Source organism: Gracilinanus agilis, chromosome 3 (genome assembly GCF_016433145.1).
Source record: "Gracilinanus agilis isolate LMUSP501 chromosome 3, AgileGrace, whole genome shotgun sequence".
NCBI classification, from domain to species: domain Eukaryota; kingdom Metazoa; phylum Chordata; class Mammalia; order Didelphimorphia; family Didelphidae; genus Gracilinanus; species Gracilinanus agilis.
The window spans coordinates 412,746,982-412,813,011 of NC_058132.1; the positions used below are offsets into that span (position 1 = coordinate 412,746,982).

Below are 66,030 nucleotides of genomic sequence, written 5' to 3' on the forward strand. Positions count from 1 at the left end.
GGGGGCGCGGGGGGGGGGTTGAAGGGGAAAGGGGAGCATGAATCATGTAACCATGTTAAAAATGAATATTAATAAATGTTAAATTAAAAAAAAAAAAAGGTTAAGAAAAAAGAAACTAACAAACAAAATAATTAAGTTAAAGGAGAAAACAGGGAGAATTTTGAACTCATTATGTACTGAAAAGAAAAAAAAAGGAGGTGTTAGATAACTAAATAAAGGCAGGAAGAAAAAACCATAGATTAAGTGAAGGTTCACAAATAATAACAATAATTTAATTAGTAAAAATAAATGAGGAGGTAGCTGGGTGGCTCAGTGCATCGAGAGCCAAGCCTAGAGACAGGAGGTCCTGGGTTCAAATCTGGCCTCAGACACTTCCCAGCTGTGTGACCCTGGGCAAGTCACTTAACCCCCATTTCCTAGCCCTTACACACTCTTTTGCCTTGGAACCAATACAAAGTATTGACTCCAAAGTGGAAGGCAAGGGCCTAAAAATAAATAAACGTGAAATAAAAATTTCACAATAACATCAATTAATATAATAAAATATTTACTATCCTATACCAATAATATAGTGTATGTGTATATGTATGTGCCTATCTGTGTGTTTTAAATGAAAGCAAAGAACAGGAGACTCAATGGATATCTACACATCAGGATTTTTTAAGCTTCACAGTCCAGCTGCAGCCTCCATTTCCAGGTTGATTCTGCATTGCTCTGGCCAAATCAGCCCTCTTGCTGGTCATTCATGATAATGCACATAGGCAATAGCTTGCTGATTCAATCTCCTGCCTCCCCCCAGCCCAGAATGTTATTTGTATTTCCTGGAACCCTTAAATCCCTTTAAGTCTTTTCTTAAGCACCATCTCTTACGGAAGGAGCTGTTTCAGATTCATCCAGTTGCTGCTCTCCACAAATACATTTCTATAATTTTGTATATATCTAATATGTACTTCTCTGTGAACATGTTGTATTCCACAGTAGAATGTGCCCTCCATGACAAAGGGGACTCCCTTGTTCTTCTATCTGTTTCTTAAAGCACTGAGCATACAGTCTGGTATGTACCAGTAATAATAATAATAATGTATTTATTAACAAATTTTTAAAAATACCAGTGGACAGAGAGCCAGGCCTCGAGACGGGAGGTCCTGGGTTTAAATCTGTCCTCGGATACTTCCTAGTGTAACCTTCAGCCCCAATTCCCTGGCCCTTATGCTCTTCTGCCTTGGGAAATATTAATTCTAAGATGGAAGGTAAGGGCTTTAAAATAAATAAATAAATAAATTCTTCCCGCATGAGTGATGATTTGCAAACCACAGAATGTCACCAGAACTCATCACTGAAAAAACCATGTACCCTAAAGCAGTCATACACCACAGGGGCAGAGCAAATAACTCTGGGAAAGGCAGGTGGTTTCTTAATGCACATTCTTTAGAATATCTGCAGACACTTGAAGAATCCTTAGTTCTTCCACCCACAAATTCTCTACCAAAGTTAGCTGGTCTTTCAGGGCTGTTTGTTCATTCTTCATATGGGAAATCTAGAAAGTATATAAGTATCAATATTAGTAATCATGCAAGAAGAATTTTTCAACTGACGGAGTTGATTTAATATAAAATAAATTATTTAACTCAGTGTTTCTCAAACTGTGTTGCAAAAATACCCTGGAACACCCCAAGTTTCTTATTTTTTAAACTTTTAGGTTGACTGATAAGATGAATTTTAAAAAATCATAATTTTAAAGGATTTTACTACAAGGTTTCTGTCAAAACTTTATTTAAACTGACTACCACTAAGGAAAAGTTTGAAAACTACTATTTTCATATAAGACCAAAGCAACTGCTAAACATCATTTTTGAGCTCCACTGAATAATGGCTCTACTGAGATATTCAATATATGCACTTATTAAAATGTGCATGTTATTTCAAATGCAAAAATATAACTACAACCTTGCTTTATGAAAACAATAAACTTAATACTACTATAAAGTATACTATTCAGATTTTTCAAGAGCAGATGGAAAAGAATAATTTCATCCAATTATGATATTTTAAGAAAAGGATGTCATGTTTTAGAAATGTACCTTATGAAGTGCAGTTTTGGTTTCTTCTATGAAATAAGAGCATATTTGTCTGGACAAAACCAAACTCTTCTTTTCATTTGTGTCTGAAATTACTTCACCAAGAAGTACTTTCTTCCAGCATGTACTAGAACCAAAATATTGAACATGTTAGCATCAACAGCACCAATAAGAAGGGTGATATAAAAGCTATACTTCAATACAAACCCACAAAATCTTTCCTCCTTTCTTCTAAATAAGGCCTCTATGACATGAAGCTCTTGGATCAGACACTCCAAAGCAAGAAAACATTATTTAAAGGCACATTCACAAGGAGATCAGAGATGGGAACAGAGAGCAGAAGACATAATAGTAACAATAATAATTTCACAAAAATTTGTACCATTTAAAGTCCTACAAAGCCTGTTGCCTATGATAATGCTAAGAAGGTGATAATGCAAAATGAGCCCCCTTATTTAAAGGTGAGGAAACTGAGGCTCTGAGAGAAGTAGTGATTTGTTCATGTACACGGAACCCCCACAAAAGAGGGAGAAGGCTGAGATCAAGATGACTCTTGAAATAAAATCTCTCAAATATGGAAAGAGGGGACATATTGAAGCAGACACAGGAAGTTAGCATAGTTCAGTAAATCTGTTGAGTGATATCAAAAGAAATGAAAACTAGAAAAAAGGCCATTGGATTGGCCATTAGTGACCTTTGAGTTGGCAGTATCAGTAGTACATCCTTTTAAGGAGCATTAAAACTAAATACTTTAATTTAGAGGTAAAAAAAATCATAATTCCAGGAATTATCAGGAGACAAAATTCTACTACAAATAGAAGAAATAATAACAGCTTTTAATAGCATGAAAAGGTTTGTAAATCACCGATTACACATTTCATTTAAACATCAAAAACAAACCTTTATAATGCACCCTCCAGAAATTATAGAAACTTAGACTCAAAGAACTTAAACAGAATTTTCATGCTCCTACCCTCTCCTGGTTTGCTTCCTATCTGACCCCTCTGCAGTCTCCTTTGCTGGCTGCTCATCATTCCCTCTCACTGTCAGTGTTCCCCAAAGGTCTTAACTATCATGATGATTCCCAAATATTTATAATCAGGCCCCCAAGGCTCTCCTCTGAGCTTTAGACTTACATCACAAATTGTCCACCAGATATTTCAAAATGAGACAATTTGATGCAATATATCCAAGACTTAATTTTACCTCCACATTCCTCTTTCAAATTAAAAAAAATTGTATTAAAGGTACTACCATTCTTCCAGGCTCTGAGATTTATAAACTCAGTTTTATCTCAGACTCCTTATTCCTTTACATCACAAGTCCAGTCAATTAGTAACCACAGCTACCAAATTTTGTCCTTTCTATTTCCACAACCTCTAGCATCTGACTGCTTCTCTTGGGTCACACAGTGTCCCCTAACATCTAGATTATAGTATCGGAATCCTAATTGTTCTTTTTGCCTTAAGTCTCTTCTTATCCCAGCCTATAAGTTCTTTTTAAAAAGGGATTGTGTTTGCATTCTTTGAACTTGTTTCCCCGATTCATTCACAAAGTGCCTGGCACCCAATAGGCATTTAATAAATGTTCACTGATCAACAACCTTATCCTCCTCCAAATTGAAGTTGTAGACAAAAACTACAAAGACAAAGTGAAGCCTTGGTTTCTAGATGAACAACATGATCATTAACACACTGGGAAACTTACAATTCCTCTGGTCCAAGACATAATAACTTAAGGGCTGTAAGCAGTCTCCAAGATGGCCCATCCCAACCAAAAGTTAAATTTCTAAGAAAGAAAAATAACCATTAGTGGTAGAAATTATAAGTTCTTCATTGCAATATATGATGACACATGATTACAGCAATTTTCTTTATGATCCTGCTAAATAAGATATAGCCTATAATCCTGAGCTAAAGTAAGAGGAAAAATTCACAAATACACAAAAGTTAAATGAGAGAAAAAAATCAGATTAATTAAACATTCTTAAGCACTTACTCTATGCTAGACACTGAGAATACAAATACAACAAAAAGAAAGATAGTCCCTTCTCTCAAGGACTTTACATCCTAATGTTCAGTTGATTTTAATCATACCTAGCTTTTCATGACCCTATTTGGGTTTTTTTTGGCAAAGATACTAGAGTGGTTTGTTGTTTTCTTCTCCAGTTCATCTTACAGATCAGGAAAATAAGGGAAACAGAGTTAAGTGACTTGCCTAGGGCCACACAGCTAGTCTGAGGCCAGATTTTAACTCAGGAGACTCACATTGCTAACTCCAGGCTGGATACTATCCATTGCTCCACTACCTGCCCCATCTACCAAATTAACATGCTTCAAACATGAATTCCTATATAGGATCTGGTGAGATGACAGCACATCTAAAGAAACTAAAATCAACCACCATATAAGTTACTGATGCTTTTATAATGTCCTAAGGGAACCCACTACTACCATGTTTTTATAAAGATACTTAACTACCATCAAAGAAATATTACCTATGCTATTCATCATCTAATTCCTTCTATGGTCACTTAATTCATTATGTGTGCATTTACATCTAATCTCTGCAAGTAAATCCTAAGCTACCAGGACAGTGTTTGATGTGTCTCTCCCAAAAGTCCCCAGCATTGTTCCCCCTCTTATATTCAACAGATATTTGGGGATTAATGAAGTCAGCATTGAGGAAAATTTGGGTTTACTCTAAAGTATGTTATGAAAGCTTTCTGAAATGAAAATTTCATTAAGAGGGATACTTACTCTGAAAAGCCATGCTCTTTTAAAAGGGAAATTTTCTTATTCATCTGTTTGTCCACCCAAGGAAGATGATCAACAAGGCTATCTACATTTTTAAAGATAAGATTCACATATTTAAGGCATAATTTGCTTTGCATAACAATGAAGATGGGTGAAGCTGAGCTTTCGATTCAAAAACAGGATTGTTCCCCTTGCCCAACTCAGTAAGATCACTCAGTCACAAAATCACAAGAGACCACAATAATGGTGATGTTATTCGTAGTTATGAGTATTAATAGAAATGTTATGAATATTATTAACAATAGATGCCATTTATAAAGTGTTGTAAGATTTGTAAAGTAATTTATGTAAATTATCACATTTCATATTGATAATAGTCTTGTAATATTGTATTATTTTCCTATTCTGTAAAAAATCATCTATAAGATGATCAAAGAGACATTCAAGCAGATTAAGTGACTTAGAGATAATAAACTTTTAGAACCAAGATATGAAAACTTGTCTCTTCTGACTCCAATTCTAAATAGATCTCGCAATTATTAGAAAGCAAAATATACCATACTGATGAAAAAAGGAATTTAAGAGAACATAAAGAAAAGCACTCATTTTGCTCTCTTGTAAGCTTTTATAACATATACCTTTTTGCAATTTCCGTAGTAACTAATCCAATGTCTTATACATAGCAGGTTCTTAATATTATTTTTCATTGAATTAATATCAACTAATTGTGCTCAATCTATTATGTCTCGGTACAGTAATTTCTATATTTTTCCTCTCTATTCAATTCAGCATATTTTTACTAGACACCTTTAGAAACAAGGCACAGAATTAAAAACTAAGGGGAAAACAAAAAAAAGAAAAATTAAGGCACAGTTATTGCCCTGAAGAAGTTTATAATCTATTAGCAAGAAATAAAAATGTACACATATAAATATAGCAGTATGAAACACATGAAAGCAATATGAAACTTTGCTATGCTTCTTTCTGTCAATAACAATCTACCTCTAGGGGGCAGCTGGGTAGCTCAGTGGATTGAGAGTCAGGCCTAGAGATGGGAGGTCCTAGGTTCAAATCCGGCCTCAGACACTTCCCAGCTGTGTGACCCTGGGCAAGTCACTTGACCCCTAGTGCCTACCCTTACTACTCTTCTGCCTTGGAGCCAATACTCAGTATTGACTCCAAGACGGAAGGTAAGGGTTTAAAAAAAAAAAAAAGAATCTATCTCTAATCAGCTTAGTCACAGAACCCCAGTTTTCTTTCACTAAAAGCTGCAAACTCAACCAAAGAACTAAGCAAACAGGTCTATAAAGACAACAAATCATGAACAGGCTTTCCTTATTAGAGATTTTATAAAAATGCCTTCAAGAATTCATTTGAAGGGGGAAAGGAAAGAGAAAATTTTGGATCTTAAAAGTTCAGAAAACATGTTGAAAATTGTTATCACATGTAATTGGGAAAAAATATTTTTAAAAAATTTTTAATTCACTTGCATGATTTGCACAGGAAAAAAACTGGATGCTGACCTATTGCTATATAAACAGCACTATGTGGATTATTGCTGGCAACAAATCCATATTCTAAAAGCAGTCGGTGGTTATCATGAGGACCATAGCAGATGAATAGTTCTTCATATTTTTTGCAATGTGAGGTAGTCCTAATTTCATAACAACCAGTTTCCTCATTAAATGCTGCTTTTACCTACAAAGGAAAACAGATTGAGACACAATTAATTATATAGATTCATCATAGATTAATTTGCTATTCAAATTGGTAAAGATGACAAAAAAAGGAACAGTCAACACTGGGGTGGATATGATAAGATTGGAAATATAATACAAATATGAACAAACAAGATTTCTATGCACTGATGAAAGGCAAAACTTACAATTAAAAAAAAATACTGCCGAGATATCAATGTAAAAAAAAAAAACAACTGCAGAGATATCAATGCAAGATCACCAAAAGGAAATCAAACTCTAAATAACTGAAAAAGCAATGGTCTTAGAGAACAGATAATGAAACCTATCTCTTTCCCTTGATCTTAAAGGTGGAATTACTAGGACTGAATATGGTATATAACACCAGATGCCTTCAAAGCAAAGGATGATTTTGCTTGGTTATTTTTCTTTGTCACAAAGACTTGTGTGGACTAGGAGAACTGAAATGGCTCGGATGTAAAGACAAAAGTAAACAACAAAACATTTGGGAGACTTTGTTTTGTTTTGTTTTTTTGAGATAGAATCAGACTCAGATCTGATTTTGTTTTTTAGCTTAAAGCAGTGATGTTATTTAGCTTAAAGACAAAGATCTATGTCATCTTACAGGTGTAGGAAAACAATGAAGAAAAAGTTCAATTTCTTGCTTCAACATGTAAAGTTATAGTTCTAGGCTCAAAAAATGCTACAGGCTTGGGAAAACTTCATAAAGAAAAAACCAACCTTATTCTACAGACTAAGGAATGGGTACAAGCAAGGAGATAAAGTCGTTTCTCTGAAGTAAAAAAGATAGCAACAAATTCCCACACCAGAAAGGAAATTGAGGGAATGATTCAGTCTAACTCCCTCATTCCACAGATGAGAAAACTAAGTATATACACACACAATAATATTACCTTATTTTACTCATTTATTCATCAATGAATATAAATTTATTCCCAAACCTGTGAAGAAACAGAAAGTTACAACTTCCCCTCCCAAACAAGGCTTTTCTTTATTTAGAATATTTTCCCATAGCTACATGATTCATGATCCCCTCCTCACTTTTTCCTCCCCTCTCCCAGAGCTCACAAGCAATTCCACTGGATTTATCATTTATCGTTGTTCAAAACCTATTTCCATGTTATTCATATTTGTGGTAGAGTGATCTTTTAACACCAAAATCCCAATCACATCCCCATCGAACCATGTGATCGGTCACATTTTTCTTCTGTGTTTCTACTCCCACAGTTCTTTCTCTGGATGTGGATAGCATTTTTTCTCATAAGTTCCTCAGAGTTGTCCTGGATCATTGCATTGCCACTAATAGAAAAGTCTATTACATTTGATTTTACCACAGTATATCAGTCTCTGTGTACAGTGTTCTTCTGGCTCTGTTCCTTTCACTCTGCATCAATTCCTGGAGGTCTTTCCAGTTCACATGGAATTCCTCCAGTTCATTATTCCTTTCAGCACAACAATATTCCATCACCAACAGATACCACAATTTATTCAAGCATTCCCCAATCAAAGGGCACCTCCTCATTTTCCAATTTTTTGCCACCACAAAGAACATGGCTATAAATATTTTTGTACAAGTCCTTTTCCATATTATCTCCCAAACAAGACCTCTGATCATAAGGGACATCCCTTTCACAATGAGATCTAGGGCTCTGTCTCCCTTTCTCCACAATCTAGCTTTTGTACTACCAAAAATCATTTCACAGCCAGCCTTTGTCACAGATCATCAGTTCCTTAGCTGGCATTAGCAAATGCACTTGCTAACCCTGCAGTCTAAGCTATGTGCACACTAACCTTTTATGGCTTCTGCATAAGCTACCATAAAGGGAACAGAACAGAGAGAAAATTGGCTTATAATTCCAACACATGATTAACAAGCTCAATGGATTTGGGCAGTTAACTTCAATAAATATTTGTCAAATACTTATGATGAGTAAGTACTAGGCATTGTAGATACAGATATAAAACAATAAAGTATAAATGTCCAGAATCCAGTCAAAGATACAAAACAAGGGATCAAGGGCTCTAAAGATAGAAGCGACAAATACAAATTATTTTTCCTAATGAGTTTAACGGTGAAAACAAAGAGAGATATAGGACAAAAGGAGAGAAGGGGATGGTGGGATTGCTGCTGTTTTTGTGTATGTGGTATATTGACCCAATAAAATATGAGTTCAGGAAGTTTTCCTTCTGTCTCTGAATTTCCTGTGCCTGGTACAATGCCATTAACATAGTTGATAGTAGTTGAACATATTAATAAATCTAATAATACTAATAACTAAAATAAATATGGTATCTTCTATGTACTTGGCACTGTGTTAAAGCACTTTATAAATATTATCTCATTTGAATTAAAGTGTGAAAAGTCCAGAGTTTGTTTGCAAACAGTGGGGAATTAAGATAGGAAGAGACTGAAGATGAGAAGGAATGCCTGGCAAGTTCCCAAAGGTGACAATAAAGACTGGAATCAAGGACACTTTGTGAAGGAGAATCACCATTGAAGATGTAAAAAAAGATCTCGATATGTGGAGGAAAAAATTAAAGGTATTACACAAAGGATAGCTCTAATGTTCTCAAGAAAGTAGGAGGAAAAGTCATCTGCTAAGAAAAAGGAAGATAGGGTGACATTAGGAGACTGAGGAAAAGAGGAGATTTAGAATATTTGCTAAAGGGAGCATGATTAGCTATCAGATGAATACAAAAGATGGCAATATATCAAAGAAGTCTCCCTTGAGGCAAAGTAAAAATTGGTAGTGGATCCAGTTGACACAATCCCAGGACTTCTTCCAGCAAGGGGGGGGGGGGTCTAAACAGAAAAGCAAAAGATGGTGAGATAGAGGATGAGGGGTTCTGACACAGAGAGAAGAACATGAATAGCAGAAGGGCTGGATGACAGGAAAGAGACTCAAAAGGGCCAATGCCTTGTTAAATTCATGGACAAAAAGTTCCAGTGAAAGAAAGAAAGGCTGGACTATGGGTGATAGCCTGAAGGAACCCGGAGGAACTGCAGAAGCAGGTTTAGGGGGGCAGCTGGGTGGCTTGGTGGATAGAAAACTTGGCTTAGAGATGAGAAGTCCTGTGTTTAAATAAGACCACAGACACTCCCTAGCTGTGTGACTCTGGGAAAGTCACATAAACACCACTGCCTAGCCCTTAACACTCTTCTATCTTGGAACCAATACACAGTATTGATTTTAAGACAGGAGGTTTTAAAAAAAAAACAAAACAGAGTAGGTTTAGAAAAATCAAGTATTTAGACAGAAGACAGGGAAAGTAAAAGACAAGAATCTGAAAATTCAAGATCACCGAGTGAGGTTAAAGGTACAACCATGAATGTGGGTAGCAGTACTAGAGTGTAAATGGAAGTAATGGAAGTTGAGGAAAATGATGAACTAGGAAGGGGCATCAAAAAGAAGAGTGAAGTTACCAAGGATGAAAACAGTGGTTGGGGTAAAGAAAACAATTGTAATTAAATACTAAACTCGCTGAGAAAGAAAGAAGACACTTATCTGTGCTTTGGAATTCTCAGTAAAAAATGGTTCTATCTACCCCATTGTTGGTTTTGAAGACCAATTAAGATGATGTGGAAAAAAATATTCTGGGAAGCATAAATGATGATAGGAGTATAAGCTATTATTATAAGCATTAACTACATGATGGTGGGCTACTAAATGCAAAAGATGAGATTATCATCCATTACTGTTTTATAACATAATAAAATGTCTTCCTTAAAACATTTTAATTCCAAGCAGCACTTGTTAAGATACCTGCTTAGCACCAAATTGTGGATGTTCTTCAGAAGAGAGGCAGCTGGCTGGTGCAGTAGATAGAGCAAGGGACCTGGAGTCAAGAAGACCTATAGTTAAATCTGGTCTCAGACACTTACTAGCTGTGTGACCTAGAGCAAGTGAATGAATCTTTCTGCCTCAGTTTCCTCATCTATAAAATGGAGATAATAATAGCACCTACCTCCCAAAGTTGTTATGAGGAACAAATGATATAATATTTGTAAAGCATCTTGGAAACTTAAAAAGGCTATTAAATGCTAGTTAGCTAGGGGTAGAGAATAAAAAAAAAACTTCAAAAATTCATGAAAACTAAGGATTGACAAAGACCAAGATACTCATAACACTCACCCTAATTCTACTTCCTTTGGGAGTGAAATAATTAAGAAACAGGATAACACATTTATAAAACTAAAATGACTTTTACAAAGCCCTTTCCTCACAACTACCCTGTGAGATAGATAATACAAATAAATTATCTCCACTTACAGATAAGCAAAGTATCTGTAACTAAATCCAAATCTTCTGATGCCAAATCCAATATTCTTTACGGAATATCACACTGGGGAAATTATACAGATCAATAGTCATTCTCTTTCCCACCTGCTCTCCATTTTAATACTGAGTACTTTATTTAAGAGATCAAGGAATCTTATCTACAATCTTATCTACCAAGCTCAAAGAATCAATTTCAGAAGGTTGTAAGGAAAACCCTTTATAAACTATAAGCACTCTGTAAAAATGAACTCTTTAGTTATAATAAAAATCTGAATAACATAAAGCAACTCTATTCAACACGATCAGGTTTGTTCACTCCCTATCCTGAAATAAAGGCAACCATACAGCAGCAATCATATCCACATATTCAGCCACACACCAGTTCTTTATACCTAAGTGGTTTAATGGAAATCCTGTTCTTTTAAAAAGTAGCTGTGATACGCAGCATACAGAAGAAACCAATTTCGATGGGAGAATCCTGGAAAAGGGCAGAATAATTAAAGAATTCCTTGGAAATATGGAAATAACTATTGCTGGGGAATGCTAGATTGCTTCAAGTGGGGGTTCTAGGCACCATGAAGGTACTTGGACAAAAACAAAACAAAAAAAAAGAGTCATGTAAGAGGAAAAAGAGCTTTACAAAAAAGGAAATACAATTTTGACTGGCACAAGGCATGCAATTACATATACACAGTTTGAGGCATTAGCCAGGACTCTTCATTCTCCCTCACCCCTTATATCCAACTGGTTGCTAAATCTTGCTTTTTCTACCATAATGCCGCTGTCCTCTGCCCTCTTCTCACCAACTATCACCCTATTTCAGATTTTCAATTCTCAAAGTACTATTGCAACAGTTTTGTAATTGTCTCCCTGGCACAAATTCTTCCCTCCTTATGCCAGTCCATCCTCTAAACTGCTGATAAAACAATTTTCCTCAGGAACAGGTTTGACATGCCTCCCCTACTCAATCACTTCTAATAACCTCCTATTGCCTCTAGACAAAAACTATAAACCCTTCTGTTTAGCTTTTAAAGCCCTTTGCAAACTGACCCCACTCTCTCTTTCCAGCCTCATTAGATGCTATTCCCCTTCTCACAATCTACAGTCCAAGCAAACTGACCTTCTTTCTGTTTTTCACACTATCCTATATGCCTGGAATACATTTCATTCTTATTCTGCCTCTGACCTTCTTTCTTTCTTCAAGACACAGATTAAGTACTATCTTCTAAAAGAAGCATTTCCTGAGAAACCCTCAGTTAGGGGAAAGTGTCCTCTCTCTCAAACTACCTTGTAGTTAATTATTTTGTGTAAATTTGTATTTATTTTATATTTAATCAACATGGAAAGACCTACATGAAATTAGAGTGAAATGAGTAGAACCAAGAAAACACTGTTTACTTCGAAAGAAGAACTGATGCTCTAGACCAGTGATTCCCAAAGTGGGCATGTCATCGAAAATGGCTACACATGTAAGCGCGTGTCATAGGTTTGCCATCACCACCCTATGCCAAGATAAATTCAAAATGGGTGAATGACTTAAATATAAAGAGTGAAATCATAAATAAATTAGGTGAACATAGAATAATATACCTGTCAGATCTGTGGGAAAGAAAGGAATTTAAGACCAAGCAAGAGATAGAGAACATTGCAAAATGTAAAATGAATGACTTTGATTACATCAAATTAAAAGGGTTTTGTACAAATAAAACCAATGCAACCAAAATTAGAAGAAAAGCAATAAACTGGGAGAACATTTTTATAATAAAACTCTCTGATAAAGGTTTAATTTCCCAAATATATAAGGAACTAAGTCAAATTTACAAAAAATCAAGCCATTTCCCAATTGACAAAGGGTCAAGGGACATGAATAGGCAGTTTTCACACAATGAAATCAAAACTATCAATAAGCATATGAAAAAGTGTTCTAAACCCCTCCTGATTAGAGAAATGCAAATTAAAACAACTCTGAAATACCCTCTTACACCTAGCAGACTGGCTAATATGGCAGCAAAGGAAAGTGATAAATGTTGGAGAGAAGAACTGATAAATAGAAACAAGCAATTTTATATATACGTTATCTTTCCATCAAATGATGCTTTCTCTAGTGCAGGGAGGGAAGAAAGGGAGATACCTTGGAATTTTAATGTAACATTAATTTTTTAAAAACTATACATAATACATATTTATGCTGTACGTAGATTTATACTATGTGTGTGTATGTGTATATAAACAGGTATCTTTCTTCCACATCATAGGGGTTAGGGGTGCATTGCTTCCCATGATCTGGAAAATCCACATATAATTTTTTTGCCCTCCCTTCGTAACAGAAAAGTCTGATTTTTTTCTTTTTTCCTTTATCAGGTGTTTACAATTCCTTACTGTGAAATTTTGGTTAAATGTTTGATCATAGGCCAAAAGTAGGTCAATGTTAAATTAAAATGAGTTTTTAAACTTTTTTTTTTTCATCTACTGGTCTTCACATGTCATCTGTGGCTTCTGCAAACCAGTGCCCCAAATTCCCATTTTAGAGGTACTTAGGTGGCTCAGGGGATAGAGAGCCAGGCCTGGGGAAAGGAGGTTCTGGCTTCATAACCTCATACATTCATAAATTGCATAACCTCACACACTTCCTAACTGTGCAACCAGGGCTTACTGCTCTTCTGCCTTGGAACCAATATTTATTTAGTATTGATTCTAAGACAGAAGGTCAGGGTTAAAAAAAAGAGAGAAAGAAAGAAAAAAGAATTCCCACTTAATTTCCAATCTGTAATATAGCAATACTGCAATGTGAAAGGGTTACCTGTGTGTATGTATGCATGTCTGTATAATATGCTTGGTGTCTCCTACATCTGAACACAAGCTGATCATAAGCAGGGACGGTCTCATTCTTTGTACTCCCACTGAGTAGGTACATAGCAGGCACTTAATAAATCCGTGTCGATTGGTTTTTGCTTCCACCCACTACACGAAGTCAAATTCTATGAATATTTGGTCTTCCACATAAAAAGCAAAATATATTTCTTACCTGAACTCTTGGGCTGTGATTCAGTAGATCTAAATATGGAGCTAATGCATATACATCTGGCTCTGCCGAAAGACACTGCTTTTGGGCATGCTTCATGTACACTGTTCTGGTATTAATGGTGCACCATGCCCAGAGAAAAGCAGGATAGTGAAAAACATGTTCCACATCTTCCACAAATAAAGACTGCAGAGAAGAAAAGAATCCTCTTGAAGAAATGAACAGTTTCTGAACTTGCATTCTCTGTTCTTCAGCCTTCATTTTTAAAGGCCTAGGCAGGAGTCTCACCACTTCAGGTTCTAAACACACAAGACAAGTATAGGTTTTTGGTAAAACGTCCAGGTAAGGCTTCCAGGGAGACTTGTTTCCTGCATGTTTTTCTGAAATTAAAAAGGCACAAAGAGCCAGCAAGGGAGATACAGGAGGCATCCACCTATTTAAAAAGTAAAGATTTTGGAAATCAATTAGTTTTTATAGAAAATATGAAATAGTCTAATGCTCTAATTTCAATATGTTCGTTCTTTCACTCAACAAAATCTGCTCCCTCCCACAAGCTATTTCCCTTTACTTGATAAACCTAGAATGGGTCACTCTGGTTGTACATATTTATACAATGGTACCAATCATGGCTCTTGAGGATGTGCCAAGGTTTGATTCATTCTACAAGGCCCCCTTCTCAGAAAAGAAAAGGTCATTCACATGTGTGTCTGATTCCTCACAATAGCCCCCAAAGAATTTCAAGCCCAACCTAACAGAAAGGAGGGGGGGAAAAAGTCAAAGAGCAGCTACAACCTCAAGTCAAGGAGACATGTTTCCTTGTGCTGTCTTTCCAGCCCCCCTCCTTCTCACCTTCACCACCCTAACTCAGCTGACTCCCCTTCTTCCATTGGTGAATTCTACCTAGAACCCTCATTTGAAGGAAAGGCCCAGACCAGCCATCCCAGATGCACTAGACTTCCCCAACACAGCATTGGCAACTCCTAACCTGCTCCACAATTTTCAGCTCTCATTTTATATATTTATATTATATAGATAATAATTTCCTCTCTCCCACTATCTTTCCTTATTAGAATGTAAGCTCCTTCACAGCAGGGATTTTTTTTTTGCTTGTATTTATATTCCTAGCACACAGCACAGTGCCTGGGACACAAGAGGTTTTTAATAAATGCTTGCTGACAACGGGCAGTTAGGTGGCTCAGTGAATAGAGAGCCAGGCCTGGAGACAGGAGGTTTTGGGTTCGAATCTGCCCTCAGATACTTCCTAGTTGTGTGACCCTGGTTAAGTCACTTACTCCCAATTGCTTAGCTCTGACTGCTATTCAGCCTTGGAATCAAGACTTAGTATCCATTCTAAGACAGAATGTAAGAGTTTGGGGTGAAGGGGAGAGTTTAAAAGAAAAAAATATACTTGAAAAAGTGAGAGCTTCTTTAAAAAAAAGTGACAAGGCATATCAAACATTGATTGTCTTTTTAAAGTAATAACTCTGTTCACGTAATTAATCATGTGATTTAAAAATGATTTTGATTTTTACACATTAAGCATATGTAAATATAGTCTTTGCCCCCTCGATCTCTTGATAGAGATCTGCAAATCTTATGTTTGTCTCATTTAGATAAAATCAATCCTAATCTCTCAATTTGAAGTACAGGGTTTGATAAAATATTTCTTATGACTCAGGTCTAGGAAGGGTGTGATTCCAGATTTCAGCTTCCAAATAAGGCAAAGAAATATGTACTTGATAGTGGGAGAAAGGAAATTATTATCTTTATCTGACCATTAGGATGGTAAGAGCTGAGAATAGTGTCTGAAGCTGTGAGAAGAGAGTGTATGCAATGTGTTCATTATTAAAAGAAAAATAGGATCTAGTATATGCTAATGTCACTCAACTGTTGTGTCTGATGGAAGTTACATGTCCAAGAGTTATATCACTCAGTGTGAGAGAGAACAAATCCATACTACTAACCTATGTTTTTGTACCAATGAGACTTTACCTCTGTATTCAGGGATGACATCCCTGACATTTACCACTACCTGCATGTTTATGTCTGTCAGCAAGCTTTTCTTTTTTTCTTTCTTAAAAAAAAAAAAAAAAAAAAAAAAAAAACTCTTATCTTCTGTCTTAGAATGGAAACTAATGGATGATTCCAAGACAGAAAAGCAGTGAAAGCTAGACAAAGGGCCACATGGCTAGGAAGTATCTGAAGCCAAATTTGAACCCAGTTCCTCCTGACTCCAGGCCTGGCTCTCTATCTACCTGTGTGACCTAGCTGCCCAACATCAGCTTTTTATCATCACAACTTAATGTTATAGTCGGAGCTGTCTGATTTGTTAACTTTTCTCACCCAACAAGGATGAAGGAAAACTTCACTATAGGAATGTATGCATGCTCACTTACTTAGTAATATAATCTCCCAAGTAGCTTCTAATTACGGTGTCTGTAGTAAGCAGGCACTCCTTAGGCAATGAAATGATCAGCTCCCCTGGCTTGCAGAAAAGAAACAAATTTAAAATTTCTCCTTCAAGGAAAATGTTACCTGCAAAAGAAAATCATTTAAATGCACAGTCCTATCTTTGAAGAGACATTCCAGAACCAGCATCGCTGGGTTTGGAAGCTATTCCTTTATAGGTTGTCAAGTTGTCTGCTCCTCCTCACCCTGACTTTATAGGCTAAGTAACCAGCCCACACTGCCAGGCTTTCCTCCATTAAATCAGTGATTCCCAAAGTGGGTGCCACCACCTCCTGGTGGCAGCGATCCAGGGGGGCGGTGATGGCCACAGGTGCATTTATCTTTCCTATTAATTGCTATTAAAATTTTTTAAAAAGTAATTTCCAGAGTTCTAAGTAATATTTTTTCTGGAAAGGGGGAGGTAGGCCAAAAAAGTTTGAGAACCACTGCATTAAATACAGGACCTGCATGTGGTAAAGAATTGGTATGTACAAGGCTCTCTTTCCGTTCTCCTTGCGTGAAATAGATTTAGTAACTTTTTTTCCGAGGGAGAATTCAATTCTACATAAATGTGTTTAGGTGGTGACTATATGCAAGATACTGTGTTCAATCTTCCGAGGATACAAAGATAATTCACTAAGATAATTAAGAAACCACCCTTACCCTCACGGAGCTAACAGTTTAGTTGGGGAGGCACGAAAAGTACATGAAGCAATTAGAATAAGAGACCTAAATGAATAAAAAGCGCAGTTTTACTTCTGACATTTACAAGACCATAGGGAAGGCAATTCTATCAAAGGAGGGATATGAAAAAGGAGTTAGTGGGGGCAGCTGGGTGGCTCAGTAGATTGAGAGTCAGGCCTAGAGATGGGAGGTCCTGGGATCAAATCTGGCCTCAGCCACTTCCCAGCTGTGTGACCCTGGGCAAGTCACTTGACCCCCATTGCCCACCCTTGCCACTCTTCTGCCTTAGAGCCAATACACAGAAGTTAAGGATTTAAAAAAAAAAAAAAAGGAGTTAGTAAGTCATAATAGATCACAGAGCAGAAGGAGAACGGATCTGAGAGGTGATGTAAGGCGCCCCCTTACACAGCTCTGTAATCCCATGAGCAGGGCGTGGGGCTACGAGGGCAGCCAAAAGGAAAGGCCAAGCCATGGGCCCCTGAGCTGGCACGGGCTTAACGCAGACCTCCAAAGGGAAATGGATGTGGGTACCCGGGCAGGAACAGCCAGCCTGGAATGTGTCATGTGGGGAATGGCTGCTGTGCTGGGCAAGAGAGGGGCCAGTGGAAGACACACAACCCTCGGGCCAGAGGCAGGGCCATGAGGTCACCTTCTCAGCTGTTTCAGCATATACCCACGAAGGACGACTGCTGCTGCCCTGCTAGCGGTGAGGCCTCCATCCTCCATCGCAGCCCCCACGAACCCCGAGAAAATAAAGGGAGTACTGAGGAGGACAGGGCGTAGCTGAGACGGACAGAGAGAGACTACCCAGGGCCTCCCAGATAAGCCCTCCCCAGATCCCGGTAACCTTCACTAGGCAGGTTGTTCTCCTGGATCCTTTCCCATATTCGAGACAATAAATTTAGACTTGGGCCTTTCCTGATCAATAGGAGGAGAAGGCCCATCTGGTGTGACGGAGCCTCAGCTTCTCCGGCCCTGCTCTCACATTAAAGGGTGCAATATGTGTAGCCTCAGTCTGATTTCAGTAATCAGATGTTCCTGACTCCAAAAAGCAGCTTTCTACCTTGTTTCAAAAGCCTCTTCTAACGGAGCAGATAGAGAACTACTTGTTTGTTTTTTACTTGTTTTTATTTTCCTCTAAGAATTCAAGGGTGGGGAAAGTCAATGCCAACCTGTAAGGATTTTACAGCCATCAGTCCTCTTCCTGTATCTAAAATAGGAAGGATATTAGAGAAAAAAAAAAAAAAGACAAAATTATATTAGCTTATTGCCTCAAGATACAGTGCTATCATTCTAAAAGCTGAAAAAGAAATCTTCAGAGCAATACACAAAATATTATTACAAAAGTTCAAAAGAGTATTTTTTAAAAAGTATATTAAAGGCAGGGACTCTAGCTGTGTGACCCTGAGCAAGTCACTTAATCCCCACTGCTTAGCCCTTATGGCTTGTCAACTGTTATTTGATGAAGAAACATTATAGGGGGGCAGCTGGGTAGGTCAGTGGATTGAGAGTCAGGCCTAGAGACTAGGTTCAAATCCGGCTTCAGACACTTCCCAGCTGTGTGACCCTGGGCAAGTCACTGGACCCCCATTGCCTAGCCCTTACCACTCTTCTGTCTTGGAGCCAATACATAGTGTTGACTCCAAGATGCAAAGTAAGGGTTTTTAAAAAAAATTTTTTTTAATTAAAAAAAAAAAAGAAACATTATAGAGAGAATTTTATATGGCATGAGTCTGAAAAAAGGCTATTAAGTGTGAGGGACTGAGAAAAGCTGAAGAGATATTGTTTTCCTGTCATGGCTAGAGAAAAGGTAGAGAAAACTAAGAGAAAGAAAACAAAGGAAGCTTCAGTCTTGATGGAACTTCTAAATCTTAAATTGTAAAGAGGATAAGCAATGTTCTTAAAGACATTTGTTATCCTGAATGAAATAAATGGTGTGGGACTATGTTCTCACAAATGGTGTAAAACTGCTATTACTGTGAGGTTTTGATGTCATTCCTGCATAATTATTAATAATTATCTGCCTTGGTTATCTTGAATTCATTGTTATTAAAATTAATATGTAAATAACTTATTATTTAACTCTAGGTAATTAAAGTATTTACTGGTAGTTACTGATTTCACTGTCATTAAAATTACTATGCAATTTATTATTTAGTTAACCCCAGGAGATTTAAAGATTTATTACATAGAGAAGTAATTATTATTGGGTAAAAGGAAAACTGCTTTATTGCCTTTATATTATTGATCATAAACCAAGTGATCACATATAATCCTTTAGGTAGATAACAGCAACTGTGACTTTTAGAAAAAGTTAGACCTGGTTAGTAAAATAACTGTGTATAAGATGTCAATTATAATAATAGAATATTAACCATAGGATTAGAAGGGATACAGTTTGGTGCATTAGAATATTATAGCAACTAAGTAGACGAAGAGCTTCTGTATGAAGAATAAAAACTTTTGGAAGATAAAATATGCAGCAGGAAATCAGCTGTGCTTATCTGGGATGGCGAGTGCCCAGCTGACCTGAGGAGATCAGAGGAAAAAACAAGCTTGGCATGCCCAGGTGCTGTTTGATCCTCTGAAGATTTATGACACTGTCCCCAGAGAACGATGGCCAAGAAAGGTTACTTTGACCTGACCCTCCCAGAAGCAGTGTGATTGTTCTGGGGGATTAATTCCATTTTCTTATCTTAACCTTGTACTGGAACTTGTGCTCTGTATCAAATGTTCCAACCCTTACTGCCAAATGCGATAGGATGTTTCTTAACATAACTAAATTCTTAAGCTAATCAACTGTCAAAAACCTGTAACACACACTGTTAAACATGTAAAAGGGTCTGTTGATATTCCTTCCACCAAAGTGGATTGCCAACAATCCATCCCTACAATCCAACCTTTATAACACTTGTAAATCCTTACATAAGTCTGCTCCAGAGAATTCACCATAAATTCTGGGCAATATCCTCTTTTTCTCTTGACACTGCATGGATATCAATGAGGCATATAAGCCATCTGTCTTATTACTGGTCCTCACTATGTAACTGGACCATCCTTTTTTCTGCTCATACATTTATCTAAAATATTCTGGATCTGGGGGGTGGGGAGAGGAATAGTTTGTCCATCACTGGCCTAGATGACAATTACAATTGTTTCAGATTCAAACAGCTGTAATTGTACCACATTTATCCATATCAGACTTTGTTACATGTCTTCCCTTAAATCAATATATTCATATTTTTAGCATACCGCATAAAAAAAAATTGGTATAACTGCTTATTGGCTCAGGGATGGGGGAGAGGGAAGAATTTGGCACTCAACATTTTTAAAAAAAGGTTAAAAATTGTTTTACATGTAATTGGAAGAAGAATAGTATTTAAAATTCACTATGACCAGATGGGATTTATACCAGGAATGGAAGATAGTTTAATATTAGGAAAACTATCAGTATAATTGACCATATCAATAATCAAACTAACAGAAATTATGATTATCTACAATACCCATTCCTATTAAAAACACCAGAAAGTATAGGAAAGAAGGGCTATTCCTCAAAATAATAAACAGTATATATATTTAAAACCACCAGTAAGTATCATCTGCAATGGGGACAAGTTAGAAACCTTCCCAATAAGATCAGGAGGAAAGCAAGGATGCCCATTATCACTTCTATTATTCAATATTGTACTAGAAAAGCTAGCAGGAGCAATTAGAGAAGGTGAAGAAACTGAAGGAATTAAAGTAAACAGTGAGGAAACTAAAATACCACTTTTTGCAGATATGATGGTATACACTTAGAGAATCTTAGAAAATCAACTAAAATCCTAGTTGAAATAATCGATAACTTTAGCAAAGTTGTAGGATACACAATAAACCCACACAAATTATCAGCATTTCTATATATCTCCAATAAAGCTCAGCAGCAAGAGTTAGAAAGAGAACTTCCATCTCAAATCACTCTAAACAATATGTTATAAAATTATTCATTTACAAAAATGAATAATATGGAAGTATGTTTTGCATGATAATACATGTACAACTCAGACTGAATTGCTTCTCAGCTCCAGGAGTGAGGAGGGAATAAAGGAGGGAGACAACATGAATTATATAACTTCAGAAAACTTATGTAGAAATTTGTTATTAAAATAAAAGTTTGAAAAAAAATTTATATAGAATAAAAGGATATAAAGTATATAAAGGCACAACTTATTCATAGTGAAACCAACCTGGCTTCAATTTTTAACTGATAATTTAATATGGGTGGAATGGGCCCATTGTCCTTAAAATTATAGGCTGGTTCCCAGGGAGTTAGGATCTGAAATGACAATGAAATGCATAATAATCCAACAGTTAACAAAAGGGGTTTTAGTTGGATATAACACAGCAAAGATAGTCAGAGCAGAAAAGGGATATATATTCAGGATTAAGCAGTTTTTCTCTGAAGTGGGAATGCTTATGGTCTTTTGCCTATGGCACATGAGCCGGAGAGGGCTGCTGCCTTCCCCCTCTCCACATGGGCCCGAGCACATTTCTCACATAACACACCCCTCTGCCCAGCAGCCCAATGGGAGTGCTTCCTCCCTCCCCTGTTTCATGTAAAGGAGCAGCTCGCATGCAGCGTGAAGGTTATAGTTTGGGCACTTGGTCTCTAAAAGGTTCACCATCGCTGATCTAAGGTCTTGAAGCCTCAGAGAAGAACTTCAACCTCTTTATCCAAGTGACCAGGAAGCTATGTCAGTGGTCCCAGCCTAAGTCTCCTAAGGCAATAAGCACTTAAAGACATAATTTCAATAGATTTTAGGGAAAAAAAGTAGTCTAATTTGTATGGCATGGAGGGAGAGAGAAGACTTAAATAGAACCTAGGACAGAGCTCCTACCACAACAGTAGATTTACTCACTTATTATTTATAATAGAGGGGGTAATGGGCATTGGCTCCACTCTCAAAACTAATTACAAGGGCCAGCTGGGTAGCTCAGTGAATTGAGAACCAGGCCTAGAGACAGGAGGTCCTAGGTTCAAATCTGGCCTCAGACACTTCCCAGCTGTGTGACCCTGGGGTAAGTCACTTGACCCCCATTGCCCACCCTTACCACTCTTCTGCCTTGGAGTCAATACATAGTATTGACTCCAAGACAGAAGGTAAGGGTTTAAAAAAAAAAAGAAAGAAAAGAAAACTAATTACAGGTACAGAAAATCTATAAACACCCAAGCACCAGACTAAAGCTTCATCTCATCCCTGACTCAACATGTCCCAAAGATAACTCACTATCTTTCCCCCTGAACCTACCCTCTTCCCAATTTCCCTCATTTGATCAAAGGTTCCATCATCTTCCAGTCACTCAGCTTCTCAACCTAGAAGTCATCCTTGAGTCTTCTCTCTAAGAAGCTAGGTGGGTACACAGATAAAACTCTGGGCTTAGAGTGAAGACAACCTGAGTTCAAATCTAGCCTTGGATACTGTAATGCAAGGTGGCTAACAGAAACTTTTTGCTTCTGTAATTTCTAATGGTCACAAAAAGTCAGTTAAACATCTTAGAATCTTCAGAAAGTCAGAACTTAAAGCTATAAATAGAGGTGAAGTTCCAACTGACGGAGCTTTTGCTTTCTGGCTTTCGCTGTGGCTGGAGGCTTTTGCTTTGGCCTTTTGGCTTGGCTTTGCTTCGGCCTTGGCCTGTGCTTATCTTGTTTTGGGGAAATTTAAACCTAACTCATTTCTCTGGACCTCTCCCTGATCTCCCATCTCCATCCACCCCCTTCCCTGAATTTCCTTTGGGTCCTGGGTGGAAGGGAAGGCTTGGTGATTAGACATTGTGGGTTTAGTTTCTATAGACTAGTAGAGTATCCTTAAATAAGTTGCCCCTAGTTTTAATGATCTGATAGAGACTTTACTTAAAAGGCAGTCAAATCTTCCTGACTGGGAGAGCCAGGCTTGCTCTGTCTAACCCTCTCTGCGACCCAGCCCCCACCCTCACCCTCTCCCTAGCAGCAGTTAGAAAACCCTGAACCCCTCCCCCTTCTGACTGACCCTGGTATTAATAAATCCCCTTGTTACCTGTTCAAACCCTCTGGTGAATCATTGTGTCGAAAATTAAGACAAGGGCTCAAGGGGAAGGAATCATTTTTCTTTTATTTATTGAAAGAACTGGGGGCATCCATCTTGGCAGGAAGTACCTACCCAGGGACTTCCTTCAGCCATCAGTTTGACTGGCAGGGAGGGGCCCACTCGATTCCCCCTCAAGAGACTTTAGAAACTAATGAGAGAAACACTCCAGGCAAAACCTAAAGATTTCTTACTGGCCCTAATTTCCTCCCTGTATCCTCTGTCTCAAGCCTCTGAGAATAAAACTGTTTGAGCTGCCATCTCCTATTTACCCCATTTCCTTTATCTCTTATATACCTTCCCTTACCTTCTTTCCTCCTCCTATCACCTTATAATCACCTAATATCCCCTTTATCCTTCCTCACACCCAAATTGCATTCATTGACTCCACTCAGATTATTTATTTATTGATAACAATACTTATTAGCTAGCTGTGTGACTTTGGTTAAGTCATTTAACCTCTGCTTCAGTTTCCTCAACTATAAAATGGGAATAATAACAGCATCTACTTCCTGGTGGTATTGTAAGGATAAAAACATTATAAAATTTCACTTTTACTAACAATTAAAAAGGAAAATTTCTGCTTTCAGGAGAAAATCATTTTAAGTTGTTCTAAGTCTTTTGCAATAATATAAATGTAATAATAGTAAAATGCTTAGTACAGTTCCTGGAACATAGCAAGTAAATATTAGCTATTAATCTCTTACCTCTATCTACAGTCAGCTACCAAATCTAACCAATTCTACTTCCTCTATTTCTCTCGCACATTATCCCTACACACATACCAAGTAACCACACTAGTTCAGGTCCTCATCATCTCTCCTGGACAATTGCCACAATCTCCTAAATGATCCCCCGTTTCCTTTTTCTGTCCTTTCTAAACCATCACTCCCACAGTTGCCAAAATAATCTTCCTAACATATCACTCCCCTTCTCAAGTCATTTCAGTGATTTAGAATAAAATACAGACTCCTCTGTTTGGCATTTAAAGCCCTTCACATTTTATCTCCAATCAATCTTCTAGGCTGATGATGCATAATTCTCCCTCCTGGCCTCTAAGGCTCAAACCCAACCAGCCTTCCTGCTATTCCCTGTCCATGACATTTCATCAACCAGATGCAAGTCTTTGCAGAGGCTGTTTCCCCATGCCCAGAATGTTCTCCCTCTCCACCTTATTTTCTCCACCCACTCCTCCTTTCAGGGCTCACTCAACTTCAAAAAGCCTTTTCCAATTCCTCTAGTTTTAAATGCTTCCCTTTCCATATGTTACACACACACAGATAGATATGTAAACATAGATATGCATACATATACACACACAAGCTCACCCCATATCTACTACTTTCTATGACTACATGATATCCCTTAAGTAAAATTATAAGCTCTCTGAAATGTGTTCATAACCTCTACCCCTGGCTCACAGCAGAAGCATAAAACTGATGCAAACAGCAGCAGCATCTCAGCATGTCTTTATTTCTCCCCAGGCTTCACTGCTGACTCATTTCCAAAGCACTTTCTCTATGATGCCCCTCACTGAGTTCCTTTATCCATCCCTAATCCTCTCTGCTTTTCAGCTCCCTTTTTTGCATTGTCTTCCTCTATTACAATATAAGCTTCTTGAGGGCAGGAGCTGTCTCTCTTTCTGCTGGTATTTTTACTACCAGTGCTTAGGACAGTGTCTAGCACATGGTAAGCAATTAGGAAATGCTTGTTATCTTGACTACTCAATTAAATAAATCATTAGTGGTTTTCTATAATTCATGTCAATGCCACCCTACCAAAAAGAAATGGAATTCTAGATTTACTATAGAATCACACCTGGGGCAGCTAGGTGGCTCAGTAGCTAAAGAGCAAGGCCAAGAGACAGAAGGTCATGGTTTCAAATCTGGCCTCAGACTCTTCTCAAGAAGCTATGGAACCCTGGGCAAGTCACTTAATCCCCTAGCCTAGCCTGCTCTTCTGCCTTGGAACCAATACTTAGTAATGACTCTAAGACAAAACATAAGGGTTTAATTTTTTTTTAAATAATCTTACTTGCTATAATTATCCCCATTTTAAAGTTCAGGAAATTGAAGTAGCTGGAGGTTAAAGTGGCTTGTCCAGGGTCACATATCTAGAACGTAACTGAGGACTTAGATTTTTTTTTAATTAATTAATTTATTTATTTTATTAGAATGTTTTTCCATGGTTGCATGATTCATCCAAACAATTTTTTCCTCCTCTCCTCCCTACCCCCTCCCAGAGCAACAAGTAGTTCCACTGAGTTTTACATGTATTATCCTTCAAAGTATATTTCCATATTATTAAAAAATAATAATAATCTTACTTGAAAATCTTGTTGGCTTTAGGTTATGATCTTCAAATTTCCTTTTTTTCAGCCACTTCCTAAGTTCTACAAATTCACATTTGTGGCTTTCACTCTCTAAAAAAGAAAAAGAGAAAAGTACTTATAATTACTATGTAATCAAATGATAAAACTTTTTAAAAGAGGCCTGTAGTGCTGCCCAGAAAATGTATGAGAAATATTAAAAAATATATATAAAAAACTCCTCACTCTCAACATGTTCACAATATAGATGGAGGCCACAAGGTTAATTCATAAAATAATCACAGAATAGTTAAGTGCTATACAGAAACTTAATAACAATGGTAAGAATGCAAAGAAGGAAGAGATCAAAGTTCATCTGCATTTTTCCCCCAAATAAACCCACATATTCAGACTATGAAAAAAACTAAAATGCACAGTTTCACTACTATGGCAACAACCTATGTTGGGTAGAAGCCCAACCTAACAGTGGAGAAGGCTGTGAGTTTTTAATCAAACTGGCCACATGTTCCTTAAAATGTTACTTAAAATAGTCACTTAAGGCCCTCAAGAAATTATATAAGACTCTGAGGCCTGTAATAGACAGAGGGAGCTTTTTCACTGAAAGTTCTCTATATAGACAAATTCACAGAACCAAACAAAAGAAATTGAGCTGAGCTTTGAAGAATTAGCAAATTTTATTGGTAGTAGAAAAAAAGGTAAAACAACTCAAACTGGGAGAAACAACATAAGTGAGACACAAGTGGAAACAAAGACAACATATTCAGGTAACAAAAAATACAGCTGCTTAGCTAAAGTAGAGTTTGTATATTGAGAAGCAATGGGGGGAAATTATGAAGGAAGGAGAAAAGGGATAGCATGAGGCCTTAGATAAACAAGTTGACAACATAACCTGTTAGCATTATAAACATTCTGTTCTTAACAATGCTTCTTATATTTAAATATTCAATTTACTTTCTACATTAATCTTTCCTGCTATTTTTAGTGCTCCCATTTTCCCAAACTATAATTTTTTTAAATTTTATTGTGTATATGTACCAATTGACAGAATATGAATTTGAGGCAGGGACAAATCAGTATTTCAAAGAACTTAAAAGCTACTAAAGAAAAAAAAAGATTCAAGATGCACTCAAACATTTTCCATAGATAGTTTTTGTACTCATAAAGAATCTATTTTATCACAGACACTTCATTTGTATTACTGAGAATAAAAATTATACCTTTACTCAACTCTGAGGTCCTAAATGATTTTCTTCTTCTCTGCCTGCTTGTTCTTCCTCTTCCTTTCTTCTTCATGATGTAGATATAATTTCCATGTAACTGCCTCTAGGAAAAGAAGTGTTTACCATCATATAGAGTAAAATACCTTTGTAACTCTAAACAAAAAATCTTTTTGGATTGTTGTTGTTCAATCATTTCGGTCATATCCGACTCTATCACCCCATTTTGGGTTTTCTTGGCAAAGAAACTAATGGTTTGCCATTTCCTTCTCCAGTTCATTTTACAGATAAGGAAACTGAGGCAAATAGGGCTAAGTAACTTCTTGCCCAGGGTCACATGGCTGGTGTTTAGGTTGCATCTAATTAAATCAATGCCGAATCTCTGCCAATATTTTCTCCATGCTATAGTCAAGTAAACCTTTTGTTAATTGCTAAAAGGTCTACAAGTACCTGTTTTCATTTGAATTCCAAGACTAAAGCACCAAATATGCCTGTGAGACTTTGTCAAGAATAGCATCTCAAATTTAAAAAGTACAAGAGAGAACTCATTATAGGCTACCCTAAATCTGACTCTCTCCTCCTAAATTACCCTCTCCAATTCATTCTCCACATAACAATAGCAATCGTAGCTCCATATATTCTCTAGGATTGAAAACAAATTCTTCTGAGTCCCAAGCACAATGCTAAGCACTTTACAATTATTATTTAATCTGATTTCCACAACAACCCTGGAAGGTAAGTGCTATTATTATCCTCATTTTACTAATAAGGAAATTGAGTAGAGGTTAAGTGATTGGCCTATGATCACAGGTTTGAGGCCAAATCTGAACTCAAGTCTTCCTGACTACTGGTGCAGTACTATCCACCAAGCCACCTAACTGCCTAAATAATGTTTGTCCTCTAAATGGCAATAGGTTTTACATCACTTTATCACAGAATCAAAGTATGCTTTATAAACAGTAATGGGTTTTACATAATTTAATCATATAACTATAACAGGGTATTAGGTCTATACTCCACCCAAAGAGATCAAAGAAAAAGAAAAGAGATCCATTCATACAAAAATAAAGTACCTCTTTTGGTGGTGGTAAAGATCTGGAAATTGCAGGGGTTCAGGAAATGGCTAAGTTAAGTTGTGGTGTATGTATTTTATGAAATTGTGCTGTAAGAAACGATGAAGGAGATAACCTCATGAAAATCTGCAAAGATTTGTATGAACTGATGAAAAGTAAAGTGAGAACCAGGAGAATTATTTTTCAGTTGTTATAATTTTCTATGTTGAAAGTCCTTTTTAAAGGGAAATGGGGAGTCATATTATCTGCACATCTGCTTTTTAAGGTTAAATTTATAATTATTTTTTTTCTTTATTACTTCATAATAGTAGTAGTAGCAAAAGTAGCAGTACCATCTCTATAGCACCCACTATTGTGCCAGGCACATTATTTCCACATTATTAACTCTGGGAGGTAGATGCTGACAATTGAGGAAAAGAGGCAAATAGAGGTTGAACTGCCCAAAGTCACACTGTTAGTGTCTGAAGCTGAATTTAAACCTAGCTTCCCAAGTAGAATGCTCAGTGGTGTTTTCTGAGATCCAGAAACGTCAAAGAATTAAAATAATTGGGGGCAGCTGGGTAGCTCAGTGGATTGAGAGTCAGGCCTAGAGAGGGGAGGTCCTGGGTTCAAATCCCGCCTCAGACACTTCCCAGCTGTGTGACCCTGGGCAAGTCACTTGACCCCCATTGCCCACCCTTACCACTCTTCCACCAAGGAGCCAATACAGAAGTTAAGGGTTAAAAAAAAAAGAAAAGAAAATTTAAAAAAATCATTGAAAAAAAAGTATGGTGGGTGGGAAGGATAAAAAATATATCAGATAAAAAAATATATACTGTAATCTCTGCAGTGCTTTGCCCCTTAAAGGGCTGACTGATATTTATGGACTTTCTTACTTGAAGTATTAAAAAAAAAAAAGAGAGAGAGAGCTTCCCCAAAATTTAATATATAAGTAAGGCTTGAGTATGGAAGCTAGATAGATAATTTGCCCAAGACCTCATCACTAATTGCTGGCAAAATGGGAATTTAAACCTGCCTTTCAGCTCATAGTCCTTTGCATTTTCCAGTATACTGTGTTATCACCTCAATAATAGCATAAGGAATAAATGATGGTATGATTATGATGATAGAGGTGATGCAGTGGATAGAGTGCCTGGCCAGGAGTCAGGAAGACTCATATTCAATTCAAAGGGGTCTCAGACACTTAGATTTAACTGTGTGAACTTAGGCAAGTCACTTCACCTTGTTTGCCTCAATTTTGCCACCAAATTTGCTGCTTCTGTAAAATGAGCTAGAGATGAAAATGGCAAACTACTTCGGTATCTGCCAAGAAAACCCAAAAGAAAGCAGAAACGCTACTCAATGAAAACAAACCTCTATTGAGCACTAACAAATATTTTAATTGAAATGTCTGTTAAGAACTGCACTGATTGCTTTAACTCGAATCCAGGAAAGTTCTCTGTACTTACCAAAGCTTTGCAAACACGTGAAACTTGCAACGCGCACTGCAAACAGGAAGAGACCTGAGAGGTCATAAAGTGATTACAGTAACCCTGCGTCAAAAGACCCCATTTTCTCTCTCCTAACCCTGGCACTGAAGGGTAATCCTTAAGTCCGATAGAAGATTCTTCTCTTTCTCCCCATAGCAGAGAGGTCCGGGTCTTCCAGTTTGGAAGCTGAACCTGGAAACACGTGGTCCCTTTCCCAGGGGTTCCTCCCACCTCTCGTGTCTGGAGAGCAAACACGTAAAGGAGCGATGGTTAGGGAAGAGGAATTAGGAAGAGGAAGACGGAGGGGGAGAAAGGAAAAAGTGGGGAAATAGGGCAAGGAGAGTACTGCTAGTAGGGATGGAGAGAAGAGGTGGATAGGGGACGATGCCAGGAGAAGGCCAGCTAACAGGCAATGGAGAGGAAGAGGAGGAAGGAAGGAGATGGGGGAGGAGAGCCTGCCTGCCCTGCCTCTCCGGCTCTGCGAACTAGAAACTCTCCTTGCGGGGCAGACTTGGGATTCTCCGGAGCCTATTTACTTGAGTCAGCCCTAAACTACCTAGATCCTCTGCCACCGGGGTATTCTCTAGGAATTCCGGGTTTTCCCATTTCCACAAGAAGGAATCGCTTTGCCCTTTCTCCCCAACCTAAGAAACCCAGCCTCTGTCTATGCTCCACCCACCACTCCCGGGGCGCAGGCTCTGCTTCAGTCTCGCGTCCTCCCCTGCTTTAGTAAATCTGGGCTGCTTCCTGTGGAAGGTAGCTTTGCATTCCCCTAGGGCTGGCTTCTCTCGCCCCTACGGTAGGGAAAAAAAAAAAGTAGATTTAAGATGACATTGGTTCCTACCTTGTGTGCTCAACTATTGTTATATTAAACTAATAATAATTTTGCAGAGAGAGACAGAGAGACATGTAGAGGAGAGGGCAATTTTGCCTAATGAGTGCAAAATGCAAGCGCCCAATGTCCTGCCTCTGGCACATATTAGCTGTGGGACCAAGGACCAGACATCTCTTAAGATTTTTACGTGGAGGAATTCCATTTGAACTGGAAAGACCTCCAGGAATTTATGCAGAGCGAAAGGAGCAGAAGCAGGAGAACATTGTACACAGAGACTGATATGTAATGGACTTCTTTACTAATAGCAATGCAATGATCCAGGACAATCCAGAGGAATTTATGAGAAAGAACACTATCCACATCCACTGTGGTGGTTCGATGGGTATGTGATTGGGGATTTTTGACTTTAAATGATCATTGTATTGCAAATATTAAAAATATGGAAAAGGGTTTTGAACAATGATGACCCAGTGGAATTGCTCCTCAGCTCAGGGAGGGGGGAGGGAAGAAGGGAGGGAAAGAACATGAATCATGAAACCATGGAAAAATAATCTAAAGAAATTAATTAAAGAAATTTTTAATTAAAAAAAAATTTTTATGTTATGTTAGTTGCCAACCAGAAACCTAGGAGGAATGAGTTTCCATGCCCTGGAATTCCACATACCAGTGAATTCACACAAACCCAGAACCACAACCACCAAGAAATGAGGTTGTTACCTTTAGGGAGTGATTCCCAAAGTGCACCTGTTTATTGGCCAGGGTGCCCATAGCTGGTGAAGAATCCCCATTTGATCCCCATTTTTTTACTTCAGTCAATACCCTAATACTTCCTTCAGAATGTTGCGGAGAGGAAATAGAACATTAGATGAGGAGTCAGGGATTCCTGAATTCAAATTCCACCTTGGGCAAGTCACTTAATCTGTTTGCTGCCTTTTCCTCAACTGTAAAATGGGGACCATGAGAGTGGCACTTCACAGAATTGTTATGAGGATCAGTTGAGATATTTTTTTAAGTTGCTTAGCACGCTGCCTAGACACAAGAAGCACTGTAAATTTTTATTTCTTTCCCTCCCTTTCTCTTTATACAGAGTATCCATGTCTCTCAACTGTCCAAAGAATTCCTTCCAACACATATCTTCTAGTAAAGCCAAAACCTGGATGAACTTACTCTTCCATTGCAAAGGGATATATCCTCCCAAAAACATGGTAGTTGCATGGAATACCTCCTGCTGCCAAACCCTTGGACTTCTCAATGACTCCAGACCTCTTAGTGAGTGACTCTTTAGCACAGTAGGCAGTGGCTCCTAAGCTGAAGGTCCCAAGTTAGAGCTCAGAAAGAGGGTGAGAGGCTTCTGGAGACATGAAGTCACTTGGCTTGGGCTTGGCCTTTCCTCAGGGAGGAACTTTCATGTGAGGGGTCCAAGCCTGAGGCTGTCACCTTTTAGCTAAGTAAACTGGGGTTCACTAAATATTTCTAGTCTACAAGTTTGGGGGCTTCTATATTCCACATTGACACTAGCAAAGAGAATTGTAATTTCCCCAAAGTAATCTTGTCCATGCACCTTCTCCTTTTCATTTCCCAGGCCATCTGTACCACCTGCCCCAGATGTAACTACTGTTAGACAAATTCTTGTGAATGTCCAAAAAATGAACTTGGTCTTCAGTCACTTCTTCTTTCTTGGGCAGATGGACAGGCCAAACTCATTAGAATGATTACAGATCTCTTCCAGAACACTGATATATCCTTTAGCTAAATGTAATCAGTACAATGTTTTATGTAAACAAGAAGGATTTGGAGGAGTTCCCCAACACCTACATCATAGGGCGGAATACTGTTGGTAAACATACATATATCCTTATTTATGTCTCACTTGAAGCTTATCACATGAGGATAACTGAACGAGGCTTTTTTTTTTTAATTGTAATGTCTTAGAAGCAATTCTGAATGACCTTAAAATACAGACTGGAGACTGGCTTGTAAAAAGAGCTTTTAAGGCAGCATTTTGTTCTACCAAATCTAATGCTTTTTAAAAAATAATTGACAAGCAATAAACATCTTATATTCTCTATATGTTTCAGAGCTGTGACATTGAGAGAAAAAGGAGAGAAAGAGAGAGATACAAAAAAGCAAGGACCAGATGGGGAACACAAGATCTCCATTTATTATGACAAAGAGAAAGGTTTTTATAGAAATTAGAGTACTAAGCATTACACCACTTTTAGGGGTATAACTTTCCCACAGAATATTGTTTATGAAAAGACTACTCAAAACATTTCTAGGGCATTTCTACAAACCCAAGCAATTGAGGAATATTGACAGTGACTTAGTTTACAGGAAACAGGGGAAAGAGAGTCTGGGTCATTTGGTTATGATATTACAAAGGTTTCTTGGGTTATCAAAATAATGAACAACTCAAGGATTATTATGAAGGAAGCTTTCAGGAGATGTCTTTATCTGAGTTACAATTAGATAATATTTTTGAGATGCTATATTGAGATCCAGCCTTGCCATGAAATCTCAGACAAACTTAAAAGCAAGTCTTTCATGGCTGCTTTTCTTCAGTGGATCTAATTTGTTTTAGGTTCCTTCATAGTGGTGCTTATAGAAGAAATGAAAATAGCACTAAAAAGAAAAAACAAAACAGGATAAGTATCAACAATGGGCCAAAAATATATAGGGGAGATCTGTGCTGGAGATGATAGAATTGTGAGGGCTTTGAGGGACTTACATAAAAATATCTGAAGGAGATAAAAGATCCAAACGTTTGGGGAAAAAATCTCAGACCTTATTAATATGAGAAAAGGTAACTAAGTGAATATCAATAACTACTGACCTTTTTTTATCTACTCTCCTATGTATTGTTTAAATAGAATTAGCTCTAGCCCATTCATAGTCAAACTCTACTTACCATAGGCATAGAGATGATGTCATTCCCACCTCCCTTAGTGGGGAGGGGAGATGGGTTACCCACATGTGACAATAAGTAACAAATCAAGAACAAGGGACTGCCTTTTGGGGCAGTCCAAATCAGTGTAGAAGCTGCCATTTGTCCACTTGAATTAGAGGTGGACCCACAGGAAGTGACAAGAGACACTATCTCTTCAAGTATATTGGTTACTTCCTACGAGGAGCAGTTCCCACTTTGAACTTGATGCTGAAGAATCTCAGTTGAGACCTCAGAGGGCTTCCACTCTGATTTGTCACGTGGGTAAGTTAGGCTGACTTCCTTGGCCTACCTAGGCTGCTTCCAGACTCTGCCTCAAGTAGGCACTAGCCTATCAGATTGCTAGGCCTTGTGGCTTGTAGCTTCATTCATTTAGCCTTTTAACCTTCTCTCTCTGTCCAGGTCTCTACAGGCCTGGACTAGCCTCTCCCTCTCTCTATTTCCTTACCTTTTACCTTCCTAATTGTAAATAAACTACCTTAAACCCGGTCCTGACTTGGGTCTAATTTAATTACGGAATCAATCTGAATTGTTGATTCCTGGCGGCCACACTTTGATTATATATCTATAAAATACCTAAAAATCTCCCTCTTACAGTATAAAAAAATATTTTAGCAAAATCATGTGAAAACACACGTATAGCATTTTCAGTACAGGTGTTCATAATGAAGGGAAAGTTTTTTCACAGTGTTAGTCAACAACTGATTATATTTTAGCTTTCTCTGCTAACTATAAATTACAGGTAAATTATAATTATAAATTATAGGTAGACAAAAGCTGGGGTGTATTGCAAAGAGCACTGGCATCCACCAAGGCTTGTATCCTCGATATAGGATGACTCCTCATTTTCGCTTACTCCACATATTCAATGTTATTTCTACCTTGAGCAAATCTATCATTTCAGACCCCTTCTTTCCAACCTTGGAATTACCACCCTAGTTCAGGCCATCATGTGTTCTATTGGCAATAGTTTCCTAATTGGTCTTCCTGCCCTCATCTGTCTCCCCACTCCAAATTATCCTTCACTCAGCAGCCAGTGATCTTTCTAAAGAGCAAATGAGAATCACCCTCACTAGTCAAACAAATTGCACTATTATTTATTTTTTCTTTTAGAAATGTTTATTCCCTTAAATATTTCCCAATCATATATAAGAAAATTTTTGTATTCTTTTTTTTTTAACCCATATCCTCTACCCTAGAATCAGTACTGTGTATTGCTTCCAAGGCAAAAGAGCAGTAAGGGATAAGCAATGGACTTTAAGTGACTTGCCCAGGGTCACAATGCTAGAAAGTGTCTGAGGCCAGATTGGAAGTCCTATCTCAAAGCCTGGCTCTCAATCCAGAGACACCTAGCAAACCCCTAACATTCATTTTTTAACATTTTGAGTTCCAAATTCTCTCCCTTCTGCCTGTACCTCTCCCATCCCTCGAGAAGGCAAGCAATATGACATTGATTACACATGTGGAGTCAACTACACTTATTTCCAAGATCAAACATTAAACTCCACTTATTTAGTGTTTTAAACCCTTTACAATCTGGTCATTTCTTCCCTTTCCAGTCTTTATTACATTTCGTGTAATAATTTCTCCACACTGCAATCTTGGCACAGTGACCCCTTTGCTGTTCTTATATCCCATCTATCTCGAGTCTCCCTACAAGTGTACATCCAGAAAACCCCAACACCGACCCCGTGCAAGAATTCTTTCCTGGTAGGCTACTGGATGAGGAGATGCGCATGCGCACTCTCTTGCGCATGCGCTTTATAACAAGTGCCTTTTGGAATTCAGGTGGCTCCACAGTCTCTTGCAAGGCGGAGCAGCATCCTCAGACCAGGCCTGCCCTGGGTCTGTGTCTACCGGCTTCTAAGTCATGTCTTCCAACAGCCGAGTAGCCGTGGTGACGGGGAGTAACAAGGGCATCGGCTTCGCCATTGTGCGTGATCTGTGCCAGAAATTCTCGGGCGATGTGATTCTCACGTCCCGGGACACGACCCGGGGCCAGGCGGCTTTGAAGAAGCTGCAGGAGGAGGGGCTGAATCCGATTTTCCATCAGCTGGACATCGATGACCCGCAGAGCATCCAGACCCTGCGGGATTTTCTCAAGGAGCGCTACGGGGGTGTGGATGTGCTGGTCAACAATGCGGGAATCGCCTTCAAAGGTACGAGACGTGGGAATGGAGACTGTGTGTGTGTGTGTGTGTGTGTGTGTGTGTGTGTGTGTGTGTGTGTGGTGTGTAAATGAAAGTCGTTAAAACTGTTTGTGCTGAGTGGAAAATTCAGACTCCTCACTCCTGGAGAAATGGGGGTGGGGTGGGGGCGGAGCCGGAAGGTCTTTGGGGTAAGTGACCTTAGGGCTGGCCACAACTACCCTGTGTTAGCTCATTCTGTAGTTCGGTCGTGTCCGACTGGGTCCCTGGGGACTTCTTGGCCAAGACTTTAGAGTGGTTTGCATTTCCTACTCCAGTGGATTAACAGAAACAAGTTAAAGTACTTGCCCAGGATCCCACAGTTCATGCCAATTTTGAACTCGGCACACTGAGCCACTTAACTGTCTCCGAGGCAAACAGAAGTTAAATGACTTGCCCAAGGTTACACAGCTAGGTGTCGGGCTAAATTTGAACTCAAGTCAATCCTGACTCCAGACATTGCACTCTGTCCCCAGTGAGCCACCTAGCTGCCCCTACCTCGTGAAATTACTTTCTATCATTTTATTTTTTTATCTCCTGTTGACTTAATGGTGTATTTGTTATGGTATGGGTAAGCACCCTGAGAGCCGGCACAGTTCATTTTGTGTGTATTGCATCCTCAGGGCTGTTTTTTGTTTGCACACCGTTTTGTGCTTCAGTGAATACTTATTGAAGTTGTTGACTATTGTACCTTACAAAACGTCTTGGTGCAATATTCCACTTTCTGAATTTCACAAAGTGTCAAATTCCATGGAAGTTCTTGTCTAGGTAATGTTACTGTACCCCTATTGTCTTGTGTTTATGTAATCACAAATTGCAATTATATATGCTTTCTCTGAGAAGCTTAATCCTCAGTGAAAACTTTCAAACTCAGTTCTGTATCGCACCAACTAGTCAGGGCATTTTGGAGAATTTTTCATTTTTGCTTTAACTTTTTAAGTGTCCTAAAAGTTAGAGAGCTTGGACTAGAGTTAGGAAGGTCTGAGTTCAATTACATCTTTTTATTTATTTGTTTGTTTATTTTAATCCCTTAACTTCTGTGTATTGGTTCCTAGGCAGAGTGCCATGTGACTTGCCCAAGGTCACACAGCTGGGAAGTATCTGAGGTCACATTTGAACCTAGGACCTCCCATCTCTAGGCCTGACTCTCAATCGACTGAGCTACCCAGCTGCCCCCTCAATTACATATTCAAACACTTTCTACCTGTTTTATCTTGGGCAAGTCATTTAATCTCTTTTCCCTCAGCTGTAATATAGGTATAATAAAAGCACCTATCTAGAAGGTTCTTGTGAGCATCAAATGACATAATATATGTAAAGTGTCTAGCTCATTGTAGAAGCTGTATTTTATGTTTTTTAAGTTATATGAATTTCTTTGCTTTAGAAAGAGTAAAATTCGGTATGATTACTGTTTAACTTACTCTTCATTTTCTTACTCCTCTCCTTTTTTAGTTGCTGATACCACACCTTTTCCTATTCAAGCTGAAGTAACAATGAAAACCAACTTTTTTGGCACCAAAGCTGTATCTGCAGAATTACTGCCTTTAGTAAAACCCCAAGGTAAATTCATTATTTGGAATACAAAGCTTTAACATTTATACAAGGAGGAAAAATGTAGAATTATCAAGCAAACATTAAATAGTAAAATAAAAGATCTGGGCCTTGATTCTGTCAACTGTAAAAAAGAAGAAATTAGATTTCATAATCTCTTAATACCACCCCTAACTCTTTCTTTGATACTTTCCTCTCTTTTAATTCAGGAAGATTGGCAAATGTTTGACTACATTCCCAGTGGTTATATAAATTATGACTTGGCAAAAAAAAAAAAAAAAAAAGAGGGAGGAGAATAAAAATACCTCTATATTAAGACTCTTCCCTCAACAGAAGATAGAGTATTCATAAACTTTTTTTCCCATTGAAACCTGAAAAATAATTTTATTATAAAAGGAGACAAATTTAATTTTAAATTCCCCCGGAAATCCAATTTGGCACACTTCCAACACCATTAGAAGAAGCTTTCTTCTTCTGAAAGAGATCTCCTGGTTAGTTATTGAAACCTTAGCTTTCCATCCTACTACCAGAGTCTTAAATACATCACTTATTTTATATGTAGTGAATAGAGGGAATGCATCTTCAAGCCCTTATATTACCAGAAGGAAAGAGAAGAATATAATTGTCATTAAAGTCACATATTAGAAGAGCCCATTCACCTTTTATGTGTTTAGAATATAGTTTAGGTAAAGTAGGCATACAGTTTGACAGAGCAATTCATTAAAATTGGAAAATGTTTATCTTTTTAAGTATGTTTTCATTAATATTTTCTGTTTCTTAAATCACCACCGTATCCCTCTACCCCTCCCAGAAAGCCATCCCATTTGACAAACAATATTTTTTTAAGTGGGGGGAATTCAAAACAACTGAACAATACACTGAAAAAAAATCTGAAAATATGTGCAATATATAACACACCTGTGGACCTTCCATCTCCACAAAGGAGTGGTTTTGGGTATCTTCTCAAATCTCATTTGGTTCTCACTTAATCTTCATAATTTTGTTATATTTACTTTTGATTATTTTGGAATGCCTTTATTCTTTCAAGTTACGTTTTTTGTTGTTTTAATTTGTTAATAGAATTTATTTCCAGGTATCTCACCCTCCCCCTGCCCTTCCCACACTATCCAGCATCATTTGACAAAGAGCAATTTTTTTAAAAGCATTTCAAAGAAAAAAGCATTGATCTTTAGAATAATGCAATGTTTTAAGTATAATATAAATGTTTATAAGACAGTTGGCCTCCATTCAGATGAGTTAAGGCAGTCTTTGGAATAAAAAACATTTTAACATCTCAATGATTTATCATTACCTGTGTTAGAAATAAAAATGTATTCAGACAATCATTCTAAACTGAAGATCCATCTTTAATTGTGGCAAATTAAAGCTTGAGGTCTCACTATGCCCTCCCTGTGGCAAAGACTTCATCTAGATCAGTGATTCCCAAAGTGGGCACCACCGCCCCCTGGTGGGTGCTGCAGCGATCTAGGGGAGCAGTGATGGCCACAGGTGCATTTATCTTTCCTATTAATTGCTATTAAAATTTAAAACAAATTAATTTCCAGGGGGCTAAGTAATATTTTTTCTGGAAAGGGGGCAGTAGGCCAAAAAAATTTTGGGGACCACTACCTTAGAATATTCCTTTAGAATAAAATATTCCTTCTAATACCAAAGAATTTAAGCACTCAAAGTGATTCATTTACTTAAGTGACCATTTACTTAGAGATCAGTACACACATATGATCAAATTCCCAGTCCAGTGCTCTTGGCATTAATAAAGTCCTTTGGGGTAAATTTATCTTACATTTCAGCCCCCTTTTCCTTATCTATATTATAAGTCCCATAAAAAATATCACATTGATTCTGACCATCTTTTATATTGATTATTGCACTCAAGGATTTTTTCCAAGTGCCTGAAATAAGTATTTGTATGATTAAGCTAATCTGTGCATTTTTGTTGAACCATTTAATACCTAGTAATAGCTTACTGAGTATTGAAATAGCTACTTAAAATAATCAGTATTGAAAAAACTGAATTATAAATGAGGGGAGGAAAAATTATTTCTTAAAAACCATAAATGAAAGAAAGATGGAAAGTATAATGATCAATGTAACAACTAATCATGATTCCAGGAAGATTGATGAGGCATGCTTCCTGCCTCTTTGACAGAGAGGACATGGACTATGTATAGGTAAAGAATGAGACATCAATTGGTTTTACTTGACTGTATTTATTTGTTTAAAGGAAAGACTTTTTATTTGAGGAGGGGAGAATTGTGGAGGAATAGAGATAGTGACGGAGAAAAATTAAAACAAGAAAGCAAAAGGCACAAATGAAAAACAATTCGACTTAAGAAAAAAAAATAGAAGCAAGCAGAATAAATATCTGAATTGGCCAAAGAAAAGAAAGGCACTGTTGGTACCATGCCATAAAATATTGATCATCATATTCAGTTTGATAATATGCTTTATGAAAAAACATGTTAATAAATGTTACAAAGTATTTTTACACATAATGGAGGAAAATACATTATTTAAATCCTTTTTGCTTCTACAGACACGCAAAAATATCTGCTAGGGCTAAGACTTACGAAATATTTGGACTGATTTCATAATAAGTTTGACTGAAAATTTCCTCTACTTGTATCAGAAGTATTTAGTTAAACATTGATTAAATATTAATAGGCAGGTTCAGTTCTTCCATACAAAATTACCATATTTGGTCATGAACAGTTTGCCTAGCATATAGAAAGCACTTTATAATTTTTTCCATTTATTATTCCTTTGCAAAATAATATTTAGGTGTGTGAACATACCATAGTCCCCTAATCTACCAAAATATATGCATGCATCTCACAATGTCATGACAATTAATGACAATTACAAACCTTAAAAGAAAGGTTTGTAAGAACACTATTGACAAGTTGTTTGTCCATATGTTTTATTGTAGGCAGAGTGGTGAATGTCTCTAGCATGGTGAGCTTACGTTCTCTTAAAGGCTGCAGCCCAGAACTACAGCAGAAGTTTCGCAGTGACACCATCACAGAGGAAGAGCTGGTGGGGCTCATGAAAAAATTTGTGGAAGATACAAAGAAAGGAGTGCATCAGAAGGAAGGTTGGCCCAACAGTGCTTATGGAGTGACCAAGATTGGAGTCACTGTGTTGTCTAGAATCCATGCCAGGCAGCTGAATGAGCAAAGGAAAGGTGATAAGATTCTTCTGAATGCCTGCTGCCCAGGATGGGTGAGAACTGACATGGCGGGCCCCAAGGCTACCAAGAGTCCAGAAGAAGGAGCTGAAACCCCAGTTTATTTGGCTCTTTTACCCCCAGATGCTACTGAACCTCATGGCCAGTTTGTCATGGAGAAAAGGGTTGAAAAATGGTAAATTTCATTTGTAAACCCATTCCAGAATGTTACATATCTCAGAGTTGATTAAAAAGTGCCTTTAGATTGTGTGACCCTGGGCAAGTCACTTGACCCCCATTGCCCACCCTTACCACTCTTCCACCTAGGAGCCAATACACAGAAGTTAAGGGTTTTAAAAAAAAATTGCCAAAAAAAAAAGTGCATTTAGAAAGAAACAAAAATAAAAGTATATTTTGAGACTTTACCAGCTGTCACAGTTAATTCCCTTAAGGTGTTCTCTTTGAGTTGTCTACTAATTATATGAAAGATTTTTTTTAAACCCTTACCTTCCATCTTGGAGTCAATACTGTGTATTGGCTCCAAGGCAGAAGAGTGGTAAGGGCTAAGGCAATGGGGGTTAAGTGACTTGCCCAGAGTCACACAACTGGGAAGTGTCTGAGGCCAGATTTGAATCTAGGATCTCCTGTCTCTGGGCCTGGCTCTCAATCCACTGAGTCACCCAGCTGCCCCCTATATGAAAGATTTTGTAATGACTAAATATCTGTAATGTTGTTGGGGAAAACATGCAAAATTCAGATTGCTTAAATGGAATAAAAAGCTTTCAAAAAAATAGAAAGAAATCATTAAATCTTCTGAAGTTTTAGTTATTTCTGACCACATTTTTATGCAGACTCTGCTTCATCACGGAAATTGGTAACATAAGCCATCACAAGCCTCTGGGAGTATCCTCTCTCTTTTCTACTTGGCATCACTTATTTAATTTTAAATGTGTGGCAGCTATCATTTTTGCTTCTTACCATTCTAAAGACATATATCTGCTATGGTTAAAACCTATGAGATATTTGGATTGATTTCAAAATAAGTCTGAAAACTTATAATTTTTATAGTATTTCTTGTACAGGGAAAGTGTCATATAAGTCAAGACTTTCGCTTGAACACTTTTCCTTGGGGCCACTTATATTGGGAATTCGTTATAGGCTATCAGAGTGTCTTTCAGAGAAAATAACTTTCCTATTTCATGGATGCAAGATTTCTCTTATAATTCCCAAGATTCTTGGTAAATTTTAGGATCTTTTGACTGATACTAATGATTCTTGGCAGATTACTCAATGAACCACATTCCTTAAAAAGTCTGTGTTTAATCAATGTACAGATTTAAATGTACGTGAGCTAGATGGGGAGAAATTATAGCTCAAAGACAAATAGCCAATCAAACTTGGTGTAATGGAAAGAGGACAGAATCAGGGTTTGAATCCCAGGTCTGCTACTTCTTCTCTGATCTTGTGTGAGTCATCTAACTTCCTCTGAACCTTAGCAACTAACTCAGCCTAAACAGGATTCTATTTGAGCCATATGGTCCATTGAGACCCTAGATGAACAAGATCAAGTTTATAACATTTTAAGGGTTTAACTGTACTTAGGAGGCATAAGAAAATTATCTTAACTTTGTGTGGGTTTTTTGTGGGCCTCTTTTCTTTTAATCTTTTATTGTTTTCTTTTTAATTCTGGAGAGAGTTTTATGCCAGGGTTGATAAAGATCATGTCACATACATTAAACCTGTGCTCAGTTAAGTGGATGTTACCTCTCTCAATGGGGAAAACAAAACAAAACACTTCAAAATAATTTCAGTGGGATTGGGTTCTACTTTTTTTTTTTTACAAGGAGCTGTTCTGTGATTTCTTTATGGGGACTAAGTCTTTTGGGGTTTGTTAGGGGGTATACATCACTGACTATTTGGTGATAAACAGATCTTGTTCCCCTGAAGTCAGAGGACATGGGTAGTGAATCTTACCATCACCTTCATAAATCTGATTCTCTAGGCCTTCGACTGGTCCCAGATAAATGGCCTGAAACCAATTCAGTGGTCAGAGGAGTCACTCCCAGGAATTATTATTACTTCCATAAAGAAGCATATGAATACCTTGCAGTTGTGTTACTACCCCTCTGAACCACATTTGAGTGTGGGGAAGGGCAGCTGACCATTGAATGCCGAGGACTGCTCAAGAAAGCCAAAAGCTGCCATGAACTGAAATTGCAGTTGCCTCCATGACATAGCCAAAGATCAGGGAGAATGTCTCCCTAGGAGGCAGCTGGGTGGCTCAGTGGATAGAGAGTCAGGTCTAGAGATGGAAGGTCCTGGGTTCAAATCTGGTCTCAGATACTTCCTAGCTTTGTGACCCTGGACAAGTCATGTAACCCCCACTGCCTATCCTTTACTGCTCTTCTGCCTTAGAACCAATACATAGTATTGATTCTAAGATGGAAGGTAAGGGTTTAAAAAAATATATCCCCACACAGCGGATAGAGAGCCAGGCCTGGAGATGGGAAATTTGGGGTTCAAATCTGGCCTCAGATACTTCCTAGCTGTGTGACCCTGAGCAAGTCATTTAACCCCAACTGCCAAGCCCTTGCTGCTCTTCTGTCTTAGAATTGATACTAAGAAGGCAATGTCCCAACTCAAGAAGAGGAAATGAGTTGTATTTAGCAGAGCCAGAAGGGAGTCCACTTAACCTATTTCTTGCTGCTTTTCTTCCTATTGTTTTCTGGATATTTTGGTACTACTCACCCAACTGATATGTCCACCAAATACCTGGCCTGACACTGCACCCCATTTTTTCTGAGTTCATTGACTCCAAAATCATTTCATTGGGGTCCTTTTTTTTTTAAATAGGAAGCCTTTCTCTGATTTTGTATGGGCAAGAGGTCCTTTAGGGGGTTTTGCTTGGGGGTTCACATGGCAAGTTAGTATTTATTTTGAGATGAACAGCTATTATTTCCTCGAGAACTTTTTATCATCTCCAGATAATTTTATAAGGACAGCTTAGTTGATAAGGAAGTAATGGGACACAGGAGATGATCTTGACTGTTAACTCATAGCTGCTTCTCCAAAGTGCTATTGAGTCACAAGTTTATTATATATGAAAATTCAAACTCCCTTTCACCCAAAAGCACAAGGAAAGTTTCCCACAATTACACAGAGCTGTATTTTTAACATAGACGAAACAAAAGCCTTAGAAGCTTCAAGATGTAGATAAGAATACAAGGTTGGATTGTAGCTACCTCAACATTAGTTAAGTCTGCGAATATTTTGCTGGGTGGGGAAGTCCCTGAATTCTTTGGCCTTGAATGTCTAAAACCACTCTCAGAACCAGCAGCTGCATTCCTGACCACAGGGGAGAATGTTAACCTCCTGACTGTTGGTTTGCTAAGAGCTTAAAGCTTTTCAATAAGGCCACTATACTTTTCAAAAAGAAATCACAAGGATCACAAAAGAGGATAAAAATCTGAGACTCTGTTTCTCTTATTGGCTTTCCACAATTATTGACTTGAAGTCAAAGGATACAGACATTTCTTGAGCTTGGCATCTTAAGCAACAGAAAATGTTTGCTGAGGATCAGGAATACCTTGGAACAGCTCAATAGATGGGGAGAGAAGAAAGAAGGGCTTGAGTCTGGTGGGGGGGGGGGGTGAAGGAGCAGAGAGAAGGGAGAGTCCCAGATAGGAATAGAACTATATACAAGAGAGATGTTCTGGGCCAGCAAAAACACTTGACTAGAGGGGTCCCAGCACCGCAGAATTCACACATGATCCAACGAACTGGGTATTTGGGAATGTGACCACTATCTAAAATAACCTGGTGAGGGGGCAGCTGGGTAGCTCAGTGGATTGAGAGTCAGGCCTAGAGACATGAGGTCCTATGTTCACATCTGGCCTCAGACACTGCCCAGCTGTGTGACCCTGAGCAGGTCACTTGACCCCCATTGCCCACCCTTACCACTCTTCCTCCTATGAGCCAAAACACAGAAGTTAAGGGTTTAAAAAAATTAAAAAAGAAAATAACCTGGTGAGAAGAAGAACAATGGGACTAAATATGCTAAAGCAAAACATATGATATCACTTATCACATGTATATATAGGTATGTGATTTGTGATTTAGGCCTTAAAAAATTGCTCTTTAGCAAAAATGGATAATATGGAAATAGATATCAAGTGACAACATTTATACAACCCAGTGGAATTGCTTGTCAGCTCTAAGAGTAGGGAGGGAAGAAGAGAGGGAAAGAATGAATCATGTAAACATGGAAAAGTATTTTAAAAGAAACAAATAAAATTTTAAAAAAGAAAACAAAGGACAAAGAACAAAAATAGTTCCTGAAAAATCAAATAAATAAATAAATAAAATTACCTGGAATTCTCCACTGTCTATGGATTCAATGTCCTAGAAAAACTGACTTAGATTTTTGCATTTTAATTCTTGGGTTTAATATTTGATTGCATTACATAGTTAAAGATATAGGTAAAGATATATATATATACATATATATATATATATGAAGATAAAGAATTATGCCAACCAAATTGCAGTAACTTTCATCTCACTTGGTTAGGTCTTTTGGTAATATTGTACTTAAATAATGTGCCAGATTGTTATGTATCTTGGCTCCTAAAGTTTTTCTGCACAATTTTTAGGAGTCCTCTTATAGAACACAATCTAACATGTACTGGTGTTCCGCAACTGTAATTGGGCCAATGTTGGTAAAAGAATTCTATTGGATTTATGTATATTTCTATTTGAAAATTTTCAATGCCTTAAACTGAAATAGAACTGTATATTAAAGGAGACCAATATCAAACAAATGGAAATAAACTGATTTGACTAAGTTTATCATTTTATTGGTTTATTAAATTATTAAATGGAAGGTAAATTTCTCTACACTATACATTATTGAAAGCATTTATATTACAGAGCAAATACTAAATATCATAGGGATTTTATTGCATTATTCTTGCAAAATTTTAAGGATTCCTCCTATAGGGATTCCTCTGACATGAATGGGAGCTCTCTACTGGCTACTGGATCTTTATTCTAGATGAATTGAATTAGATTTAAGTATATAGTTAGAATATTCCATTGCTTTAGATTATCCCCAAAATTTAGTTATCCCATTAATTGAAAGCAATATAAACCCAATGACAGTGAATGTAGTAGATTTCTAGTGACTTATTTAAATTCCTAAAGATGACATTGTTTTATATTTGCTGAGTTTTAAGGAATCTTCCTAAAAGGTAGCATTCCAACATGACATCTACTGACTACTTTATCGCTCACCTCTGAGAGAGTTAAACTAGGGACTTCTACGACCCTAAATTCCTGGAGAAGGAAAGCAAAACACAAAAAAACAAAGCACTTAAAACCAAACCACGACTTTTAAAAGGTGACAACCGAGTTTTATGAAACTACATTTACCCTTGCCCAGGGGTTTGCCTTCAAAGGACTCTCGGACTGATCTTTGCCCCAAACTTGAACAACAGGCCTGCAAGCACTCATCAAGCACTCTGGATGGGGATGGGTGGATATATTCAAAGTCAAAGTACTCGTCCTCTTAGTTTCTCTTACACTGTTTTGGCAGCTCTAGGAGGCGAGCGATAGAAACGGATGGGGAAGTGGAAAGGAGAATCGGGGTGACACATTCACCCTCCTTTAGTCCGAGGGAGGAGGAGCTGCGCCTGCGCGCGCCCTTTGTAACCAGGGATCTCAACTTCCAGCTCAGCTTGTTGCACACTTTCTCTGGCAGCACCACCCCGCAGCATCCTCAGACCAGTTCCCTCCCCGGGTCAGTGCCTCCAAGCTCCTTCCCTCTCCCGCAGCTAAGTCATGTCTTCCAGCAGCCGAGTAGCCGTGGTGACGGGGAGCAACAAGGGCATCGGCTTCGCCATCGTGCGCGATCTGTGCAAGAAATTCTCGGGCGATGTGATTCTCACGTCCCGGGACCCGACCCGGGGCCAGGAGGCTGTGAAGAAGCTGCAGGAGGAGGGACTGAAGCCGATTTTCCACCAACTGGACGTCGATGACCCACAGAGCATTCGGACGCTGCGGGATTTTCTCCAGGAGCGCTACGGGGGTGTGGATGTGCTGGTCAACAATGCGGGAATGGCCTTCAAAGGTACGAGACGTGGGAATGGAGACTGTGTGTGTGTGTGTGTGTGTGTGTGTGTGTGTGTGTGTGTGTAAATGAAAGTCGCTAAAACTGATTGTGCTGAGTGGAAAATTCTGAACTCCTCACTCCGGGAGAAAAGGGGATGAGTAGAGGGTGAGGTGGAGAGATCATAAAGTTCTTTGGGGTAAGGGACCTTAGGGTCCGGGGCCCTGGCAACAGCTACAGTGTGTTAGTTCATTCTGTTGTTTTTCAGTCTTGTCCGACTCGGTCCCTGGGGTCTTCTTGGCCAAGACACTGGAGTGGTTTGCATTTCCGTTTTTAGTGCATTAAGGCATACTTGTTAAGTGACTTGCCCAGGGTCAAACCAGCTAGTGAGTGTCTGAGGCAGAATTTGAACTCAAGTCTATCCTGACTCCAGACCCAGTCCTTTATCCAGTAAGCCCTTTATCCAGCCATATCATTTAGCTGCAGGCCCACTCTGGAAATTATCCTCCTTTTTAATTCAGGAAGATTGGGAAATGTTTGATTCTATTACAGTAGTTATATAAGTTATGACTAAGCAAAAAAAAAAAAAAAAAAGAGGGAGGAGAATAAAAATACCTGTATATCGACTCCTCCCTCAACAAAAGATAGAGAATGCAGTTCTTTTTTCCCCCATATAAATCTGAAAAATCATTTTTTTCCAAAAGGAGACAAAATTCTACCATTTTGCTTGTATCTCATGTTGACTTACTGATGTAAATGTGGTAGCCTTCTAGTAGTGTGTGTAAGCACCCCGAGAGCTGGGATAGCTCATTTTGTGTCCATTGTTTGCCGGTATTTTCTTGCTTCAGGAAATATTTATTATAGTTGTTGAATAATGGAACCTTACAAAGCATCTTGGTGCAAATTGCCGCCTTCTGAATTTCACAAGGTGTCAAAATCTTGGCTAGGTAGTGTTACAGTACCTCTACTATTGTGTCTTGTCTGTGTCATCAGGAATTGCATTTGCAAATGCTTTCTCTGAGAAGTTTAATCCTCAGTGAAAACTCTCAAACTCAGTTATGACATGTTTCTACTAGTCTGAGTTCTTTAGTGAATTTTTACATTTTTTTTTAACTCTTAAGTATCAGTGAATGTAAGCTGGGTCTAGAGTCAGGAAGACCTGACTACAGTTATAGCTTCAGGCACTTTCTACATGTTTTACTTTGGACAAGTCATTTAATCTCTTTTTCCTCAATTGTAATATGGGTGTAATAAAGGCACCTAGAGCAAATGAAATAATATTTGTAAAGTATCTGGAACATAGTAAGAGCTATAGAAATGTTTTCTCTTTTTTAAATTATGTGAATTTCTTGCTTTAGAAAGAGTAAAATTCAGTGTGATTACTGTTTTAACTTATTCTTCATTTTCTTCTCTTTCTTACCCCTTTTTTTTAGCTGCTGATACCACACCTTTTCCTATTCAAGCTGAAGTGACCATGAAAACCAACTTTTTTGGCACCAAAGCTGTTTCTGCAGAATTACTGCCTTTAGTAAAACCTCAAGGTAAATTCATTATATGGAATACAAAACTGTAACATTGTTTATCCAAGAAGGAAACATCTAGAATTTCCAAACAAACATTAAGTAGTAATAAAAGATCTGGGTTTCTGACTCCAATTCTGAAAACAATGTCTTACTTTATTAGCCCAGTTCCCATAATCTCTTAGTACCACTCCTAACTTTCTTTGATAATCTCCTCCCTTTTAATTCAGGGAGATTGGCAAATATTTGATTCTATTACAGTAGTTATATAAGTTATGACTAAGCAAAAAAAAAAGAGGGAGGAGAATAAAAGCACCTGTATATCAACTTTTCCCTCAACAAAAGATAGAGAATTCCAGTTCTTTTTTTCCCCATAGAAATCTAAAAAATCATTTATTTTGAAAGCAGACAAATTTAATTTTTAAATTCTTTGGAAAATCCAGCTTGGCACACCTCCATACCAGTAGAAGAAGCTTTCTTCCTCTGAAAGAAAGAAATTGATTTCCAAGATGATTGGATAAATTCACAGCTCTACCAACAGTGTATTAGTGTTCCCATGTTTCCACATCTGCTTCAACACTTGTCATTTTCTCCTTTTGTCATTTTATTTATTCTCATGGGTGTGAGTTGATCTCTCTGAATTATTTTAGTATTTATTTCTCTAATCAGTAGTTATTTAGAGCATTTTTTCATGTAGCTATATATGGCTTTGATTTATTCATCTGAAAAATGTCTGTTCATATCTTTTGCCCATCTATCAGCTGGGGGAATGGCTCTTATGCTTACAAATTTGACAAAGTTTTCTATGTATTTTAAATTTCAGACCTCTATCTGAGGGTCTTTATTGTGTCTTCAGAAGTTTATTTTTGAGTATTTTGTGTGTTCTAGGCTGACTTTTCTTAGAACACTTTAATCCATGGAATCCTGCCTTTCTTTCCTCTGAACCCCTTGAAATCTGCTTTCTCAAAAACTAGGGTACATGTCAGACTATATTATCTTTAAGAAGAGTATTAAAACTCCTAATTGTTTATTATTTTTTCAAAAATACCTTTGTATATTGTTTGTTCTCAGTCTATCTCAAAGTGTGGCCATCTAAGGATAATTGTAACAAAAATGAAACTGATTTCCTTTTCTTATTTTTCCTCTTTGTAACACTATAAGTGACCCACTAACCCACCATGGACAGGGTGATTCCTTCAACAGATTTTCTTTTCTTTAAATACCTCTGCTAGGTATGAGGAGGAGGATACAGAAAAGTATAAAATATAACAATACAAAATAATATTTGAGTGTTATTAAGTACTATGTACAAGTAATATAGGAACTTTGAGCAGAGACAGTAGTCAGCTGGGACAGTGATCAAAGGGTGAAGGATGAATTTGAGCCTGGTCTCAGATAATCAGCAATGAAGGAAAATTATACACTACATTATAGGTAGAGCAGATAGTGTGAACAAAGACTGGAGAGAAAAGGAGATTTTTTCCTTGTTTTTTTTTTTCTTTTCTTTATAGATTCCAATCTCCACAAGGGAAGAATCCTCTTTTCTCTATAAAGTGATTTCCTAACCATATTCCTAAACCTCTTTAGGTGGTTTTTCATATACATTTATATATATACATATATTGCATATTAGATTTATGGCTATAACATAGTCATAAAAATAATATTGAAAATCATTTACCCCAGTTTCCAGAAAAATTAGTTTTAGAACTGTGACTAACATTCAGGTCTTATATGTTCTTATCACTTTACTTCCTTACTCTGTATTCTTTCACCTGAGGGTCTGAATACAAGAAGCATCTTGTTTATGTGCCTCTTTTGGGGAACTTGCTCATGTGTATTGAAAAAATATCCCAGAGTTGGTGCTGTATATAAAATAATAGCAATGATATAGTTTTGAAAGTTTCTGTTTTAAAAGGCCACAGAAATTACTGAATATTGGACCCAGAAGGAACTTCAGATATGGTTAAGTGTAACCCTCCTCATTTTTCAGATAAGGAATCTTTCTGTCTAAGAATATTCCTTTAGAATAAAATATTGCATAGAATTATAAAAAATTCAAGGACCCTGATCAAGGTCATTCACTAACTTAGGGACAAATCCATAGAGACCAAAACACACATATAATCTGACTTCCAATCCAGTTATTTTGGAATTAATAAGGACCTCTGAGGGAAATTTACTTTACCTTTCAGCCCCCTTTTCCTTACCTATATTAAAAGCCCCATAAAAATGTCACATTGATTCTTACCATCTTTCATATAAATTAACACACTCTAGGGTTCTTCCCAGGTGCCAGAAATAAGTATTTGTATGATTTATCTAATCTATGCACTTTTGTTAAACACTCAATGAATGTTTCCTACTAAAAGCTTATTGATATTGAAATAACTGTTTAAAATGATTTGGTATTAACAAAACTAAACTAGATAAGATTAGGAAAAACTCTTTTAAAAACCATAAATGAAAAAATGATGAAAAGTATTATGATCGATGCAATAATGAATTCTTACCTCTTTGGCAGAGGGCAAGGATGATGGATGGAGAATGAGATAACAAATTGGTTTTGTTTGACCATATTTATTTGTTTAAAAGGAAGGCCTTTATTTGGGGAGGGGAGTATTGTGGAGGGGTAGAGATAGTGAGAGAAAAAAAGAAAAAGATAGAAACAAAAATCACAACCAAAAAAGAATTTAATTTATAGGGAAAAAAAGAAGCAAGCAAAATAAACTTCTGTATTGGTCAAAGAAAACAGAGGGACTATTGTTTAGCATATTCAATTTGATTTATGCTTTAAGAAAAAAACCTGTTATACAAAGTACATGATTAAGTAATCATCATTTTATGACCTTTAAATATGGAAATGCTCATAATTAATGACTCTAGGTTCATAACAAAATATATTTTTTTAACATATAACTCATGAATCTTCCATGGTGTCCATCTGTGATGCCTTCTCACTCTGTGGAATTGGCCCTGGGTTCTTCAGGCTATATGCCAGAAAATTGTAAGCACAGGAGGATTGTATCTTGTTGAAAGTTTAGAGCAATGATTCCCAAAGTGGGCACTACTGCCCCCTGGTGGGTACTGCAGCGATCCAGGGGAACGGTGATGGCCATATTTTTTTTTATTACATTCTATTCTGAGTTCAATACATAGTTTCATAACTTCCAGGGGGCGCTAAGTAATATTTTTTTCTGGAAAGGGGGCAGTAGGCCAAAAAAGTTTGGGAACTACTGGTTTAGAGTATGGCTCTAGCACCAGACTGACTCTGTTTCCAAACAACCAATTAAATTAACTGTAATGAGACTCATCAGCTATACACTATTCAAATGGTGATAAATGTGTTGTGTGTTTTTTCTGCCACACAACTTATACAAAAAAAGTATAATTAAAAAATGGTCTGTAGTCCTGGATGACTCCCTTCCAGTTTTGCAGTGATGGTGGCAGATTGGATAAAGGGGACAGAGTACTAAATACCATAGTTTTTAGATGATCTACAGATTTTAATTTTACCACACCTACTCCGAGAGACCTGTCTAATGCAGGGGATGGGTAGCGTGTTTGGTGGAGGGAACTTTGGATTCAGCTGGATCAGAGATCCATTTGATCCATTTGAGGCAACATTCAGATCTTTAATAAAGCTTTACTTCAGTAGATGGGTGATCTCATCCATGTGGGTAGGTCTTCCATCAATGTAGACTGCAATCCCTTTATGCCTTCTTATCTTTTGTGTTTCTTGTTTGTTAGAGCATTTTTTTTAGAAATTAAATGTTTTTTCTTCCTAGAAAAGAAAAGATACTATCTACCAGTTATCCAAGAGCTTATTATTCAGATTCCTGAACAAATTTGGACATTTTGGTTCAGAGGTTATGTTGTTCTCCCTGTAGAGAATCTCAGCCAAAATCAATAGGAAGGGAATTAGGAAAGTTGGAACCAGCTTGGAGGTCTAACAGATTCACTCATGGGGAGCCCTCAAATATCAGTAAATATTTTTATAGGCCAAAATACAGAATCTCTGGAATTACCTTCTTTCATCTATACTTAGTTTCACCTATTTTTTTTTAAGCTTTGTGGCAGCTATCAATCAAAAGTAATTTCTGGAGGGCAGCTAGGTGGTTCGGTGGATTGAAAGTCAGGCCCAGAGATGGAGATCCTGGTTCAAATTTGACCTCATATTTTTCCTAGCTGTGTGACCATGGGCAAGTCACTTAACTCCAATTGCTTAGTCCTTACCACTCTTCTGCCTTGGAACCAAAGACAAGGTAAGGATTTTTAAAAAGTCATTTCTGCCTCTTAACACTAAGATATTTGCAAAGATATCTGCTATGGCTAATATCTATGAGCTATATGGATTGATTTCATAATCAGTTTGACTGAAAATTTTCTCTCATTGTATCAGATGTATTTAATTAAACATTGATTAAATATTGATAGACAGGTTTGATTCTTCCATACAACATTGCCATGTATGTTTATATATACAGACAGCATTGTGCCTTGGTGCATAGAAACACTTTCTATATTTTTCATTTATTTCATTTATTATGGTTTTGCAAAATAATTTTAGATATGTGAACATGCCCTAATTCCCCATAATACCCAAATATGTACATGCATCTCAGTGTCATGACAATTAATGAGGATATATCTATAAACTTTGAATTCTTTAAAGAAAAGTTTTCAAGAACACTATGACAAGGTATGTATCCATCTGTTTTATCGTAGGCAGAGTGGTGAATATCTCTAGCATGATGAGCTTACGTTCCCTTAAAGACTGCAGCCCAGAACTACAGCAGAAGTTTCGCAGTGACACCATCACAGAGGAAGAGCTGGTGGGGCTCATGACAAAGTTTGTGGAAGATACAAAGAAAGGAGTGCATCAGAAGGAAGGTTGGCCCAACAGTGCTTATGGAGTGACCAAGATTGGAGTCACTGTGTTGTCCAGAATCCATGCCAGGCAGCTGAATGAGCAAAGGAAAGGTGATAAGATTCTTCTGAATGCCTGCTGCCCAGGATGGGTGAGAACTGACATGGCGGGCCCCAAGGCTACCAAGAGTCCAGAAGAAGGAGCTGAAACCCCAGTTTATTTGGCTCTTTTACCCCCAAATGCTACGGAACCTCATGGCCAGTTTGTCATGGAGAAAAAGGTTGAAAAATGGTAAACTTCATTTGTGAATCCATTCTAGTAATATTAGAATGTTAAGTATCTTAGAGTTGATTTAAAAGCGTATTTAGAAAGAAATAAAAATAATAATACGTTTTTATTGTCGCAGCCAATTCCTAAAAGGTGTTCCCTTTGGGTTGCCTACTGATTACGTGAAAGATTTTGTAATGACTAAATATCTGTAATGTGGTTGGGAAAAACATGAAAAATTCAGATTTTTAAAATGGAATAAAATGTTTTCAAAAAACTTGAAAGAAATCATTAAATACTCTGAAGTTTTAGTTATTTGTGATGAATTTCATGTGCAGAATCTGCTTCATCACAGACATAGGCAACACATATTGAGTATGAAGAAGAGCAGCTAACCACTGAATGCTCTGAGGAATGTTCAAGAAAGTCAAGACTGGCCATGAGTTAAAATTGTAGACCCCCTCCATGACATAGACTGAGGTTGCCCAAGATCAGGGAAAAATCTTTATGTTAAGAATATATCCATTTGGGTCAGCTAGTTAGCACTGTGGAAAGAGAACTAGGCCTGAAGATGGGAAACCCTGTATTTAAATCTGGCCTCACACACTTCCTAGCTGTGTGACCCTGGGCAAGTCATTTAACTCCAATTGCCTAGCCCTTACCACTCTTCTGTCTTAGAATTTATACTAAGAAGGCAAAGGGTTTGTTTTGTTTTGTTTTGTTTTGTTTTTCTAATCCTCATTCAAGGAGAGGCAAGAAATAGGAGTTGGATTCTACAGAGTCAGAAGGAAGTCCACTTAACCTACTCCCTGCTGCTATTCTCCCCTGATCCTCCAAATTCTTCCTATTATTTTCTGGATATTTTGGTACTACCCACCCAACCCTGATATGTCCACCAAATACCTGACTTGACACTGCACCTCATCCTTTCTGAGTTCATTGACTCCAAAATAATTTCAGTGGGATCATTTTTTACAGGACACCTTCCTCTGGTTTTGTATGGGGAAGAAGTCCTTTGGGGGTTTTGCTTGGGGGGTTCACATGGCAAGTGAGTATTTATTTTGAGATGAATACCTATTATTGACTTGAAGTCAAAGTACACAGGTTTTGATTTCTTGAGCTTGGCATCTTAAGCAACAGGAAATGTTTGCTGAGGATCAGGAATGCCTTGGAACAGCTCAATAGGTAGAGAGAGAAGAAAGAAGGGCTTGAGTCTGGTGGGGTGGGGTGGTGAGGGAGCATAGAGAAGGGAGACTCCCAGATAGTATAAATAGTTTTGCAAGTAGCCATCTTGTGCAAACTGTAGCAAGATGGGGGTTCAAATTTTAGAATCCCAGAGCAGGCATGAGACAGTGGAAAGACCTTTGGAGCACCCCTATAAATAGGAGGTCACCCCCAAGCAAACTGACTCAGTTGTGAGTTAGGTGGGTAGAAAGGGTGGAAAGGGTGAAAAGGGAAAAGCTTTCCATTTGAACCCAGAAGCTTCACCAAAGGCTTGTGTTAGCTGCTCTACATTAGGGTCCAGCTACTGTCATATCCTGCAATCGGGAGAATAGTTTATCATCATCATCAACAAAAATCATCAACAATATCATCAACAAATTCATCTCAGAAGAAACATCATTTATTATCAACCAAGCTTAGCCAGCTTTGACATCCAGCAGCTGAACTAGGCCAAGGCTGCAAAACCAGCCAGAGTGGCAGAATTCTGTCTGAAACTTTTTCCCAAGGGGAACTGCTTGACTATCAATTGGTTTTTTTAAGTTTTAGTTTAACCTTAAAACCTTTATCCTTACTTTTCCTCTCTCTCTAATCCATCAAGATATCCTTGTATCAATTGGTTAAATTAGTTACCTATTATATGAAATCTGTTTATTGGGCTAGTCCATCATCTTCAAGAAGATTCTCACTGTCAAGCCCGACAGTTGGGATTGATTCCCTGGCTGTGAGGGATTTCATAGGCTAATTACCAATTCTTGCCTGTAATTAATTCCCAATCAACTCAAGATTATAGATATTATCTGCAGTCAGTTCAGCATAGTTTATATTACTGGAAGATACTGGGGTGCTGGGACCCCTCTAGTCAAGTGGCCCAGAACATCTCTCTTGCATATAGTTCTTTTTTTTCTTGTATATAGTTCAGGAAGATACTGAGTTATATATCATCAAGGAAAAAATGATCTTGACCTGTTGTCTGTTAAGAATTCTTGCAGTGTCTGCCTACTGACCCTCCCACTGAGGGAAAACGCTGTCCAGCTGCTGGCACAGAAGCAGCCTGAGAAAATAATCCCTACAATAGGAATAGAACTATATATAAGAAAAAAAAAAGAACTATATACAAAAGAGATGTTCTGGGCCGGCCACTTGACTAGAGGGGTCCCAGCACCCCAGGATTCATGCATGTTCCAAAGAACTGGGTATTCTCTACCTCCAAACACTCCACCTCTTGTTAGATGCAGTTAGAGTCAAGTTCACTATGTTCTTCCCCTTCATTCCTCACTCCTCATGGGGTAACAGAGTTCATTTCAGTAGTGCTAACTATATTCCCCTATGGATGACAGGGCAGTAGCAATAGCCTGTTGGTACCAGTCAATTCTGAGTCTAAAATGACAAAAATTCTGAACCTTAAATGCCTCCTGTCTGACCAGAGTTGCAGGTTCCATGTCTAGAAGCTGCTCTACTGTGTGCCCCCTTCCACTATGGACAATGAGGACTGAATGCAAATTCCCTGTTGGCATCTGTTCTTCTCTACTGGGTAGAAATAAAGCACCGTGTGGCTCTGCTGCTCTTTATTTGGACCCCCATACTATAGGAGCTCTATTAAAAGACATCCTGAGCAATTTGCAAGGTACAAAGAGAGCCCAAAGGATAGAGTAATAGACCTGCAGGTGGGAGGACCTGAGGTCAAATCTTGCTTCAGACACTCACTAGATGCAAATCATTCATTTTCTCTAATCGTTTGCTGATCTGTAAACTGGGGATAATCACAGCACCTACCTTGCAGGACTGATGTGAGGATTAAATAAGATGTTTGTAAAGCACATTAAAAATTTGAAGATACTATATTAATGCTAGATAACATTTTTATAAAGCCTATAAGCCTGATTCCTTTTTTTTCTATACCATTTTATATTTTTTATTTTATTTGGTCCTAATAAGGGGAGGACTACAACTATGTGGTACAGTAGATAGAGTGCTGGGTCTAGTATCAGGAAGGCTTATCTTCTTGAGTTCAAATCTGGCCTCAGACACTTACTAGCTATGTGACCTTGGGAGAGACACTTAACCCTGTTTGCCTCAGTTTCCTCATTTGTAAAATGAGCTGGAGAAGAAAGAAAAAATCTCCTAATGTAGACATGAAAAGTTGGATATGAATAAAAGGACTGTACAGCAACCAGAAAGTAAAGTAGATCCTGTCTCTCTGAGATGTTAAGTGATTTACCCAGTTAGTGACAATGTAATTAGAAAAGCCAGAACTCTTCATGATTACAAATCTAATGTTCTTCTTAATATATGTGTCTATACACAAACCCACATGAACACACACACATACACACACACATATGTATATAACACTTACCTTCTGTCTTAGAATCGATACTGTGTATGAACCAAACAGAAGAGCAGTAAGGGCTAGGCAATAGAGGTTAAATGACTTGTCCAAGGTCACACAACAAGGAAGTTTCTGAGGCCAGATTTGACCGGAGGATCTCCCATCTCTAGGCCTGGTTCTTAATGTACTGAGCTACCCAGCTGCCCATTAAATCTAATGCTTTTTCCTACTATGTATATATTTTTTTATTTTAATTTTAAAAAATATTTTCCCATGTTTACATGATACATTTTCTTTCCCTCCTCTTTTCCCATCACCCTCCCCCCTGCCCCTGGAGCCAACAAGTACTTTCACTGGGTTGTACAAATGTTATCACTTGATGCCTATTTGCATATTATTCATTTTTGCAAATTTTCTTTTGAAACCAAAACCCCAAATCATATAGCCAATAAACAAATGACCAATCATATGTTTTTCTTCTGTGTTCTACTTCCACAGATCTTTCTCTTGATAGCATTCATTCTCATAAGTCCCTCAGGATTGTCATGGATCACTGCATTGCTGCTAGTAGTTAAGTACATTGCATTAAATTGTTCCACAATGTTTCAGTTTCTGTGTACAATGTTCTCTTGGTTCTGCTCATTTCACTCAGCATCAGTTCATGGAGGTTCTTCCAGATCACATAGAAATCCTCCAGTTCATCATTCCTTTCAGCACAATAGTATTCCACCACCATAACATACTACAATTTGTTCAGCCATTCTCCAATCGAGGGACATTCCCTCATTTCACAAATTTTTTTTGCCACCACAAAGAGGGTGGTTATGAATATTTTTGCTTTATTACTTCTTGCTGTCTCATGAGATCATTACCTTCCATTTGCCCAGGTCTTTAAAGACTGATTTTCACACGCCATTCTCCAATTGACAAATGGTCAAGGGACATGAATAGGCAATTTTCAGATAAAGAAATCAACACTATCAATAATCACAGGAAAGAGTGTTCTAAATCTTTCATAATTAGAGAAATGCAAATCAAAACAACTCTAAGGTACCACCTCACACCTAGCAGATTGGCCAATATGACATCAAAGGAAAGAGATAAATGTTGGAGGGGATATGGCAAAATTATGACACTAATAAATTGCTGGTAGAGTTGTAAACTGGTCCAACCATTCTGGAGGGCAATTTGGAACTATGCTCAAAGGGCTTTAAATGACTATCTGCCCTTTGATTCAGTCATACCACTACTGGGTTTGTACCCCAAAGAGATAATAAGGAAAAAGATTTGTACAAAAATATTCATAGCCTTGCTTTTTAGAGTGGCAAAAAATTGGAAAATGAGGAGGTGTCCATTGATTGGGGAATGTCTGAACAAATTGTAATATCTGATGGTGATAGAATACTATTGTGCTGAAAGGAATGAGGAACTGGAGGAATTCCATGTGAACTGGAAAGACCTCCAGGAATTGATGCAGAGTGAAAGGAGCAAAACCAGGAGAACCATATACACAGAGACAGATACACTATGGCACAATTGAATGTAATGGACTTTTCTGCTAGCAGTAATACAATGATCCAGGACAGTCCTGAGGGATGTAGGAGAAAGAATGCTATTCACATCCAGAGAAAGAAATGTGGGAGTAGAAATGTAGAAGAAAAACATATTTGGGATTTTGGCTTTAAACGATCATTCTGTTGCAAATATTAATAATATGGAAATAGTTTTTGAACAAAGATACATGTATAACCCAGTAGAATTGCTTGTCATCTCTGGGAGGGGGAGGAAAGAAGATTAGGAAAAATCATGAATCATGTAACCATGGAAAAATATTCTTAATTAATTACTTAATTAAGAAAATAAAAAGATAAAAATATAGACTACTTTTCAGCTATGATCTTTAATTTTCCTTTTCTGTTTGGTCTATACTGCTTTTGATAGCTTCCAGAGGGTCAATTCTGGTCTCCAATTTGCTTATTACTTCATTTGATTTCTGTGCCTCTTTTTTCATTTGGGTAATTTTGTCTTTTAAGCTGTTATTTTCTTTTTGTATTACTTTCATTTCTTTTTCCCACTTTTCTTTCCATTTTTCTTCTATCTTTCTTACTTGATTCTTGAACTCCTTTTTGAGTTCCTCCAGAGCTTGTGACCAATTTCCATTTTGGGAGGAGTTTGCCTGTGTGCTTGTTTCTCACTCTCTTCTGTTGCTTCTGTATTTTGCTCTTTTTCACCACAGAAATTTTCCAGAGGCAAGAGCTTTTATTTGCTATTGTTTACTCCTTTTGATTCTGTATGATTGGGATTCCTGCATGTTGGTGGTATAATGCAGGATTTATGCAAGATATCTTGCATTTGCAAATTACCCATGGCAATCCTGGCAGTTAGGAGAATGGAACTTTGGCCCAGCAGGTGCCAGTCCCAAGACCTGACAGTTTGAGCTGGGACTCTAAATATCCCTGCTGAACCAACCTCGGGGTTCTAATTTCCTTGACCTCACCCAGATATCCAGATACCCCTTGATTTCCCCCTTGGGACCCAGGAGGGATTGAGGGAGGAAGAACATGGGCAGGAAATTAGATTAGGTCAGCCTAGCAACAGGGACACCCCTGAACCAATTCATCAACTTCATCTGTCTAGCTGGTGGATCACATAACATCAGGGCAGTGAAAATTATCTCTGTCTAAGGGGCTGGTTCCCTCAGCCTGATCTTACTTTCTAGGTCCATTGCCAACACTGGCCAGTCCCCCTTAGCCACAGATTTTCCAGACCCTAAACCCTGTTTTCTCAGTTTTCCCTTCTGCATTTAAATAAACCCTTAGCCTGAAACTGTGAGCTTCTGTAGTTATTTATAACATCATCCGGGGCTAAGGGGCTGAGGAGAGGGAAGAATAGCAACCACTTGACTACAAGGGAAGTACTGGGCAAGCATACATTTTGTTCAGGAAGTGTGTGAGCTTCACTTCCTGTTGAGTTCTGCTTTCACTCCAGCAGGGAGGGGCTCCTCACTCTCCATGTTAAAGGAGCCTACAGATAGCAGGGAGACTGACTGGGCATCACAGCTCAGGCTACACATCCTTGGCAGTCTCAAATCACTAGCTACAGTAATTATAGGCTTCTCAGCCCAGGTGACTCACTAATACCACCAGCTCCCCTGTTATCAGCCACATTACCCCCTATTACAGTGGTCATTGATTTCTTAGCTTCTGTCTCACAGGGCTTTGTCTTGGTACTATCTTCCCTTCCCTGTCTGAGGCCTGAGTGAGAGCAGGTAGATCTGTGTTGTTTTTGTGTAGCATGGTTCAAAGTCTTTTGCCCTGAGGCTATCTTCCTCAGCAGCAGCAGCAGCAGCTGTTGTTGCTGTTGCCTGTTACTGCTGCTACTGCAGGGTGGCTTGTATTTTCAAGGGTGGGTCTGTGGTGTAGAACACTATATGTTTTGCCATGAGGCTATCTTCTCCCCCTGCTGCCTCTGCTATGGCTGCCCAAGCTGCTATCTCCACTGCAAGGACCAAGCTCCATGCTGTTAGGTCTTGAGGCTCACTGCCAAGACCCAGCACAGACATCAGGGGTGAGTGTGTCATGCTTTCAGCCAGCCCCCAAAATTTTGGAGATTGCCCTGGCCCTGGCTTTGAATCCAGGCATGGTATGTGTAGGAAGGGGTGGTCAGCCTGTACTTTTCCTCATGCAGTTTCATCCTCTTATAGAGTGGGAATCTCTTATCACTGCCTACCTTTCATACTGTGTCCAGTGAGAGAGCCCCTTTATTCATCTGGTTTTGATTTCTGTCCTTTTGAAATGTTTTGTAATGATTGGTTGGAAGGAGATTCAGAGGGTTCCTGCTACTACACTACCATCTTGGCTCCACCCATGCAGTTATGAATATTTTTGTACAACCCTTTTTTATTATCTCTTTGGGGTGTAAACCTAGTAGTGGTATTGCTGGATCAAAGGGCATGCATTCTTTCAAAGTCCTTTAGCCATAATTCCAAATTGCCTTCGAGAATGGTTGGATCAATTCACAACTCCACCAGCAGTGTATTAGTGTTCCAATTGTGCCACATCCCCTCTAACATTTATTATTTTCCTTTACTGTCATATTGTCCAATCTGCTAGGTGTGAGGTGGTACCTCAGAGTTGTTTTGATTTGCATTTCTGTAGTCAGGAGTAATTTAGAACACTTTTTCATGTGATTATTGATAGTTTTTATTTCTTCATCTGAAAACTGCCTATTCATGTCCTTTGACCATCTATCAATTGGGGAATGGCTTGATTTCTTGTACATTTGACTTAGTTCCAGTGCAATGATGGGCACACTGTACTGAAAACACTTGGTCAATGCAACATACACTTTATATGCTGTAGGGCTCAAATGTCCTTTTTCTTCTTTTGTGAAAAAATAATGTGGATAGTTGATGATATTTGAGGTAGGGAATTAGTTTGGATACTCTGCTGTCTACACAGTATCCCAGTTCCCTTTCATGAAGGGAAGGCAGAGTGAGCCTTCATTCACTGGGCCAGAGCACACAAAGTCTTGGAGACTATGTTATAGTGAAATAGTATCTCTCTTTATTATAGATCAAGGTTAGGATATGAGGATTAAGCAAAAAATTTCCCTAACTCTAATTTCTAAACATAAATACCACTACATAAATTTATCTCACGATGAATTCTTCTGTTCTCCCAAGCTACACTACCAGCTCCCTGCTTCTAGCTAGATGTCCCCCAAAAGCTGACTTTGGTTCAGTTATTTCTCCTAGAAGTTGTCTTCAAAATCTGCTAAGAGTGGATCCAAGGTGGCTGAGTCCACCCCAATTGGGTTTGACCCTGAGGAAACCTCTTAGACAACCAACAGGATCTCAAGGTAAAACCTTCAGGTCAGTTGTTATACACAGAAGGGATAATTCAATCTTCTTCAAATTGTTCTCCAGTTGAACAGGAAACCCAAAGATGTTGAAGGTTTCCCTTCTTCCACAAAACAGGTTGAGATAGACAAGCCTCAAGAAGCAGCTCCTTCCTTCCCAGCTCAGGAAAAGAAGAGGCAATTGTACCCTCTAACTCATTCCTTCTCAGCTCACTGCATTCCAGAACAAACTCCAGGGTTCCTTAAGTCAAAGCTTAAGCTGAGCACTTTTGGAGACAACTTCCAATTTTCTTAAACTTACTCCTGCTAAAATTTAGCTCTCTATAGTCTCATTCTTAGTATTTGGCATTTTCATACAGCTCCTCATTTGGCAGTGTCTCTGCTGGGTAGGTCTCTTAGCTAGTGAAGAAGTTAGTTTGTATTTTATTTTTTTTATATTGTTTATTATAAAATCTAGTCATCTCATATAAACTTTTAGGTAGTAGATCCTTAAAGGGTATGCCATTCCCAGTTGTTAAAGGAATGTGATTAGATAAGGAGGAAGTTTGCATAAATGGGTAAGCACTCCGAACTTCCTTACACTTAAGAGAGTCAATAAGGGTGTTGATGTATATGTACTTCATTCAGAACATTAACAAAATAGAAATCAATTAATCAGAAATGTCCTGACCCATCTCAATACCCTCACTCCCATCCCAATCCAACATATGCACATATGCAACACATACATACCTTAAAAATGGTACTTTCATTTATTGTTGAATGTGTCAGTGATCCCTTAATCTTCATGGAACCATGCAATCTGGACATGGAAGGAGCCTCAGAGGCATGTAGTCTAAACTCTTTCATTTTATACATGAGAACACTGGGCCCTAGGAAAGTTAAGCAAATTGCCTTAGATCACACAGGTGGTAAATATCAAAATCAAGATTTAGATCCAAATCTTCTGACTCCAATGCCTGTTTTTTCTACTGTACCACTCAGATATTTCTCAGTATAATCCACTACTCAGCCATGCTTTCTTATTAGCTTTATTAATTGTCACGTCCAATTCCTAAAAGGTGTTTTCTTTGAGTTGTCTATTAATTAAATGAACGATTCTTAATGACTTTATATTTTCAATGTTTTTGGAAAAACAAGCAAAATTCAGATTTTAATTAAATAAAAGGTTTTTTAAAAAGTGGAAAGAAATCATTAAATACTCCGGTTTTAATTATTTATGATCAAATTTTACATGGAGAATCTGCTTCATCAGAGAAATAGGTAACATATGAAGCTTTCTTACACTGGGAAAGTGCCACATAAGTAATTGCCTTCTTTCTAATACCATATTGCATCTAATACTACTTGTATTTCAAAGCTTCCTTTTATGGGAATGCAAGACTTCTTTTATAATTCCCAAGATCCTTTGTAAATTTTGGGATCATTTGACTCTTACTAATGTATCATTGGCAGATTGCTCAAGAAAACACACTCCTTGAAAAGTTTGTGTTAAATCTATATAAATGTGTGTGGGCTAGATTAGGAGGAGGTGTAACTCAAAGATAAACGGGCAAATGAAACTCAGCATAGTGGAAGGTGGACAGAAGCTGGGTTTGAATCCCAGGTCTCTTTCTTCCTTTGGGATCTTGTGTGCATCCCTTAATTTCCTCTGAACCTTAGCAACTAATTCTCAGCCTAAACAGGATTCCGTGAGTCACATGGTCCAATGAGGCACTACATAAATAGGAACAAGTTGGTAGCTTTTTCAGGGCTAAGCTACACTCAGGAGTCATAAAAAAATAATCTAACTTTGTCAATTTTTTGTGGGCCTTTTCCTTCCATATCACTTACACTATATTTCATTTTTTAAAAATGAAAAAAGAAATGCTGGAAAGTAATTCTTTGAGCCATACTGACATTTATTGTAGAAAGTTGTAAATTACAAAATGTCAGTGTTCAGGCCAGTCCCAACTCTGCCAAATACCCAGTGCATATGCATCACAAGTATAAATAGAATCAAATTACCCAGACCCATCCACCTTAAAAGGGGAGTGATTTTCTGAATACCTCTTCTCAGAGGGGGTTGACCAGAGGAGGTCTCTCTTTTTAAGAAAATATATTTTACGAAGTAATGATCAATTACATATATAGTCACCATAGTCATCTCGGTCAACTCCGGTAGCTTCAAAGCCAACTGAGCTGTCACCTTCCAGGATGCTGAGCATGGGCCAACTTCCCCTTGGCAAGAGTATCATTCCAAGACATTTCAGAGGATCTTCTTTGTGATTTTTACTCACAATATGATTATTGATTCTCATAACTGAGAATCAAACACAATTATTCAATTAATAATTAGGATTATTTTATATCATCAATTCTACTATGAATACAACTTATTATAATATTGGACATCTAAGATGATTACATGAAGTTATATACATAAAATATTAATAAACAATGAATATATTTATTGATATATGAATATAAAACAGCTTAATTAAGTTATCTACAGTTTTTATTGTATTAAAAAACATTTAACCTGTGCTCAGTTAAGTGGATGCTGCCTCTCTCAATGGGAAAAAACAAAACTCCAAAATAATTTAAGTGGGTTTGTTTTGTTCTTATTTTTGCATGGGGACTCACTGTGATTGTTGTTTGGAGAATAGATCTTTTGGGTTTTGGTGAGCAATATGTGTTAAAATAACATCATTTTCGGGGCAGCTGGGTAGCTCAGTGGAGTGAGAGTCAGGCCTAGAGACAGGAGGTCCTAGGTTCAAACCCGGCCTCAGCCACTTCCCAGCTGTGTGACCCTGGGCAAGTCACTTGACCCCCATTGCCCACCCTTACCACTCTGCCACCTATGAGACAATACACCGAAGTACAAGGGTTTAAAAAAAAATAACATTATTTTGGGATAGGCAACTATTATTATTCTGTAGTCAGAGGACACTGACTTTTTTTTTTTAAGTAAGGAACCACTGATTAAAGAAATAGTTTAATTTGCAGTAGCATACAAAAGGAGTCTATACTTAAATGTATTACCAAAAAGGTAGAAATCCAGAACCCATGAGCTTAGAACATTTTAAAATTGTCAGAGGACACACGTAAGGAATTCTTGTTCTTGGCACCTTATTATCACCTTCATAAAGCTGCTTCTCTAGACCTTCCTACTGGGTCCTAGATAGGTGACCTGGAATCAATTCAGTAGTCACTCCTGGAAATTATTATTACTTCAGTTTGCCCTTCTATAAAGTAGCATATGAATACTTTGCTGTTGTGTTACCACCACTCTGAACTGTGTGCAGAAGAGGAGCTGACCATTGAATGTTGATGACAGCTAGGACCTGCCATGAATTGAAATTGCAGACCCCTCTGTGTTTGTAGTCTATGTACTGCTAAAGAACAGAGAAAAAAATCTCATGTTAAGAATGTCTAGGCAGCTGGTTATCACAGTGGAGAGAGGACCAGGCCTGGAGATGGGAAGTCCTGGGTTCAAATTTGACCTCAGATACTTCCTAGCTTTTTGACCCTGAGCAAGTCACTTAACCCCAATTGCCTAGCCTTTGCCACTTTTCTGTCTGAGATACTAAGAAGGGAAGGGTTAAAAAAAAAAAAAAAGAATGTCCCCACTCAGGGAGAAGCAAGAAACAGGAGTTTCATTCCACAGAGACAGAAGCAAGTTCAAATTCTTCCCACTATTTTCTGGGATCATTTGGTATTATCCACCCAACCTTGATATGTCCACCAAATACCTGGACTGTCACTGCACCGCATTCTCTTTGAGATTGATTTTAAAATAATTTCAGTAAGATTATTTTTTTATAGGAAGCCTTCCTCTGGTTTTGTATGGAAATAGGTCCTTTGTGTTGTTGTTATTTTGTTTTTCGTTTGTTTTTTTAACTTGGGGATACATATCACAAGTTGGCATTTATTTTGAGAAGAACAACTATTGTTGCCCTCAAGTCAAAGGACACAAGTAACTATTTCTTGAGCTTGGCATATTAAGCAACAAGAAATGTTGGCTAAGAATTAGGAATACTTTGGAACAGCTGAAGATGTGGCCTGAGGTAGAAGAAAGAAGGGCTTTAATGTGGTGGGTGGGTGAAGGAGAAGGGAGATCCTAGACCTGAATAGAACTACATAGCAATAGGTGCTATGAGCCAATGAAAACATTTGACTAAAATGGTCTCAGCACCGTTATATGCTCGAAAAAACTGAGCATTACTTACCTCCAAACACTACTCAATCTTGACTCCAACAGTTCTTTCTCTGGAGGCAGATAGCATTCTTTGCCATAAGTCCTTCAGAATTGTCCCAGATCGGGGCTTCCGGGTTAAGATGGCGGCAGAGTAAGAAGCAGCTCTTAACCTCTCCTGACCGAAACATACAAAACTCCTCAAGGGGACATAAAAACAAGTCCAGACGAACGGAGGAACCCCACAACAGGGCACAGCGTGGAAGGTACGTGGAATCGAGACATTTCCAAGCTAAAAAGGGCTCTCACTCACTCAATCGCGAGCTGAGCAACCGCCCCACCCCCACCCCCTCCACACTCACCTATAGCTCCGAACCCAGCTAAAAAGAAATAGAGCAAGTTTGGGGCACCCATCGAGTCATCAGCAGCTCCGGGACCTGTTCCTGACAGCAGCAAGACTTAGGACCCCATTAAGTCAAAAAAAGCACGCGAAATCTGAGCGCGCACGCCGGAGCAGGATGCTGGGCGCAGAGAGCCGGCTGAGTAGAGGCGTGGGTGGAGGCAGAACTAAGCCTAAGTGGGGAAACAGTGCAGACGGGTATACGACTGTGGAAACAGCGCCCTGAGACTTGTAAAGAAACCTCCAGCAGAGGATCAAGCAAGGGGGCCCACCAGGGGGCTTGACCTTGGAAAAAAACAGAATTCAGACCTCAGGAGCCAATAGATTGGGAACAGACACTGAGCCCGAGGATAAAGCTGAGAAGCTGCTGGGCTAATGATGGCTACTCAGCATCAG

The 66,030-nt window shown here is 38.1% G+C and overlaps 3 protein-coding genes across 3 annotated transcripts; 2 read left to right on the top strand and 1 right to left on the bottom strand.

Annotated features, from left to right (window-relative positions):
- Positions 1-1,175: 1,175 nt before the first annotated feature.
- SETD4 (SET domain containing 4) lies at positions 1,176-29,808 on the bottom strand. Its single transcript, XM_044666873.1, has 12 exons — positions 29,735-29,808; positions 29,158-29,193; positions 26,637-26,740; positions 25,417-25,512; positions 18,159-18,196; positions 16,251-16,339; positions 13,858-14,287; positions 6,358-6,532; positions 4,838-4,919; positions 3,786-3,866; positions 2,082-2,205; positions 1,176-1,537 (listed from the first exon to the last, which is right to left on the bottom strand). Exons 1-12 carry the CDS (start codon positions 29,782-29,784, stop codon positions 1,415-1,417), a joined length of 1,428 nt encoding a protein of 475 aa, XP_044522808.1. The 5' UTR covers positions 29,785-29,808; the 3' UTR covers positions 1,176-1,414.
- Positions 29,809-34,745: 4,937 nt separating this feature from the next.
- On the top strand, positions 34,746-40,219 carry LOC123239602 (carbonyl reductase [NADPH] 1-like). The gene is made up of 3 exons (XM_044666874.1): positions 34,746-35,116; positions 36,596-36,703; positions 39,645-40,219. The coding sequence occupies exons 1-3, from the start codon at positions 34,828-34,830 to the stop codon at positions 40,079-40,081; spliced, it is 834 nt and encodes a 277-aa protein (XP_044522809.1). The 5' UTR covers positions 34,746-34,827; the 3' UTR covers positions 40,082-40,219.
- A 5,382-nt stretch (positions 40,220-45,601) lies between these two features.
- LOC123239603 (carbonyl reductase [NADPH] 1-like) lies at positions 45,602-52,932 on the top strand. The gene is made up of 3 exons (XM_044666875.1): positions 45,602-46,008; positions 47,421-47,528; positions 52,236-52,932. Exons 1-3 carry the CDS (start codon positions 45,720-45,722, stop codon positions 52,670-52,672), a joined length of 834 nt encoding a protein of 277 aa, XP_044522810.1. The 5' UTR covers positions 45,602-45,719; the 3' UTR covers positions 52,673-52,932.
- Positions 52,933-66,030: the final 13,098 nt, after the last annotated feature.

What these genes read in the sequence shown, in the direction of transcription:
- SETD4 (XM_044666873.1), bottom strand. Translation starts at nt 29,784, where the DNA reads ATGGGAAAACCCGGAATTCCTAGAGAATACCCCGGTGGCAGAGGATCT. An exon ending in TTGGGAGATTATATTACTAA is followed by an intron (nt 14,288 to 16,250) that starts GTAAGTGAGCAT and finishes CTTTTTAAATAG; the next exon opens with GTGGATGCCTCCTGTATCTC. An exon ending in ATCACAGCCCAAGAGTTCAG is followed by an intron (nt 6,533 to 13,857) that starts GTAAGAAATATA and finishes TTTCCTTTGTAG; the next exon opens with GTAAAAGCAGCATTTAATGA.
- LOC123239602 (XM_044666874.1), top strand. Translation starts at nt 34,828, where the DNA reads ATGTCTTCCAACAGCCGAGTAGCCGTGGTGACGGGGAGTAACAAGGGC. An exon ending in TGCGGGAATCGCCTTCAAAG is followed by an intron (nt 35,117 to 36,595) that starts GTACGAGACGTG and finishes CTCCTTTTTTAG; the next exon opens with TTGCTGATACCACACCTTTT. An exon ending in GCCTTTAGTAAAACCCCAAG is followed by an intron (nt 36,704 to 39,644) that starts GTAAATTCATTA and finishes GTTTTATTGTAG; the next exon opens with GCAGAGTGGTGAATGTCTCT.
- LOC123239603 (XM_044666875.1), top strand. Translation starts at nt 45,720, where the DNA reads ATGTCTTCCAGCAGCCGAGTAGCCGTGGTGACGGGGAGCAACAAGGGC. An exon ending in TGCGGGAATGGCCTTCAAAG is followed by an intron (nt 46,009 to 47,420) that starts GTACGAGACGTG and finishes CCTTTTTTTTAG; the next exon opens with CTGCTGATACCACACCTTTT. An exon ending in GCCTTTAGTAAAACCTCAAG is followed by an intron (nt 47,529 to 52,235) that starts GTAAATTCATTA and finishes GTTTTATCGTAG; the next exon opens with GCAGAGTGGTGAATATCTCT.